The 72,089-nt window shown below is 47.2% G+C and overlaps 2 protein-coding genes, 1 non-coding gene and 1 pseudogene across 3 annotated transcripts; all 4 read left to right on the forward strand.

Annotated features, from left to right (window-relative positions):
- The first annotated feature begins 31,610 nt into the window (after window positions 1–31,610).
- On the forward strand, window positions 31,611–37,310 carry LOC123145280 (trafficking protein particle complex subunit 11-like; annotated as a pseudogene).
- A 1,994-nt stretch (window positions 37,311–39,304) lies between these two features.
- LOC123145281 (ribose-phosphate pyrophosphokinase 4) lies at window positions 39,305–41,656 on the forward strand. The gene is made up of 6 exons (XM_044564654.1): window positions 39,305–39,720; window positions 39,821–40,232; window positions 40,326–40,394; window positions 40,496–40,624; window positions 41,043–41,142; window positions 41,220–41,656. The coding sequence occupies exons 1-6, from the start codon at window positions 39,320–39,322 to the stop codon at window positions 41,351–41,353; spliced, it is 1,245 nt and encodes a 414-aa protein (XP_044420589.1). The 5' UTR covers window positions 39,305–39,319; the 3' UTR covers window positions 41,354–41,656.
- A 766-nt stretch (window positions 41,657–42,422) lies between these two features.
- LOC123145282 (cysteine protease XCP1) lies at window positions 42,423–45,074 on the forward strand. The gene is made up of 4 exons (XM_044564655.1): window positions 42,423–43,512; window positions 43,640–43,875; window positions 44,001–44,141; window positions 44,263–45,074. Exons 1-4 carry the CDS (start codon window positions 43,029–43,031, stop codon window positions 44,500–44,502), a joined length of 1,101 nt encoding a protein of 366 aa, XP_044420590.1. The 5' UTR covers window positions 42,423–43,028; the 3' UTR covers window positions 44,503–45,074.
- TRNAQ-CUG (transfer RNA glutamine (anticodon CUG)) lies at window positions 44,875–44,946 on the forward strand. Its single transcript has one exon. It is a non-coding gene; the product is annotated as a tRNA-Gln (tRNA).
- Window positions 45,075–72,089: the final 27,015 nt, after the last annotated feature.

Consider the following 72,089-nt stretch of genomic DNA (forward strand, 5'->3'; position numbering starts at 1 on the left):
GCTTGAAAAACTAATTTCAGCTCCTCGAACATCTCATATGCTCCATGTTTCTCAAAACGCTTTTGGAGACCCGGTTCTAGGCTGTAAAGCATGCCGCACTGAACGAGGGAGTAATCATCAGCACGTGATTGCCAAGCGTTCATAACGTCTTGGTTCTCTGGGATTGGTGCTTCACCTAGCGGTGCTTCTAAGACATAATCTTTCTTGGCTACTATGAGGATGAGCCTCAGGTTCCGGACCCAGTCCGTATAGTTGCTGCCATCATCTTTCAGCTTGGTTTTCTCTAGGAACGCGTTGAAATTGAGGACAACGTTGGCCATTTGATCTACAATACATAGTGTAAAGATTTTAGACTAAGTTCATGATAATTGAGTTCATCTAATCAAATTTTTAATGAACTCCCACTCAGATAGACATCCCTCTAGTCATCTAAGTGAAACATGATCCGAATTCAACTAGGCCGTGTCCGATCATCACGTGAGACGGACTAGTCAAGATCGGTGAACATCTCCATGTTGATCGTATCTTCTATACGACTCATGCTCGACCTTTCGGTCCTCCGTGTTCCGAGGCCATGTCTGTACATGCTAGGCTCGTCAAGTCGACCTAAGTGTATTGCGTGTGTTCCGAGGCCATGTCTGTACATGCTAGGCTCGTCAACACCCGTTGTATTCGAACGTTAGAATCTATCACACCCGATCATCACGTGGTGCTTCGAAACAACGAACCTTCGCAACGGTGCACAGTTAGGGTGAACACTTTCTTGAAATTATTATAAGGGATCATCTTACTTACTACCGTCGTTCTAAGCAAATAAGATGCAAAAACATGATAAACATCACATGCAATCAAATAGTGACATGATATGGCCAATATCATCATGCTCCTTTGATCTCCATCTTCGGGGCACCATGATCATCTTCGTCACCGGCATGACACCATGATCTCCATCATCATGATCTCCATCATTGTGTCTTCATGAAGTCGTCACGCCAACGATTACTTCTACTTGTATGGCTAACGCGTTTAGCAACAAAGTAAAGTAAATTACATGGCGTTATTCAATGACACGCAGGTCATGCAAAATAATAAAGACAACTCCTATGGCTCCTGCCGGTTGTCATACTCATCGACATGCAAGTCGTGATTCCTATTACAAGAATATGATCAATCTCATACATCACATATATCATTCATCACATCTTCTGGCCATATCACATCACATAGCACTTGCTGCAAAAACAAGTTAGACGTCCTCTAATTGTTGTTGCAAGTTTTTACGTGGTTTGTAGGTTTCTAGCAAGAACGTTTTCTTACCTACGTATGACCACAACGTGATTTGCCAATTTCTATTTACCCTTCATAAGGACCCTTTTCATCGAATCCGTTCCGACTAAAGTAGGAGAGACAGACACCCGCTAGCCACCTTATGCAACTAGTGCATGTCAGTCGGTGGAACCTGTCTCACGTAAGCGTACGTGTAAGGTCGGTCCGGGCCGCTTCATCCTACAATGCCGCCGAAACAAGAAACGACTAGTAGCGGCAAGAAGAATTGGCAAACTCAACGCCCACAACTGCTTTGTGTTCTACTCGTGCATAGTAACTACGCATAGGCCTGGCTCATGATGCCACTATTGGGAATCGTAGCATAATTTAAAATTTTCCTACGCTCACCAAGATGCATCTATGGAGTCTACTAGCAACGAGGGGAAAGGAGTGCATCTACATACCCTTGTAGATCGCGAGCGGAAGCGTTCCAATGAACGTGGATGACGGAGTCGTACTCGCCGTGATCCAAATCACCGATGACCGAGTGCCGAACGGACGGCACCTCCGCGTTCAACACACGTACGGTGCAGCAACGTCTCCTCCTTCTTGATCCAGCAAGGGGGAAGGAGAGGTTGATGGAGATCCAACAGCACGACGGCGTGGTGGTGGATGTAGCGGGTCTCCGGCAGGGCTTTGCCGAGCTTCTGCGAGAGAGAGAGAGAGAGAGAGAGAGAGAGAGAGGTGTTGCAGGGGAGGAGGGAGGCGCCCAAGGCTGTGTGTTGCTGCCCTCCCTCCCCCCCTTTATATAGGCCCCCTGGGGGGCGCCGGCCCAGGGAGATGGGATCTCCAAGGGGGGGCGGCGGCCAACGGGGGGGAAGGGGTGCCTTGCCCCCCAAGGCAAGGGGGAAGCTCCCCCCTAGGGTTCCCAACCCTAGGCGCATGGGGGGAGGCCCAAGGGGGGCGCCCCAGCCCACTAAGGGCTGGTTCCCTTCCACTTTCAGCCCACGGGGCCCTTCGGGATAGGTGGCCCCACCCGGTGGACCCCCGGGACCCTTCCGGTGGTCCCGGTACAATACCGGTAACCCCCGAAACTTTTTCGGTGGCCGAAACTGGACTTCCTATATATAATTCTTCACCTCTGGACCATTCCGGAACCTCTCGTGACGTCTGGGATCTCATCCGGGACTCCGAACAACTTTCGGGTTTCCGCATACATATATCTCTACAACCCTAGCGTCACCGAACCTTAAGTGTGTAGACCCTACGGGTTCGGGAGACATGCAGACATGACCGAGACGCCTCTCCGGTCAATTACCAACAGTGGGATCTGGATACCCATGTTGGCTCCCACATGTTCCACGATGATCTCATCGGATGAACCACGGTGTCGAGGATTCAATCAATCCGTATGCAATTCCCTTTGTCAATCGGTATGTTACTTGCCCGAGATTCGATCGTCGGTATCCCAATACCTTGTTCAATCTCGTTACCGGCAAGTCTCTTTACTCGTACCGCAATGCATGATCCCATGACTAACGCCTTAGTCACATTGAGCTCATTATGATGATGCATTACTGAGTGGGCCCAGAGATACCTCTCCGTCACACGGAGTGACAAATCCCAGTCTCGATCCGTGCCAACCCAACAGACACTTTCGGAGATACCCGTAGGGCACCTTTATAGGCACCCAGTTACGTTGTGACGTTTGGCACACCCAAAGCACTCCTACGGTATCCGGGAGTTGCACGGTCTCATGGTCTAAGGAAAAGATACTTGACATTGGAAAAGCTCTAGCAAACGAAACTACACGATCTTTTATGCTATGCTTAGGATCGGGTCTTGTCCATCACATCATTCTCCTAATGATGTGATCCCGTTATCAATGACATCCAATGTCCATAGTCAGGAAACCATGACTATCTGTTGATCAATGAGCTAGTCAACTAGAGGCTTACTAGGGACATATTGTGGTCTATGTATTCACACATGTATTACGATTTCCGGACAATACAATTATAGCATGAACAATAGACTATTATCATGAACAAAGAAATATAATAATAACCATTTATTATTGCCTCTAGGGCATATTTCCAACAATACCGGGGGTCAGAAGCAATTTCCCCCCAAGGACCGATCAATCCCGGAGCGGAAATAGCAGCTCGGCTTCCGCCGCCCACCTAATATACCCGCAAAATTTGTATCGCGCATACATCACTACGCACTTAAGATACCATGGGCATTGGCGGAAGCACAATACGGACAGGCCTGCAAGCATTCCCGTAACATTTTTTTCATCTACTTTCCTTTTTGTTTCTTTATTATCTCTTAAAAACATGTGACGCAAAGGACAAACATCTACAACTGACTCTATCGGAGTTCGGATCCGTACACTCACCTGCGGGGCTACTTCCGTCAAGGATTCCCCTCGTCGAGGACAGGCGGCGCAGACGTGCGACAGGAGGTCTAAAATAACTTTTTTTAGACCGCACTCTTTATTTCGAGCGTGTAATATGCCTTTTTCCTCCGCCTTCGACCCCGGGCATGTCAAATAGCCGGGGTTGTGGTATTCATATATATAAAGTAATCATTGGCATACCGCTCAGGTCCTAGTAAATACAATCCGCATTACTCATTCGTTTCTTTTTTACAAATGAATTTGTCCCCTATAGCTGTTTTACAGCCATACCCCGGCACAAGAGGGGCTCGGTATGGGAACAAATGAGTTGCCAACAAAGTCCGAACAGCTTTATAAGCGTACTTCGGCGTCGCGAGTTTGGCCTTATATGCATCAGCTCCGAATCATGTCTTGGGTAAATGGTTGGGTTGCCCGGCTCCTGTGCTTGCTACCTTACGTTCCACTCTATCGGCTAAGGTAGTAAAGGGAGAACTACTGCGATTGTGCTTCCGGTTCATCTGGTCAAGCACCTCAGTAGAGAAAGCCGAAAACCGAATGTCATGATGTTGCGAGAGCTGGTCAACCACTCGATGACTTCTCGGAATCTATCATGATTCCCCCCGTGTCACACGAAGGACCTTTTTTCTTCAGGTCATATATGTAACGCACCATATTGGAATAAGCCATACACATACCAGGGGCTATGTCGTAGCCCCCCCTATAAAACTCCTATGGCTAAGTGAAAGTGTTAACGCCCTATAGTCTGATTGCCTGGTTCACCGCATTGTCACCTCCTTCATGGACCAAGACGTTGGGTCAAGAGTGATTAAATGCTTTTCCGAACACCCCCGTACTTCCTACGAGGGGGCTGAAGCCAACGACTGGAAAACTTCCAGATTATATAAAAACGTCCGCACAGGAGGAACACAAGCTTTCGAGCAAAACATAAAAATAGATTAACTATAAAATTGTATTTTACAATTCTCATACACCTCACTCGAACATTATGTCTTTCGAGCATTGACCCTCTATCAAGCGGGCGGCCTCTAGGACGTCTTCAAAATAATGCTCCGGTTCGTAACGGTCCTTGCCTTTGGGTGGACTCTTCGCCGCAGCATCGATGGCCTTCGTCTTCCCCCAGAACGTCTTGACTCGGGCAAAGGACATCCGTGCACCCTCAATGCAAACCGACCGCTTCACAGCGTCGATACGTGGCACCGCATCAACAAGCCGCTGCACCAAGCCGAAGTAGCTATTTGGAACAGGCTCAGTTGGCCATAATCGGATTATGACGTTCTTCATGGCAGCGCCGGATATCCTATGAAGCTCGGCCCATTGGGACAACTGTCAGCAACAGAGGGCGCTTCGACGCGCCAAGTTGTGACCAGAAAAGCTTCTCCATTGCATACCCCTCTCGCGCCTGGTAAAACTGCGCCGCATCGGAAGAACTCTTCGGCAAGTCTAAAAACTCGTCCGGAGAACTCCACACCTGGTTCAGCTGAGCATAGTTCGGATCCCCGAACTTAGTCTGTAGCAAAAAGGGCTTACTAGCCGCAATCTCCACAGCTTGCCGGATCTCCGCACGGGCTGCTCTGGATTCAGACCGCGCTTCTCTCACCTCTCGTAAGGCCTTGTCAAGTTCAGCCGTTTTGGTTCCATTCTCCTTCTCAAGAAGGCCACAGCGGCTAGCAGCATTTTTTAGTTCGAGCGCCATCATGGATATCTTCTCCTCGTCTTGGCGCCGAGCAGCTTGTTTGGCTTTTAACTCAGCCGATGCCTTTTCGGCAGCCACATTGCTAAACCGGGCCTGCTCCTTGGCCCAGGCCTGCTCCGCCCGAAGAATCTCAACGGCGGCGGCACCATCTGTAGTCATGCATATCCCAGTATATAACTTTCAGCGTCATGCTTCTATCACAAAATGTATGTGAAAGGACTGCTCCGAATACATACCTTGCGACTCGTCAAGACGCATATTGATCAACGCAATGTCATCCCCTGCCACATCAAGCTTCCGCTGTAGCTCGGCAATATCCGTAATCGGGGAAGTAGCCAGGGGGAAGCAGCCTGTGGTCAAGTTAATCAGATTAGTCCTTGAATACTTCTTCTTGATCCTCCGGTCGCCTCCCATGGGAAGCCAACCCGAGTCTCAGGGGCTACTACCTATACTCAGGTGCATCTTTGCAAATAAAATATAGTTGAAAATATTACATCACAAACCTCGAAGCCTTTTAGCAGGCTCATGAAGGCTTCATTCAATCCGCTTTTCGCGGACAGAATCTTCTCGACCACCGTACCCATCAAGGTACGCTATTCCCCCGAGACAGATGCTTTTCGCAGCATATCCCTCAATATATCCGGCGCTGCCGGGTCTCCGGAAGCCGCTATAGGAGCACGACCATCCTTTGAAGGAACCCGTTCGCCCGTCTCCAGAATCATCGTTGGCTGAAACCCGAATAGTCCAGGGCCTTCATTATTGGCCCCCGAATCCCGAACGATCGGAGGTCCACCTTCGGGTACTGCCTCTTTTATCCCCTGCATAGCTTGGTGATCAAGAAAAACCCCCCGAGACGACACTTCCAGAGTCGTCCGCCTTTTGGGTGAGGAAGTCGGGGGAGGCGTCTTGCTTTCCATCATCTCTGGGAGGAGATCTCCCGAAGAAGAGGATTGCCTAGAAAAACTCGGTGCCGAACTGTAAAAATACACAGGCACGTTACGTATCTCTTCGGAAACGGGAAAGGAGCGGGATGCTATCAAAGCACCCCGGATTCACTTACGGTTTGGTTGAGGGCTTGTCCTCATGACGGAGCTGTTCAACGGCATCGCCTTCCGATCCCAAGCCGCTCGACGGTGGCATCTTGCCCCTCTTAGGAGACCGCCCCACCCAACCTTTAGAGGCGGCCCTTTTCCTCCTGAATGGATAAGGGATACTAGCTTCTCTTTCGCCTTTGTCCTCAGGCGAGGAAATGTCGATTTCTCTGGACTTTGTATCCGACTTACCTCCGGAACGGAGGTCATCCTGGGTCTTCTCACTCTCCTCTTTGCCCTCCTTTGTCGACTCCTGGTACGGTGCCGGCGCCAGCATCCTTGTTAACACGGAGTTAGCTGAGTCTTCGGGAAGAAGGGTCGGACACCTAATCCGTTCCGCTTTCTTTATCCAGTCCTGAAAAAGGATGGTTTGATCAGTGCCTTGCCACTAGATACCTGATTATGAGGTGCTCGGCAGACGAGTACTTACCGGGGTGTCCGGATGGATGCAGTCTAGGCCGGTATCTTCGGTGGTGCCTGGCCATTGTTTTCGTTTCCCGAAGAATAAATTCCACATTCCTTCGTGCGTAGTGTCGAAGAAGTGCTGAAGAGTCTATGGCCCTTCTGGGTTAAACTCCGACAAGCGGAGAGGCCGTCGCTGACATGGCAGGGTTCGGCGGACTAGCATTACCTGAATAACATCGACAATATTGATATCCTTCTCAATGAGGCTTCGGATGCAACTTTGCAGAGTCCGCGCCTCGTCAACTGATCCCCAGTCCAACCCCTTATTAATCCATGATGCAAGCTGAATTGGGGGGCTGGATCGAAACGCGGGCGCAGCTGCCCACTTGGAACCACGGGGCTCGGTGATATAAAACCACTCCTGCTGCCATAAGTCGAAAGATTCCTTGAAAGATCCTTTTAGCCAGATAGCGCTGGTAAGCTTGCTCACTGAGGCACCACCGCACTCCGCCTGCTCCCCCTCTATCATTTGCGGTTTCACATTGAAGGTCTTAAGCCACAAGCCGAAGTGTGGAGGAGTTCGGAGGAAGTCCTCGCACGTGACGATAAACGCTAAGATGAGAAGAACAGAGTTCGGGGCGAGATCGTGAAAGTCTAGTCCATAATAGATCATGAGCCCCCGGACGAAGGGGTTAAGGGCGAACCCTAATCCTCGGAGGAAGTGGGAAACGAACACGACCCTCTCACCGGATCTGGGGGAAGGGATAACCTGCCCCTCCGCGGGAAGCCGATGGAGGATTTCTGCGGTCAGATATCTTGCCGCCCGAAGCTTCACGATATCCTCCTCTGTGACAGAAGAAGCCACCCACCGGCCTTGACGGCTGGATCCGGACATGACGGAGGCTGGCGGAGGGTGAAACCTGGGTGCTGGAAGTCGAGGTAGTAAGAGTCGAGGAAGAAGCAAGCGTGGAGAGGAAAGGCGGGTCCATGCCCCTTTATAAAGGCTGAGAATATCGAACGCCTCCTCCCAGGCCTTAAAATTCGCCTATTCCCAAGGAGTTGTACCCTAAGGACGGTTGGGTTACCCACGTCTGTGTCGATAAAAGAATCCCTTAATAAGGGGACACGATCTCTGCTGAGATAAAACGTGTCAATAACAACCACGTTTCGGAATGTGGGGCCGCGGGCGAAAACAACGGTTCAAAATAATGAACGGACTGACATAATGTCATATTGTAAAAAGTAGCCAGAGGATTGGATTCATAAATTATTATGCCCTCTGTGGAAATATGTGCTGCTCGCCGAACTCGATCATCCGAAGACCATTGTGGAGTATCCGAAAAGAAGGGAACCTGCCTTGCAATGCCGAAGACAAATCTGCGCGCCGGACTCCTCGTCATTGAAGCCGGGTTCAGGGGCTACTGAGGGAGTCCTCGACTAAGGGGTCCTCGGGCGTACGGCCTGTTAGCCATGGGCCGGACTAATGGGCTATGAAGATACAAAGACCGAAGACTGCACCCGTGTCCGGATGGGACTCTCCTTGGCGTGGAAGGCAAGCTTGGCGACCGAATATGTAGATTCCTTTCCTTTGTAACCGACCTTGTGTAACCCTAGATCCTCCCGGTGCCTATATAAACCAGAGGACTTAGTCCGGAAAGGACGGATACTCATTACCGTAGTCATACAGGCTAGACTTCTAGGGTTTAGCCATTACGATCTCGTGGTAGATCAACTCTTGTAATACTCATATCCATCAAGATCAATCAAGCAAGAAGTAGGGTATTACCTCCATAGAGAGGGCCCGAACCTGGGTAAACATCGTCTCCCTTGTCTCCTGTTACCATTGACCTTAGACGCACAGTTCGGGACCCCCTACCCGAGATCCGCCGGTTTTGACACCGACAGTCATCGTCAAGAAACTTCTGGACGAGAATGACATGCTCCGCATCGACCGCCAAAGGCTCGTGGAGGAATCCGTGGATGCTCTCAAGCAGCGTCTTGAGGACACGACAGAGCTCATCGCCACTCGCCGCGGAGACTAGTTCCCGCGGGCTGCAGCAAGGCATCAAGAAATTAGAGATCAGCGAGCCAAATCATTGTCTTCCTTCTTCTTTTGCCCTTCGGGCATAGCCGCATGTGGCTTTTTTAATTATCCTAATTATGTAAGACAATTATTATCCACTGTCGTCCTTATATATTCATCAGTCTTGCTATAAGTCACAGTAGATGCTATATAGGTCCGTCAGATCTTACATCAAGATCCGTGCAAAAATTTCTTTTTAGATTTTCTTTTTTCTCTCTTAAATCTCAGTCGAGGGAGACATAGCCACGCCATTAAACAGAGGCTCGGGCGCCATTAATGGAGACCTTGGGAGAGAGGTGGACGGCAGATGGAGGTCAAAGGGCTCTCCTCCCGATAAGCACGCGCAAGGGTCTGATCGCACGCCTCCCATACTCAAATAGCTACCCTGCACGGCGCCTCCTAGCTAATAAAAAAGGGGACGCGTGGCTGCACGTAAATGGTAAATAGAACGCACACGGTTTCAATAATACTTGTGTTTCCGATTGTAACGTGACAGCACTTGTTCCAAAATGACTTTGTTGATTGTTAATGTGTGCGCCTTCGCAAATCGGACGGCAAAATTACCACAGCATGTTGGTGCCATGTAATGACACCAAGCCAAGTTTCATGATTTTCATGCGTGTTTTGGATTTACAGGAATTAAAAAACAAAGTTTCTCAATGTTTCCAGCCGAGCCACGACGCCCAGATGTTTGAATTTCATTCCCATTTCTTGCATGGGACCTAGAAATTTACCCGAGGACACACATGTGATTTTTCAACCAACCTTGGTGCACTGGAGCATGTGCTTGTATTTCAAATTTGAAATATGCCCACAAAGGTGACACATTCCCTCTCAGAACCACGAGCCTTCTTGAGAGAAGATCCGGTTTGCAAGAAGCTTATACCAAAACTTGTTCCTATTCGGCCATTTTTTTACCACAGCATGGTAGTACCATGACATGACACCATGCCGAGTTTCATGATTTTCAGGCGTGTTTTGGATTTACAAGAACTTTAAAACCAAGTTTCTCGATGTTCTCGGCCGAGCCACGATGCCCAGATGTTTGAATTTCATTCCCATTTCTTGCATGGGACCTAGAAATTCACCCGAGGACACAGATGTGATTTTTCAACCAACTTTGGTGCACGGGAGCATGTGCTTGTAGTTCAAATTTGAATTATGCACATTAAATGACCAGAAACTCAATTAATGTATAAAAAAGGCCAAACGAACCCGGAATAATTCCAAAATTTAACAGGGCACTCATGTAGTTCTATGTTGCCTCTGTAAAGAAACTCAAGGGGGGCAGCGTATATCGTTCCGCACTCAAAGGTGACACGTTCCCTCTTAGAACCATGAGCCTTCTTGAGAGAAGCTCTGGTTTGCAAGAGGCTTATACCAAAACTTGTTCCTATCCGGCCAATTTTTTTACCACAACATGGTAGTACCATGACATGACACCATGCCAAGTTTCATGATTTTCATGCGTGTTTTCGATTTACAAGAATTTTAAAACCATGTTTCTCAATGTTCTCGGCCGAGCCACGATGCCCAGATGTTTGAATTTCATTCTCATTTCTTGCATGGGACCTAGAAATTCACCCGAGGACACAAATGTGATTTTTCAACCAACTTTGGTGCACGGGAGCATGTGCTTGTAGTTCAAATTTGAATTATGCACATTAAATGACCAGAAACTCAATTAATGTATAAAAAGGCCAAACGAACCCAGAATAATTCCAAAATTTAATAGGGCACTCGTGTAGTTCTATGTTGCCTCTGTAAAGAAACTCAAGGGGCGGCAGCGTATATCGTTTCACACTCAAAGGTGACACGTTCCCTCTCAGAACCATGAGCCTTCTTGAGAGAAGCTCCGGTTTGCAAGAAGCTTATACCAAAACTTGTTCCAAATCGTACTTTTTTTACCACAACATGTTAGCCATGACATGACACCATGCCAAGTTTCATGATTTCCAGGCGAGTTTTGGATTTACATGAATTTTAAAACCAAGTTTCTCGATGTTCTCGGCCGAGTCACGACGCCAAGATGTTTGAATTTGATTCCCATTTCTTGCATGGGACCTAGAAATTCACCCAAGGACACACATGTGATTTTTCAACCAACTTTGGTGCACCGGAGCATGTGCTTGCAGTTCAAATTTGGATTATGCACATTAAATGTCCAAAAACTCAATTAATGTATTAAAAAGGCCAAACGAACCCGAAATAATTCCAAAATTTAACAGGACACTCATATAGTTCTATGTTGCCTCTGTAAAGAAAATCACGGGGGAGGCAGCATATATCGTTTCACACGGAAAGGTGACACGTTCCCTCTCGGAACCATGAGGCTTGTTGAGAGAATCTCCGGTTTTGCAAGAAGCTTATACCAAAACTAGTCCCAATTCAGCCAAGAATTATATACATATGAAAACAGGGTTTAGATTATCCCGAACATCTCGCCACCTAGACCAATGTACTCTTATTTGAATTCAACATAAAATGGATACAAATATTTGAACTGGAGATCGTATGGTACATGTAGTTTATAGTGAAATATGATTACTGTTATATGCATGTTTTTTATCAAGATAATATTTAAATGATTGTATAACTTAACCACAATCGTATTCAAATAAGGAAAATTGATTGAAATTTAGTCCATATGGTAGACGACAATATATATGTTCATAGGGTGGAGTAAAATGTTCATATATGATGGAAGATCAAAATGTAGGACTACATCCATTATAAACCGCAAGGTCACCTAACGATATATTCGAATTCAACATAACATGGATTCAAATTTGAAATTCGAGATCCTAGCATTTGTAATCATATAAAAAGGGACATGACTCTTTCTTTTGGTGGGAATTGATTTGTTTTTTGTTGTTGTTGAGGGAAGTGCGAATCGATTTGGTACTGTATAGGGTAATCTTGTTCTCCCGATTTTTTTTACATTTTTGTTGTAGTTTTTTCAATGACATTTATAGCAATACAGTAAAAGGGGACATGACTCTCTTGTGTCTTGTATGAATTGTTTTTTTTGTACACGTTAAGTTTGTTCTGCCGAACAAGGAATCCGCGCCTTGTTATCCCAAAATTTTCAAGCTCGAGTATCTTTTGTCTCATCTGCTTCGAAACTCCTGCCTCTTCAACCCGCGTCGCGCCTTGTTATCCCGAAATTTTGACGCGCGTGAAAACTCCCTCCTCATCCGAAATCTGTCCCACAGCCCAGACACGCGAAATCCCCCTTCTACCCCTCAGCCAGAAATGCCGGCTCGATGTCGCGGTGTCAAAACCGGTGGGGGTACGCTGGTAACTTACCCTACATTTCGGACAAGCGCGTCCCTAAGCCATGGCTCCCCATACCTTCCCCTTCGCCCCCCCCCATTCATACACCGAGGCCGCCAAAACCCGCGAACCCCCACGCTCCTCTATCGGCCTCCCGACCACCGCCCAGCTGGAGACTCTTCCCGACGACATCGTCCACTACAACAGCTCGTTGTCCCTCATCCACCGCACCGGATGAGGATCCGTCATCGATCTCGTCGTCCCGCCGGATCAGCCACCTCGTCCTCCACCTCCAAGGAGCTGCCCCGACGTTCGCCTCATCTATCACGCCACCTCCATCCCCACAGCGTCATCTTAACATGCCCCACCGGAACCGCAGCACCCTCACCAATTCCTCCGATGAAGCCAAGGCCAACTCGGCACCACCAAGGAGGTTCTACACTCACCGCTGCATTTTATCTTTTATTCGATCTCACGGGGCTGCCGGTGCTCGATACCGAGCAGCCATGGTGGGTCTCCATCGACGGCGCCGTCACCGGCCACTTCATCCACGGCGTCTCTCCCCCATGTCTTTGCTTCCTCAAAGGCGACTTCCACACCAGCACTAGCTACAGCTGCTCCGGCTCTCGCTGCTGCTGCTCTAGCTCTCGCTCGCGTTGCGGCTCTGTTCTTGCTGTTGGTCACGCTGATGCACTGCTCTTGCTTTCGTTTGTGCTGCCGCTCTGCTCTGCTATTGTTGTCAGTTGCGCTGCTGCTCCGCTCTTGCTCTCATTTGTGATGCTGCTCTGCTCTTACTCTCGCTCGCGCTGCTGCTGCTGCTGCTGCACAACCTCCGACAGCTACAGGAGTTGCTGCTTTAGCACTCGCTCGCGGTTCTGCTGCACGACTTGCTCTCTGCTAGTGCGTTCCCTGCTCGAGCGTCTGCTGATTTAGATCACTGCTTCTCTGCTACTAGTGCTCGAACGCCCTAAACATCTATTGCAATGCTCTTCTACTAGTTCAATCAGTTTCGACAGTAAAATTCAGTTTCAGTTAAGTTCAGAGTAAACAGTATTTACAGCATCTGTCGGAGCGGCCGTGGCGCGGCTGATGCGTTTTACATCTAGCACTTTTTGGTGATGTATTTTACATCATCTATTGCAGATGATATTAGAGTCCCACTTCAGATTAACGTTGTCTGTCTTGTCCTGCTTCAGCCTCGCCGCCGTACACCTCACTGGAGCTGCTCCAACGACGGAACCGTCCATCACAGCGGAGCAGTACCCTCGGCGCCGTTTCCAGAGGCCTCAGATCTTCTTCCCCGCTTCCGACAGTCACACCAGCATCACCATCCTCCACGTCCAACCCAATGATGCTGAGGTCGACAAGGCTATGCCAAAGAGGTTGTACACTCGTTGCATCACTTTGTTACTCTGCATTCATGCCGATCCCTCAGGGATCCTTTGCTATGGAACTACTATGGTACTACTATTCGTGCATTTGGTCAGGAGTGGAGCAAAGCAAAACTGGAGGATTTTTTCCTTTGGTGTCTCTTTCAAAGAAAAATGGTAGGAATTTTAATATCCAGTTGGACGTCCTTTTCAAATTAATATGCATGAAGAACAGGACTAATTGCATTACTGGCATAATAAGATTCTTATTTTTTTTCATTTTCACGTGGTTTGACTTTAATTTGACCATGTTTCTCCATTCCCGTGTTCTTCTAATTCATGTGAACCAAACACCGAGGTTCACAGAAATCCTATGTTTCCAAATGCTCTGTTTTGCACGTGCATTCCTATCATGTTCTTGTGTTTTTCCTGTCCTTGCATTTATAGAATCCTCCAATTCTAAGGAGCCCTTACAGATTTACTTCATTTTCAGATAGGCGTCAAAGAAAACTCTGTGTGTTATGTCCTGCTCCAGCCGTGTCGTCATCCACCCCACCTGAGGTGCACCATCGACAGAAGCGTTCACTGCAGCAGAGATTCCCCCTGCAAACTTTCTTTCGCCGCCTCAGATCATCTTCCCCGTTGCCGGCAGCCACGCCAACTGCATTACCATCATCGACTGAGCAGATGAACCTGAGGACTACACAGTTCCAGAAGAGTGGTCGCAGTCTTTCGTGTTTGCTTACGTTATACATCGGTTATTATTACCTGATACTTTATTGTTCAAACTTGAGTTTTAAAATGCCCGTGGGTCTCATATCGAGGCAGCAACAAATAGTATCTGTCTACTATCTGGTTCATCTAGGGTCTTCTATGTGGTTCATGTTGGGTGGGCAACAAACAGTAGATGATCCATTGTCTATCTTTTTAAATTGAAGATATAATCTACCTGCTATCATTAGTTTTGGATCTATCCACTCGTTTGCTACCATCAGTCTTGATTTCTGCATGCACCCCTTAGGCCTTACAAAATCTAACTAATTTTTTATTATGCATGTCAGTTATTGTACACAATTGTACTGAACATGTAGAGAAAAAGAGAAGACCGTTGCGTGGGAATACAATGTCATGCAGACGCCGCTCCATGGTGGGCGAAGTGCCCCCCCCCTCCCGCCATTCCAGATTGTATTCCAGAGGAAGATAACTGTTCAGATGGGGATTCAGAGGGAGCCGGCCACTCCTATTTACCACCTGAGGTGTTTTCTCTAACCTGGCATGCTGATGTTGGTCATATCACGCATATGGCGCCTCGCATTGCTTACATTATTCATCTTATATGTCATCAACTTAGTTTAGATTTGCTTTGTGTGAATGCCACCTATTTGGTTTCTATATCATACTCCCACCGTTCCTAAATATTTGTCTTTTTAGAGATTTCAACAAGTGACTACATACGGAGCAAAATGAGTGAATCTACACTCTAAAATATGTCTATATACATCCATATGTAGTAGTCCATTTGAAATCTCTAAAAAGACAAATATTTAGGAACGGAGGGAGTATATGGGAATTATGCAATGCCATCTTCTTTAGCCAGGCATCATATACGTGAATCATGCAATGCCATCCTGTTTAGCCAGTCATCGTATATGTGAATTGTATCGTGCCATATTTTTTCATAATGTATTCCATTTGTCAGCAATGTTTATACATTCATCTACTCTTCCTGTGCATCAGCCATTTGAGTCGGTCATGGGAAAATCTGGAGTGAAAACAAGGTCTTCTGAGTAGTCAGTGCTACCTGTCGATGCATATTTCTTGCTGGTTTCAGATAGCTCCTCAGAGGAGGATTCAGAGATAGATGACCAGTCGTATTCCCCCCCGAGGTGCATGCTCTAACTTGGCAAGGTTATATTGCTCATATCATGCATATGGTGTCTTGCATTGCCATGCCATCTGCTTAGATTAGACATGCTTTGTGTGAATGCCTCCTGTTTGCTTTCTATATCAGATATGTGAATTATGCAATGCCATGTTTTTCAGCCAGTTCTCATATATGTGAATTATGCACCGCCATGTAGCCAGGCATCATATATGTGAATTATCTCATGCCATATTTTTTTCATTACGTATTCCATTTGTCGACAATCTGTGTTTATTGAACTACTCTTCATGTGTATCAGCCATTTGAGTCGGTTATGGAAAGATCAATAGTGAAAACAAGGTCTTCAGAGCAGGCAATGGTACCTGTTGAAGCATATATCTCGATGGTTACAGGGAGCTCCTCAGAGGAGGATCCAGAGTCCTATATCCCACCTGAGGTGTATGCTCTAAGATGCAATGTTTATATTTCTCATATCATGCATATGGTGTCTTGCATTGCTTAGTTTAAACATCATATGCACAATATTGAATTCCATCTGCTTAGTTTATAGATCATACATGCGAGTGCCAGCTGCTTAGTATATGAATCAATTATGTCAATTATATCATGTCATCCTGTATACTTAGACAACATTTATGTGAATTATTTCATCCCAACCTATTTTAGAAAGACATCATGTAGTTTTGTCATGTCATCCTGTTTAGATACTCATCATATGTTGAATTATGCCATTATATCTTGTTAAGTTATCCATCATATATCTGAAACTGTGTCATGTTATCCTGTTTAGTTAGGCATCATATATGTGACACTGTGTCATGTTGTCTTGTTTGGTTAGACAACATATATGTGAATTACCACATCTGTCTATCATACAATGTCTGTGCGTTCAATTTCTTTTCTTGTTTACCAGCCATTTGAGTTGGAGGGGGGTGATGGCGGTATCTAAGGAGCAAAAACCTGTTCTTCACAAAAGACAGTGCTACCCCTCGATGCTGATAGAACCATGGTTGTACTGGCCCACAAACTTGCCCCACCACACATAATCGAGACTCTTCCAGATTGCACACTTACACCGTTGGGCAGATAACCAGCTACAACCCATCTAACCCCAACCCCAGTGGATAGTAACCCACTTCTAGTTGACAAAGCACCATGTCCACCACAGAGTACCCCCACACGAGCAGTTTGTAAAGCAACTGCAGTGCCCAAAGCACGAAGACCACCACAGCGAACCCAAACTCCACGTTTAAAGCAGAAGAGCAACTGTTCTTAGGTTAGATTCCGTAGCTATGGTCCATACTCCTTTGTTGTTGCATCACTGTATTTACTCATACCAACTACTTTTGAATTTGAAGGGTTCAATTGAAACTCCAATGGCGCAATAGGTATGTTTTAAACCTATTTCTTTAACTGGATTGATGTTCTAACTTCTTGCTCTATGTTGATTTCAGTTTCAGTTGTATAAACAGTTATGTTCTCATGTGATGCACACTACAAGTGTTGCCAATGTTGTGTAGTTTCTCACACTTATATTCTGTCTATGCTGTTGTGTCTTAAAAATATATGAGTTGAGCTGTGTCTCTATCTTGATTTGGCAACATAAACTGGAATCATATGGACAATACAGTGACCATAGTACATAGATATATGGTTGTTTCATGTTGTTATCCTATCCACCTTACTATGGAACCGGATTACCAAAATGAGTTTGGTATACTACATGCTAAACCTTTGATGTGTCTGCTTGTTTCTCTTGTAGTATGTGAACAGAATATTGGAGAAGAGCATCCCACTATGCAATGGTAGAGAAAGTAATGCAGATAAGGTTCAAGATAGTGAGACAACCCTGTTGGTCTCCAAGAAAGGTGATAAAAACGATCTTGTAGACAGTGAGAAAACCCCACAGTCCTGCGTTGATGTAGTGTTCGAGTTACTGGCCAGTACCGCTGGCACAAGCTCTTCGACCTTGCTGCCTGAATCACTTCGGCTTCTTCAATCTCAGCTACAAGCTGAAAGGCATCAGTCAGTTGTGCTGCGGCAAGAAGCCGAAGGACTGAGGAAGTCCCTGCAGAAATCAGATGCATACTTTCTTGTGCAACAACAAGCTCTGGAGGATTTAAGCGCCAAACAAGAGAAAGTTAATAAGCTTGCTAAGCATCTTGCCAGCATTATGGGTACGCAGGATATTGTTTCTTGATCTCTTCTGAAGTGGTTTCAGTTCTGGACTTGTTTTGTTGTGGCGTTTATTTGCACTGGTCGCCAACTTTGACGACCAGTGTATGTGATATGCTGCTTTGTTCCCTATATTTGCACTGGTAGCGAACTTTGATGCCCCGTGGATGTAATATGTGTAATAGCCGTGATAGCCTAGCGTAAGTTGCTTGCTTATTTATTTCCTTGTTGTCTTGTTTATTTGTTTGCTTGTAGTCAGTGCAGTTTTTTTCCGCGGTTTGCTAGTGGCCGCAATAACCTATTTTTTAAAACTAGGCCACAATATGGCTACATATTTACTGTAGTTACCATGGGCCTCCTACGGGCCGTAGAAACAATGGGCCTTCTAAGGGCCATAGAAACAATGGGCCTTCTACCGGCTGTAGCATCAATGGGCCTTCTACGTGACGTATGATTGATAGGCCAAACATGGGCCAATAATAGACCGCATTATGGGCCGTAAATGGGCTAGATTTGGAATCGTCCGTTCATGGGCCGACAATAATGGGCCGTCGTTAATTGGCCGTATTTGACGACGTTATGAAAATGGCCCAACGGATTAACGGGTCGATTGTAACCGCAGGCTGAATTTGGCCCACAAGCAGAAAAGACCAATAACGGGCCGTAAGTAACCGAATGCTGGAAATGTGCCCAAGAATAAATGGGCCCTGAGAAGGCCGAAAGATAACACGGGTTGGAAACGGCCCAATGGAATAATGGGCCGTTAATGGGTATAAAGGGGTACACTATTCATTACGGGCCAGATTCACCACGGGCCGTTAATGGGCCAAGAGTTACAAATGGCCTCGTATGGGCCAAAAGACATCATGGGCCATACATGGGCCAGAAGTTACAATGGGCTGGAATCATATTGGACGGCCCGGATGAAGCTACTGGGCTTAATTCCGATAGGCCTTAACGGGCCGTGAGATAGCGGGCCCTAAATGGGCTATATAGGAACAGGCTTTTCGTGGGCCGGCCCGTTACCTTTTGACCAAGTCAAACGGGACAGCCTTTTCACCGGAATGGGCCTCTGTTGGGCCGTGCCACATGTCGACGTATCATAGGCGCCTCCTGTCCAATGAATGGATGACATATGTCCCAACGGTGAGCCAACACGTGTTTCCTCCGGCCAATGAGAATTTTACATGTGGAAAATCCTCATTGGTCTGGGCTGTTAGCGGGTTATCGGACCCGATAGCTTAACGGCGACCCGTTACGGTGGATGCCACATGTCGGTCACCCTTGACGAAAGCACTTCCATGACACGCGATTTATCGTCAGGGAAGTGGACACTTCCGTGATGATAATTTTGGTAATGTCATGGAACACTTCTACGACAGCACAAGTATGACTATCTTGATTCTGTCATAAAATTGTCATGGATGTACATGCATGACAGAAAAACGTGACCTACTGTGACAAACGCGTATCATCACGGAAGTGTATTTTTTTGTAGTGTATTAATAAACTAGTACATATTTAAAACTTATTATTGTACATGTCGGCTAAGAGATTCGATGTATATGACATGGCAACTTCTTATAGCCGACCATTGGCTGTATTATTAACCACGCTCTTAGTGAGGTAGCTAGTATATCATAGACGACTAGCTAGTATCATATATATGCATGATGCTAGTATATGATCGATAATACCTCCGTAATGCATGCATAGTATCAAAGATTGCCTTATTAATTGCCATGCATGACACAAAGTAGTACAACATTTAATATGATACGGTATCATGATATGATACCACACCCTCTCTTTTCTCATTTAACTATGTGCCACATCATACAAAAAGTCTAGTTGGCATGCATGATACCGCTTGATACTCCCATATTACGACCAGCCTTACAGTGGCCATAGTGGGGGTATCATATATAGCCGGTATCATGCACTCGGGAATAGCAATATGATGATGTGGCAAAGAAGCAGTAACATAGGTAGATACCGTAACATATATAATAAATGCTATACTACTTTGTGTCATGCATGGCCATAAATACGGTCATCTATGATATATACTACACTATGATACTATATATGCACTATGAAGGTACGTACGTAGTATCATACACTAGTATCATATGCATGATACTATAGTATATGATACTCCCCACTATATAAGGCTGGCCATAGTGGTGGTATCATAGCCGACGATATCATGCACTCGGAAATAGCAAGTATGCTGATGTGGCAAAGAATTAAATATAGAGAGGGTTAGAGTAAAAGGGTAGATACCGTATCATGTTAAATGCGATGCTAATTTGTGTCATGCATGGCAATAAATATGATCTATGATACTATACTCTATGTATTATACTATGCGCTATAATTAAAGGTAGTATCATATATATATGCATGATACTACTTTATATGACACTCTCCACTATGAGTAGCCAAAGTATAGCCTAACTAAAACTCCCACATGTAGTTGTAGTAGGGTTTTTGACTTTAATTATATGCACTAAAATGCAAGGTAAGTGCAAAGAATGACTTAAACATAGCAGACGACCTGAAATGGGCCGGAACGATGTAGCTAGTAACTGACGATTTGTAGTCCGAAGTGATGCTTCTCCTTTTGGAAACTATGATCCTTCTTGTGAGATGCTCCGGTATGGAAGGTGCGAACACCAAAACTTGTGTCAAACTTTACCAAATTTTTTCCATGCGATCGTGAGAGCACGCGACAGTGCCACAATGATTTTCATTATTTTCCAGACTCTATATGCATTTCCTGAAATTAAAATACCAACAAGGCCTAGGCCACTGGCCACACCCTGCGGCCGAATTGTTTGAAGTTTTTTCCCGTTTCTCGCACAATGAATGGAAACTCGCAAAGCGACACAAGAATGATCTTGCTAACACGCACGTGTAGTTGCGGTTACATATATATACATACAAACAAGTTTTTTTTTGCATATTCAAAGTTTAAGATTGATAGCGAGGCCTGCCGCCTGGTAAAATGTACCAGAAAATCGAACCATAGGGTACAATCGTGATTTCTTACCGTGGAAAAAATTACAGGCGAAACGATAAACTCATGTTTTCATTCAAACAAAAATATGTTGTTAGGTAATGTAAATGTTTTCAAATAGCACACGGTTCACTCACGAAATCCGTGTGTCCACTAAACTGTGGCCGATGCCCCCCTCTGCCACGCGTGTGATCTGAGTCATGCGTTCTGATTGGCCAGAACCCAAACCCCACGGATCGTACGTCTGCATCATTGGATTCTCCTTGATCAAACGACGATCCTCATCCCTTTCGACAGCACATGCAGTTCCAGTTGTGATTTTATTTATATCCACAAATTGCACGTTAAATTCAAAAAATGCCTTAAATATAGCAAACGATTCCTGAAATGCGTTAGAAAATCAAACTCGTGGTATAATGGTGAATGCGTACCGTGGAAATTTTTATGAGGCTAAACGATGAAGTCACCGACCACTGGGGTTTGAATTGACATGTCTCCTTTTGGAAATCATGGTCCTTCATGTGAGATTCTCCGGTTTGGAAGGAGCGATCATCAAAACCTGTGCCAAACTTTACCAAAAAAATCCCCGGGGTCGTGAGAGCACGCCACGGGCACACACCGATTTTGATGAAGTTTGGACTCTATCTGAATTCCCAGTAATTAAAATACCAACTAGGCCTACGCCGGCGGCCGCACCTCACGGCCGAAATGTTTGAAATTTCTCCCCGTTTCTCAGACAATGGATGAAAACTCACAAAGCGACACATAAATGATTTGTACACCTTCTTTGCTAACTAACACCCCAGATGTAGTTGCAGAACGGTTTTGAATTTAACTATATGCACTAAATGCAAGGTAAGTGCAAAAAAATGACTTGAATATAGCGACGAGACCTGAAATGGGCCAGAAAATCAAACCTAGGGTATATACGTGATTGTTTACCATGAAAATAATTCAAAGCGGAACGATGTAGTCATTGACGATTGGAGTCCGAAGTGCCGCGTCTCCTTTTGGAAACTATGATCCTTCTTGTGAGATGCTCCGATTTGGAAGGCGTGATCATCAAAACTCGTGAAATATTTACCAAAAAAATTCCATGTGATCCTGAGAACACGGAACGGTGACACACTGATTTTCGTTATTTCCGGACTCTATATGCATTTCCTGTAATTAGAATACCAACAAGGCATACGCCTCTGGGCGCACCCTGCGGCCGAACTGTTTGAATTTTTTTTCCGTTTCTCGAACAATGAATGAAAACTCCCAAAGCAACACATAAATGATCTTGCTAGCTAGCTAGCACCCACATGTAGTTGCGACTATAGCAAACGATACCTCAAATGCACGAGAAAATCGAACCATAGGGTACAATGGTGATTTCTTACCATGGAAAACAATTTGGAGGTGAAACGATGAAATCTTGTTTTCATTCGAACGAAAAATGTGTTGTTAGTTCATGTAAATGTTTTCAAATAGCCCCTCGCAAAAAAATATTTTCAAATAGCACACGGTTCACTCATGAAAGCCGTGTGCCTACCAAACCGTGGCCGATGCCCCCCTTGCTGCGCGTGTGATCTGAGTCGTGCGTTCTGATTAGCCAGAAACCAAACCCCACGGATCGTACGTCTGCACCGTTGGATGCTCCCAGATCGAACGGCAATCCTCACCCCTTTCGACAGGAAATGCAGTCCGGCTAGGAATTGATTTATATGCCAAAATGCACGGTAAATGCTAAAAATGTCTTACATATAACACACGAGACATGAAATGCGCCAGCAAATCAAACCCGTGGTATAATGGTGATTGCTTAACATGGGAAAAATTTAGAGGCGAAATGATGAACTCACGTTTTCATTTCAAAATTAGTACGTCTTCATTTCAAACAAAATTATTCTCTTTGTGCACACGGGCGCTTAGAGGCAACCGTTTGCATAGGCCTTTCCGCGCGGCGACCGGGGATATTTTTCACCCTTTTCACCTAGGCCGCCAACACCCCCCACCGCCTGCCCGCTTTTCACTCAACTAGTCCACCCAATCTCCATCGCCAGCTTCCCCCTCCCCCAGATCCACAGCAGAACCCTCTCCGGCACCGCCGTGCTCACCCCGGCCGTGTGCCCGTTCTTCGGCGTCAAGCCTACCTCCACTGTCGTTCCCAACATGCGGCTGCCCGCGCCTCGCCTTCGTTTGCTCGCCAGCCACCCTCGAGCATATCGATGCTGTAACCCTCGCCTCTCCTGTGGTCCGGCCGGGTTTGCATTAAGAAACCTGTTAGTTACTGCTCTCCATCGCGGTGAGGCATATTTCCTCGCAATCCCTCTTCCTAATTCGTTTGTATGTTCCCAAATTGGCTATAAAATAACGGAGAGCGTATATATGTTCATTATCTACCTTCCTAACTACATATAAGTTGTATTCGTTCCAATAAGTTACTGCCTATTTACAGATCACGGGCGCCCGAGTCACACAAATTTAACAAATTAGCCATACATTTTCTAAATTATTGCATGACATGTTTAGAAAGCTTGATACCAAGTTGTTAGTTTTATGCTTATCCTCCTTTCTTGAGTTTTATGCTTATCCTCCTTTCCCGAGTTTCGCACGTGTTCTCTGTAGATGCCGAGTAGCAGCGAGAACACTCATGCTTCAGGCGATGTATCTTCATCTGATTCCGACAACCCTAGGTCTTCAGCAGATTGTGAGGGATCAAGTAATCATGAACGGGATAGAGCTGCAGCAATTACGCTTCCGGTCAGGACACGGAGGAACGCTCCAAGGAAGCCCACACACCAGCCTAAAGGTGTATATGAAGTAACCGAGATTGATTTAAAGTCTTGGCTCCAACTAAACCAGATAAAGCACGCACGAGGTTTAGGAGTGTGTGTGGATTTGTTGGCAGGACAAGGCTCAACATTAATCTGCCGGGGTTTCGGAAGGCTGACACAGAAACACGGCGAAGGATAGTCCGGGAGATCATGGATCACTTCAACGTTCCAGAGCAGTGGAGAATGCGGGTGGAACACGCTGCACTGAAGAAGGCTAGGGATGCTTGGAGAAACTGGAAGCACGTGTTGTACAAGAAGTACTTGAGTGAAGGCAAGGACCCAATCCCCGCATACCCCCAAATTACAAAGGCAGACTGGGCCGAACTCAAAAGGGTCAGGGCAACTAAAGAGTTTGCTGAGAAGAGTTTCAAGCAATCGAAACTTCAGAAGAAGAACATACACCCCCACCGTATGGGTGTGGCAGGATACTACGACATGAAACTGATATGGGACCAGGAGGACAAAGAAGCAGTAGCGGCGGGTGGGAATCCGGCCTTTAGCGAAATCAGGGGCCAACGCGCCAGAGACTACTTGCGGGCACGTGCAAGGAGGCGTGATGACGGAAACTTATTACTTTAAAAACTCACATGACGAAGAACTGTATCAAGTGATGTTAGAGGCTTCCAAGATCCCTGGAAGGTTCTACAGGAACTCAGGGCCATGTGACATTCTGTCTGTTGCTCTGGAAACAAAAGATCCCCCTGGCCGTGCAAGGGGTATAGGTGTTAATGTCCCGCACAAGAGGGCTTTCACACTCAGCAAAGAAGAGAGGCTCAGCATGAAAAAAGCGAGGAGTGAAATGAAGCAGAATGCATTGTATGAAAGGTTGAGGAAGGAGATGTACCCGGCTGTTCGAAAGGATGTTGAGGATTCAATGATGATGCAGAAGACTCTAACACTGACAGATAGCCAGCAGATGGGAGGGGAGGCGGGCATGGAGGATGCTGCTTATTGCGCGACAACACTGCACAAGAGTGGCTGTGCATCAGTTGACCCCAGCGACACTGAGACTGCAGCTGCTTGTGATGATGCTATATCTGATCTATCTGGAATGAAAGACAGATCGAAGGGCGTGCTTACACATTATGAAGGTACATTAAAATGTGCAACAGCCTGGGTGTGCCCACCCTTCTTGGAAGATGGCCTCTTGTTGGACAATGTGCCATTGAAGCCGGGCTGTGTGAAGTGCTACGTGACTGAAGTAAAGCCTGGATTCAATGAATTTGCCCTGAAGAATGTCCTAGGAGACTTAGATGAGCAAAGGACCTTGGGAGGGACACTAGTACATCACATCCAGTGGCCACGAAAGGAAATACAGTTCATCGATGAGATCCCTGAAGCCCCGCCAAGAGCAACCAATGTCACCCCTCAACCAGTGACGCTCTCCTTGCCACAGCAGTTCTCGCGTGCTTCCCCCAAAGAACCTAATACTCGTAATCCAACGGCTGATGCATCAACCTGTGATCAGCCGGCCCGAATTTGTGGCATACAGGCCATGTCATCCTCCGCCCCAAAGCAGCCAATGGCAAGGCCTACAACTGCTGAAGATGCACCACCGGTTCAGATGTCGGCCGCTAAAGCAGCGGAGGGAGACCCAACTGCAGCACATGCTCAGCAGACCAACCTGGTGGAACGGACTGCTAAGTAGTCTGATGCTTCAGAACCGCCTGCTAAGCAGTCTGTAGGTCCAGAACCGACTGCTCATCAGTTCGTTGGTCCGTAGTCGCGTGGTCAGCATACCAATGCGTCAGCACTTCCTGCTCAGCAAACCAACACGTTGGCACGGCCTCCTCGGCACACTGACAAGTTGGCACCACCTGCATAGAAACCCGACATAGCTTCAACGCATGGTCAGCAGTCCGATGCCTCTGCTCCTACAGCCCAGCAGTCCGTCACAGCAGCATCGCCAGCTCAGCGGTCCGACATACATAAACCGTCTGCTAAGCAGTCCGTCAAAGCTTCACCGTCAGCTCGGCAGTCTACCTTGTAGCCAACCAGACGTTCTGCCAGAAATGCTTCAAGTACCAAGAAGGAAGTGGCCAAAAAGGCTACACCCACGAGGAAGCGCAGCGGGAGAGTGAAGAGGAAAGAGAACGATTGCCTCTTACTTAAAACACTCATCGCCCAGAACCAAATTAGCAGTAGCTTGTTCGAATCGGGGAGCAATATTATTTCTGACGGCATGGATGATGAAGAAGTACATTTGTTGCTTGTTAAAAGTAAAGCAGACGTATTTCAAGCATGCAATCACGTCCATGGCCAGCCATTTTCTTGTTGGCGAATACTTTGATGAGTGCAGCTCCAGTTGCCGTGAGTTACATGAATATTGCATGGATCTAATGTCAGCAGGTCATCATGGTTTGCTAGTCCACTACAACAGATATCATTTTCGACACGATGTTGGTTCCATCAATGTGAGTTTCGAGGACTTACATCTCTTCTTCAACTTCAACGAGCTCGATGCCACTCTTGTTAGATGCCTGATTTTGTAAGTACTTAACAAACTCTGATCAACTTCTCCATACAAGGCTGTAAATGATAAACAGCTAACTACATTTTATTCCTCTCAGGGGATTGAACGTGCAGAGAAGAAAAAAGGGAGAGTGTGTATTTCATAGATCATGCATTAGCAAATGGCACAACAATACATGGTAAGGACCTACGGGACTGGGCCGTTAACACGGTCGTCCGTCTCTTCGAAAACATGTCCCATGCAGAATCATTTCTCTGGCCATATCATGAACGGTAAGTCAAGTAAACAACCACGCATGCACTGATTGTCTTTCAGATTTCGACATAATTCATAAGTTCATGGCTTTCTTAATATGTAGCAATCACTGGATATGGGTATTCATTGTTCCAAACAAGAACACAGTTTACTACATCGATTCTCTCAGAGAGTCAACAAACGCTCATGATCTGACGCATCTTCAGCAATTCATGGATAGGTATTGAATTCTATGATGTTGAAATTAATTTGCCTGGTTCAATAATTGATGTTGTCAAAATTCATCTTCATTTGCAGTGTGCTCGCATTGTGGAAAACTAAACCAGGGAACCTGTTCAAGAGGGAACTACCTCTGCAGCACGAGATCGTTTCTCTGGTAACACACCAAATCCGTATTTTCAAAAAATTTATCCAACATTCTGCAAATACCTTTTCTACGCTAGTCAAATGTTCAAGCTTATAAATAAACCTCTTTCTATTTTGTCCAAAGAAAAAAAAAATTACATCTAACACCGGTTAGGTTGTTCCTAACAGGACAAATACATTACTAATTCTGTACAAAAAAAATCAGTGTCCTCGGCAAGAAGCAGGGACCAACCTTTGTGGATACTATGTTTGCAGACACATGATCTCCATCTACAAATCTGCTGATAGTTGTGACGATCCTCGTGAATTAGTACCAGTAAGTTTATCTTAATTAATATCTTCTACTCCACTCATATGACACATTCTGATCTTAAAAATACTGCATCTCATCTTAAAACCGAGGACCCCTGAACCGCTCCCGGTTGGTGAATTGCTGATGGTTCAGAGATTTATCAGCAACTTCTTCCTGAATCACTACATCAATCCCACTGGTGATAATGAAGATTTCAGCATGCGTTCTCCTGAAACATTGAGTAAGAGTTAGCCGCTAAACATATACGCATGGATCCATTGTTTTCCATCTGATGAGGTCTTCGTATTTCGTACACTATGATTAATTATGTCATGCATATATGTGTGGACAAATCATTGGAATTTAGCTACCATATGTTCAACTGCAATTATTGCGAAATCTGATGAATGTTCTTCCTGTGGACACTATTTGTTCAATTGAATATTGTGGCGAATTTGCTTTTTGCGTGCCGATTCAAAATGGGATATTTTTGTTTATTTGTTCTATTGAATATTGTGCCGAATTTGCTTTTTGCGTGCCAATTCAAAATGGGATATTTTTGTTTATTTGTTCAATTGAATATTGTGGCGAATTTGCTTTTTGCATGCCGATTCAAAATGAGATATTTTTGTTTTAACCTGGCAATTGCTCCGCACACGGTTCAACTAAATGAGTGTGTGCAATCCACATCGGAAAGCATACGTCAATCGTAGCGGAACTGTCGGTGATACACAGTAGATCGCAGACGATTTGCAGTGCTACTACGTGTGCGTAGGGTCTCCGGAACATTTTGTGGTATCGCGTTATCGCACACGAGAACTCGAAGTAAACCGTGCCCAATGTAAAATACAATCCCATTCGTAATTTTTTCAGGAAACGTGTGGGATCCCAAACGAAAAGCACACGTCACACTTGCCGCAACCGTCGGTGATACACAACAAATCACAAACGGTCCGCAGCACTTGTATGTGTGCGAAGGGGCTCCTGAACCGTTTGTGATAGAACATTATCGCAGACGGTAATTGTTGGGAAACGTGTGCGATGAAGTCTTGCATGGCAAACGGGTTACGCAGAAAACTCGTGCGCGATGGGGCACAAATCGCACACAGTTCATATGTTGGCCTGTGTGCCTTACATACTGTTTCCCAAATGGTTCATTACGACACACCGTTTGGTTTCACTGCGTCATTAGAAACGTTTAATCACCGATCCCACACATGCGAAAGAATTTAGTGTGTGCTGCATCGCACACGATTACATTTTGGAAGGCCTCTAGATCATTGCTCCATATCCCCGACGGTTTCTGGGTCGTGTGAGAAGGACCCCCTATCGCCCACACTCACTTGGCGACGATCCCAAATGTCATCGCGGTAAGGGGTTAAAAACCGTTTGTATAGCACGGACGCATACCAGTGTAATACCGCATATAGGTAGATATGGCGGACTCATCTGGAATAACTTGGGTTTTAGGATTTTGATGCACAAGCAACATTCGCGCTTAGTACAGGCAAAGGCTAGCAAATAGGTTGATAAGCGGCCAACTAGAGAGTGAAAACGGTCATGAAAATGTATTATGAATAATGAACATTGGATACTAGCAAACTTGCTGCCCTTCCGATGATGCGTGAGTAGTTTACCACGGACCTAAGGGTCCATAGCTAGTAGTAGATGGCTTCTTCTCTCTCTTTGATCTTCAATACAATGTTCTCCTCGATGTTCTTGGAGATCTATATGATGTAATCTTCTTTTGCGGGGCGTTTGTTGAGATATGATGAATTGTGAATTTATGATCAGGTTATCTATGAATATTATTTGAGTCTTTTCTGAACACTTTTATGCATGATTGAGACAGCTTAGTATTTCTCTCCGATCTATCGATTTAGTTTGGCCAACTAGATTGGTTTTTCTTGCAATGGGATAGGTGCTTTGTGATGGGTTCAATCTTGCGATGTCCTCACCAAGTGACAGTAGGGGTAGCGAGGCACGTATTGTATTGTTGCCATTAAGTATAAAAAGATGGAGTTTATATCATATTGCTTGCGTTTATCCCTATACATCATGTCATCTTGCTTAAGGCGTTACTCTGTTCTTATGAACTTAATACTCTAGATGCAGGCAGGAGTCGGGCGATGTGTGGAGCAATAGTAGTAGATGCAGAATCATTTCGGTCTACTTGTCACGGATGTGATGCCTATATTCATGATCATTGCCTTAGATATCGTCATAACTTTGCGCTTTTCTATCAATTGCTCAACAGTAATTTGTTTACCCACCGTATATTTTCTTCAAGAGAGAAGCCTCTAGTGAAACCTATGTCCCCGAGTCTATTTTCCATCATATATTTTCAGATCTATAAAATCAAAACCCCAAAATACCTTGCTGCAATTTATTTGTGTTTACTTTATTTTGCTTTTTACTTATCTTTTAAATCTATCTCTATTAGATCTCACTCTTGCAAGTGACCGTGAAGGGATTGACAACCCCTTTTTCACGTTGCGTGCAAGTGTTTGTTAGTTTGTGCAGGTGCATATATTGAGGACTTGCTTGTGCCTCCTACTGGATTGATACCTTGGTTCTTAACTGAGGGAAATACTTGTCTCTACTTTACTGCATCACCCTTTCCTCTTCAAGGGAAAAATCAACGCAAACTCAAGAAGTAGCAGGAAGAATTTCTGACGTTGTTGCCGGGGAGGTTCTACATCAAGCCTACCAAGTGCCTATCACAAACTCTCATCTCTTGCACTTACATTATTTGTCATTTGCCTCTCATTTTTCTCCCCCGCTTCTATAACGTTTTCAGAAAAATCACAAAAGAATTGCCTTTTTATTTGCCTTCTTTCCGTTTGCCGTTATGTCTTACTTGGTTTGTTTCCTTATTTGCTTGGTATAATTGTGTGTTTATTGCAAATCAGAAAGCAAAAAGTTTATGGATTCTCATCCACTTGCTAATCTTTTTAAAAGATCCAACTATGATGAACCAATTGCTAGTGAGTTGAGTGCACTAGATTATCTTTATGAAGTTTTGCTGAAATTCATGAATCTGAAAATTGTGTTGAAGTGCTAAAAGAAGAAATTTATGAAGTGATTCATGATAGCTCCTTGAATGAAAAATCATGATTGCAATGATGTTACTATAAATTTTATTAATGTCAAACGTGCTAATAATATGCAAAACCCTAAGCTTGGGGATGCTAATTTTGCTATCTCCACTACCTATTGCGATGATCATGATTGAGGTGATAATGCTTCTTATGATCTTGAAAATTTATTTAAGCTTCATGATGAATATGTTTGCAATAATATTGAAAGTAGGTTTGGAAAAGTTTCAACTTTAAGTAATAATTATCCCCTACTTTGGATAATGATCAATCTTATGAAATTTTTAATAAAAGTGGGCTCGGAGAGGTCATGACTTTATTTGATGATAATCCCACTATTTTGGAAGAACTGCCCAAAGGCTTTACAAGGGGAATATCAGGGTCATGTAAAAAAGCCCACCATCATTCTTGAAGCAGATGCATCATAGGATCTTTGGATTTAGAACGCTTTCTTTGGCATGCCCAGGTCTCACAATGACATCAATGTGCTGCAACGATCGCTGTTGTTTGCGAGGTTGACTGAAGGAAAAGCTCCTCCTTGCCACTATACCGTGGCAGACCTGTTTTGCAGTTGTTGGTGGACCTGCAAAACAATGGGATCTGGAGACCTTATGGAAGGTGATGACATGTTGTGTGATCATGCACAACATGATCATCGAGAATGAGGGTGACGATGCTGCCACAACTCTGAAATTTGAGAACATGGGTGATCCTATCCAACTTTAGGACCAGAATCCGACCACATTTAAAGAGTTTATTCAAATGCATTAACAAATTCAGCATCGGCCAACTCACAAGCAGCCGAAGGAAGATCTGTTTGAGCATCAGTGGGCGGTGAAAGGGGACAACAATGTTGGGATGTATTTTTTTTAAATTTGAACTAGTGATGTATGCGGCTATTTAAACGTCTGTACCCTTTCCGTGCGACCATTTGATTGCGCGGGCTTGGAAAAAAAAGAAAGGTCGGATGTATGCAACTACGGTTGGATGGCGTCCTCCGTGTCCGCGGACTGGTTCCTCCTGTCCGCTAACGGATTATAAGCGACGGGGAGATGATTTTTTTGAACTGGGTCAATCTTCTCTCGACTGCAAAACAATGAAAATACAAATTGTTCTCGAACACCACAGGGAACAAGAGGGGGGGGGGGGCGAGTTCAACGCACACATTGTCTGGAAACCCACCACATTCGCTCACCATCGAAATAGATGCTATGGGATGATGTTAGAGATGAAAGGGTCGAATGTGAAGGACGGCAAAAGACATAAATTTGACCTCAGGGAGAAACTATTTCACAAACTAAACTATGTTTAAAAACATCTCACCCAACTGACCCCTAATATGCAGCGCCTAACACACAAGCGCCACACTGTGCAGTGCCTAGCTGTAAGGAGTTGCACAGTAGAGTGCAGCGCCTTATTATCGGAAGCTGCAGAAAAGGATCAGCGGTGTGAAATATTTTCAAAAACAGTTTAGTTTGTGAAATACTTTCGCTTTAAGGTCAATTTTATCAATTCTGCCGTGAAGGACAAACGAGACCGTGCCCAGAAACCGCACGAAATCCCCAAAAACTTTACAAAGAAGCACTCGAACTATGCTCGCTATTACACCTAGCCAAGCCAGACCAGCACCCGTTTGTTTCACTGTTACTTCCGCGTCCCCCTCGTCCCCGTCCCTCCGAACGCACGGAACAGCCAGCCATCACAGATCCGAGCTCGCGCCCGCCTACCTCGACGACCACCGCCGCGCGCGGCTCCGGGATCGGAGACCTTTCGCCCGGCAGCCTCGCGGCGACCGCGGGGTGGGGCGGCCATGGAGGACTACCCGGAGGAGCTGCGGACGCCGCCGGTGTCGCTGGTGTCCATCGTGGGGTGCCCGGAGATGCACGCCACGATCTCGGCGGCGCTCAGCTCCCAGCAGCCGCCCATGAGCACGCTGGCCCTCCCGGACTTCGCCAAGGCCAACATCCTCTCCCGCACCGCCAAGAGCCGCGACCCGCTCGCGCCGCCGCAGGCCGCCACGGGGATCCTCAAGAAGGACTGGCTCCTCAAGCACCGGACGCGGGTGCCCGCCGCCGTCGCCGCCATGTTCCGGGCCGATCAGGTCACCGGCGACCCCGCCCAGTGGCTCCAGGCCTGCTCCGATCTCGAGAACCTCAAGTACCTCCCCTTCATCCTTTAGCATTGATCCCAAATCCACACCCGCAGTATCACATTTATAATTATCAATGTTACAATGCGAATGAGCAATCTTTTCATCTGTGGGGATTAGGAACTTGTTGGACCCTTTGGAACAGTAGCAAGTGTAGTCCATCTTGAAATTACAAATGTCAAATGATTTACTTTTCTTTGCGCAGGTCTATAATCCAGGGAAGACATAGTAAATTGGTGGTGATCCTTGTACAGACTCAAGCTGGTGGTAAGTAATGTCTTGTCCACCCCTAGTGGTCTCTTTTATCTATCGACCATTAGTCAGAACACTGCAGGGCTTGTGCCCTATATACCATGATAATGGAGGACATGTGCCTACTCACAAAGAGGATCCTATAATCGCTTGATATTTGTGGGTCAAACCTCCCATCAGTGACATGGCAATTAGGAAAACGATTTTAAGCAAACACACAATTATATCCTGCAGATGAGCTGGGTGAGGAAGTTATGGTTGCCCTGAGAAAACGTGCGGAGATTGATTCTAAGCACCTAATTGTGTTGGTTGAGAGTGATGAAGCAGAACGGAACGCATCTCTCCTCAAGTTAGTTTCTCAGACATGTTATTTCTCCTCAAGTTGAGAGTGAAAAGCTTGCACCAGTTCTTCTTTATGATAATTTCCTTGAATGTACATCTCATAATTCATCTGCTGTTCCAACCTTGTTGACAGATTGAGGACTATTTTTGCGGAGCTGTGTTCCACATACTATAAGGAGGAAGGGCGAAGGATAAAAGCCCGCATTGAGAAGAGGAACTTCTCTTCTGTGGAGCTGAGTGTCCGCTACTGCTTCAAGGTAAGGATCCCTGTCTCATCCATTCTAGTGCTATTAATAAGTGTTCCTAAGTACCATTGTAGGCATAGTTTTAAAAACCGGACCAGACCGGTCCGACCGAAAAAACCTGGAACCGGCAGCCCTGGCGGTTTTTTGAGCTTCATGGACCGTCCCGCAATCAAACCGCAGAAAATCGGCTGAACCAGACGGTTTTTCTATAAACCGGGGAATAAAACCAGGCAGTTGGACCGGTTGATGGGCGTGAGTGCTAAAAATTTATTGCGTCGCATGGGATTCGAACGCAGGTGCCCTCAAAAGCGAAGCCGAAGTACTATCTCAGCCCAGTAACCAACCAAGACAGGCTAGCTAGGTGTCAAATTGAAAGAAGTTACATTATTTAACGTTCCTCCCCTATTATATTAGTACGTACAAATTGTTTTTTTACCTATCGAACCGACAATCGAACTGGTGAACTGGCGGTCTGACCCTGGCGAAAACCTGAACCGCCACTCTTGATCACCAGTCTGGTTCTTAGATTATGATTGTAGAAGTACTGTAAAGAAAGCCTTCCACTTATACCCACTTGATTGTTCACAGGAACATGTGAATGAATTTTCTACCTTTTTTTTGCATTATTCTGATGTTTCTTATTTCTTACACCAGGTTGCTGTTTATGCGGAGTTTAGACGGGATTGGCCAGAAGCATTGAAGTTCTACGAGGAAGGAGTTCGTGTTTTGCGTGAGGTGTGACCGACAGTCCTATGCCTTAACTGATATAGCCTTGTCAACAGTCATAATTAAGTAAATCAATGGCTGGCATGCCAAATTATTTTAGAAGTAATTAAGGAAAGGAATTAAGACAAGCACCATTGTGTAAATGTTATTCTCTTTTTTTTAGGGAAGTGTAAATGCTATTCTTGATCACTTCATACTAAAAAGAAAGCTGTGCAAGCATCTGATATCCTTATATAGCATTCTGCATTCACGAAAAGTAGTCCAAACAACACTTTGTTCCACCCTCCCCATTTATGTTTATACATTGCCTTCTAAATTTGTTACAGTTTGATTGATCTGCCACCATTGCTTATAAAGTTTCTATTAATTTTGACACTTTCCATTGGCAATGCGCTCATATTTAGATGATTGGGACTTCAACAAGGTTGCCTCCAACCCAACGCCTAGTTGAGATAAAAGCAGTCGCCGATCAATTTCACTTTAAGATATCAACATTGCTACTTCATGCTGGGAAGGTCGTAGAAGCAATCACATGGTTCCGTAAACATATCCGAAGCTTTGAGCGTGTTGTTGGATCACCAGAAGTTGCTTTTCTTCATTGGGAATGGTTTAGCAGGCAGTTCCTTGTCTTTGGTGAGCTAATAGAGACAACATCAACAACTGTTCCAGATACAATATCCCCTCGGTTTGGTACTGCTGACAATGCATTGACTGAGTGGGAATTTCAGCCAGCTTACTACTACCAGGTTCAGTCTAAATCTTCTGTACACAGCACTGCAATTGAGAGCCACATTTCTTTTACTGGATCACACTTAATCTATCATACATTTCCTTCTGGCAGTTAGCGGCAAATTACCTCCGAGAGAAGAGGTGTGCTTTAGAGTGCCCTTCGTCAAGGGCAAATCTTACCGGTGATAGCGAAATACCTGACTCAGTAATGTCTTCTGTATATGTTGGCCAGTATGTCCGCCTGTTTGAGGAAGGAGATACCATTTCTGTGCTTCCGTAAGTTTTCTTGATGCCTGTTTTTAATTGATAATACAACTTTAAGATTAATACTTATACCTCACACTGTGATTGCAGCCTTTCTGATGCAGAATATACCAGTTATGCTTTGTCAGAAGCTGAAAGGTTTCAAGATTCGTACGAGATAATTGCATTGTTTAGAAAAGCTTATGAATCATTTCTGAGTCTAGGGGCTACGAGAATGGCTTCTTCCTGTAGTGCTGGAATGGCTATAGAATATTATGCAGCTGGGGAATTTGGTAACGCAAAAAAACTTTTTGATGGCGTCGCTGGTCTATACCGTCAGGAGGGCTGGACTACTTTGCTTTGGGAAAACCTGGGTTACTTGAGAGAATGCTCAAGGAAACTTAATTCTCTGGTGAATTTTATCAGCTATTCACTAGAGATGGCTGCATTACCGTTATTCTCTGGCAGTGTACAGGGCAACTCTGAAAATAAAAGTAATGGACCAGCAGGTTGGCCTACCATTTCCAGGAGAGAGGAAATACAGCAAGAAGTTGTCAATATTCTTGAAGGAAAACATACATCCCAAGTTATGGATGATGAATTTAATCTTCAATTGACGGAAGAATCTACTCAACTAGTTATTGATCAAATAAGTCCTCTAAGAATAGTGCTTGTTGCATCTGTTGCTTTTCATGACCAATCTGTAAAACCTGGCTCACCTCTGCTTGTCAGCGTGTCATTGTTGTCTCATCTTCCTTCTCCAGTTGCAATTGATCAATTGGAGGTTCGGTTCAACCAATCTGACTGTAACTTTGTCATGGTTAGTGCACAGGAAGATTCTTCTACGTTGAATTCAGATGTTCATGGCCAAGTTGTCCATTCTACTTCTCTTACATTGTTCAGCAATAAATGGATGCGGTTGACGCATGAAGTTAAATCAGGTACTCTCTTAGCAGTTATGCGCTATTTGTTTCATTAAATTTTCATCCATGCTAGGCAGCATTTGATGTTAATTGCCAGAGACCAGAGTACTATCCTATATATAATATACAAACACAGATGGCGAGATTGGATGCACCGATGCACCACATGAATTGGAGAAGAAAACCTAGAAGTTGTCCCATTAATTATGATAGAAGGGGGAACATCTCATGTTGAATTGGAGAAATAATCTAATCCATTTGTATATGGTACAGTCCAATTATAATAGCTGTGATATTCCTTTGAAAGACTCCATGCTCCAGAGCACACATTGGTTAAGGGACGACTAATTCGCGGTCAAGCACCCTACATTGTCAAGTCTGACAGCTGAGCTATCGTCTTCTCCATCTCCAGCTGTTCTTCCACTGCCGGATCCTCCTGCCTCGTCGTCGAGGAACCACCTCCATCACAGTTTTTCCTCGTTGAGCCGCCGGCCCGGCCAGCCCGTTGCCCATGCAGTTGTCCCCTGCCGTTTGTGGCCAGCGGCGCTGCCCCCCCCCCCCCCCACACACACACACACATGTACCAACCGCCAGTCTGCCGCTGCCCAGGCCATCCCTGTATGTAGCCTGGCGCTGGCGTTCCCCCTCCCACCACTAAGCTTCGCCCTCGCCTCCGCCAGCACTGCCGCCTCCTATCTCGTTCCAGCCTTTACCATCATCGCGGCAGCGCCTCCTCTGCCTCAGTCTGCGACGCCACAGCTTCGGCACCGACAGCATGGCCTCTTGTGGCAGCACGCAGCCGGGTGGAGAGCAGAGCGGAGGAGAGGTGCGGTGGTGCAGTTGTATCGTGGGGATTGGAAGAGATAAGGAGAGAGAAGCATGTGAGGATAGGGGGAAATAAAGGTGTGTGGCAGTTGCAAGTTCCATCGGGTGTGACTGAGGATGTACAATGCATACATTCACATAACTTGGTAAATAAACAACTAGAACAGTAAATATTAGTCAGAAAAAATTGAAAATTGTTGAGGAAACAAACTCTAACCATTAACTTGGAATTTATTAACCATGCAATTGTGTGGGCTAGTTGGCTTGTTGTGACAGAAAAAAGGGCTTTTCGTGATTAGGTGATACAAAGAGCACAGCCAATTTTCTGCCATATCCGAAAGTTGAAACTGTAGCTGTAGCTTATTTATATTTTGACCTGTTCATTTTTCATAATTTATGGCCTGCCTATTTGCTTCTTGATGTGGGAATATCAAGCTTTCTTCTCCATCTGTTGGTGCTGATATTCTTTTTTCCTACCACGAGTTGTAAAATCGAAGTAATACTATGAGTACTTTCTGCAGGACAAAGTGGAAAGTTGGAATGTTTATCGGTGAAGGCAATAATAAATAAGCACCTTGTGGTTTGCTGCCAGGCTGAAAGTCCTGCTTCAATGGAAGACTTCCCGCTGTGGAAATTTGAGGATCAAGTGGAGACATTGCCTACAAAGGATGCTGCACTTGCCTTTTCCGGGCAGAAACTGATTCAAGTCGAAGAGCCAGACACTCAAGTTGACCTTGTCTTAGATTCTACTGGCCCTGCGCTGGTTGGAGAGTTGTTTGTTGTCCCAGTAACCATATTATCAAAAGGGCACGCAGTTCATTCTGGTGAGCTGAAAATTAATCTCGTCGATGCCAAAGGCGGTGGTCTTCTGATGAGTCCAGGGGAAGCAGACGAATCTGAAAGCCATCACGTTGAACTTCTTGGTGTTTCAACTGCAACTGGGGATGAAGTGTCGAAGGAAGAAGTCGATAACATTAAAAAGATCCAATATTCATTTGGGGTCGTATCAGTTCCCACGTTAGTTGCGGGTGATTCCTGGTCCTGCAAATTGGAAATTAAATGGCATGGAGCAAAGTCACTCATGCTCTACGTTTCACTTGGCTATTCTCTAGACTCCAGTGGAGATGCATCACTACACAGACTTAACGTGCACAGAAGCTTGCAAGTTGAAGGAAAGATACCCATGATAGTTGGTCACCAGTTTTTGAGACCATTTAGGCGAGAACCCTTGTTGCTATCTAGGATCAGATCCTCAAGCGGCGATGATAAAAAAGATTCACTTGCTATGAACGAGTCCAATATGCTTATTGTGAGTGCTAGAAATTGCACCGAGGTCCCTTTGCGTTTGCACTCGATAGCCATTGAATCTGATGGTGATGGGAAGCAGCTGTGCTCAGTTGAACAAATCAGCGGACTATCTGATGAATACGCGGTTGTTGCTCCTAGCGCAGAATACAAAGCAATATTTTCAGTCAATCCAAGGGCCAGCAATCCGGACTTTTATTTAGGTGAACTTTGCCTGAACTGGTCAAGAGATTTAGTCCTTGGAGAGAATCAAGATAGCCGTGTTACAATGAAGCAAAGATTACCTGAGGTTCATATTGAGGAGCCGCCGCTTGTCATGAGCATCGAGTGCCCTCCCTACGCTATCCTCGGGACCCCGTTCACTTTCTATGTGAAGATCCACAACTCAACATCCTTGCTTCAGGAAATCAAGTACTCTCTTGTTGATTCCCAGAACTTTGTTTTCTCTGGGGCTCACAATCATGCTGCATTCATTCTGCCGAAAACCGAGCATACCCTTAGTCACAAGCTCGTGCCGCTTGGTTCCGGTTCCCAGCAGCTGCCGAGGATAACAGTAGCTTCGGTGAGGTACTCTGCTGCATTGACTCCTCCAACCTCGGCCACATCCGTCTTTGTCTATCCCAGCGAGCCCAAATTCAACCTGGAAAAGAGCCACCCCATGTCTGATGAATGTGTGAGCTAGATTCTCGCAAACTCGGCAATCCACTCCTTATGCCCCCTTGGCTGTGCAAGCAGAGGAACGCCGCTGGAAAGAGAAGCCCGTCGGTGATTCAGTCTCACCTCCTTGCTGAACAGGCTTGAAGCGAAAATGCTGTTATCAGAGTGGTGATTCGCACGACGCCGAAGTTTTGGCCTTGTTTTGAATATTGGTTTCTGTAGACCTTTTGGATAGACCACATATGCCTGTAACTTGTGATTATACTCCATTGTTTTTTGGCTCAAGGATAGTTGCACACAGTAGACATGGCGCGTTGGTGCTGTATGTAAATTAGGCCCCACCAGGCAAGTGGGGAATAAGTGATCCCCATATCTCTCAGTAGCAGAAGTTTTTTGTTATCTTCAGGTTCATTGTTTCTGTAAAACTTGTGTTCAACCATACTGACATCTCTGCTGCTACAAGCTAAGCTTTCATATCCAGTGTTTTTCATTCTCCAGTTTTTCTTTCAGCGCACAAAAGGCTTCTTACTCCCTATATTTTGTCCCCATTTGTAATGGTGAAATGGCGCCATTTCCAGTAATTTTTACTGCCTTTTTACCCCAGTTGGGATGCAAGATTTTGATTGATCAATACAGAAAAAAGCGTGGAATCTGTGCCGGTTTTCAGTAAACCTAGTGCTACTAGTAATCACCACCTGAAAAGAGCTCGGTGGTCTGGGCGAGAAAGGGACGTCGCAGCGGGGTGGCTGCGTGGTTCACGACGGTCGCCGTCCGGGCGGCGGCGCGCTCCACGCCGGCTCGGAACCATGCCGCCCCAGACCAAACAATCTTTCCTGCCCATAAAAATCCAGGCGATTCCGTCCATGGAAATCTCATTCCCCGTCTTCTTTCCCTGATTCGCTCGCCTCGCCTTAAACCCAACCAATCCCATGCTGGCAAGTGCCACGGCGACAAACTCGTATTGGACTGGTGCCGCGGCTGGGGGTCTAGGGTTTAGCCGGGCGGCAATAATTGGGAGGCCGAAAGGAGAATCGAATCGATACTCCCGGTCCCGGACGACCTGCTTGGCTGCGCGCGTCTCGATACCACCTACCCCGTCGCCGTCAGAGCCTCTTCCCACGCGCCGCTCCCCTGTCCCCGCACCCCCCGCCGCCGCCGCCGCCGCTCCCCGGGACGAGATGGAGGTCGCTGCCGCTGCCGCCGCCGTCGCCGTCCCGAGGCACAAGGTGAAGAAGCAGATTAACCTCTTCTACTGCGCCGAGTGCGAGGAGCTCGCCCTCAAGGTCGCCGCCGCCTCCGACGCCATCCAGCTCCAGTCTATCAACTGGAGGTACACCACGCCCCCCCCCCCCCCCCCCCCCCCCCTCCCTCCTCCTCGATTCTGTTCAACCTCTCTCGTCTAACCCCTCCCGACTCCATGGCGCCGCCAGGAACTTCCCCGACGGGTTCCCGAACCTCTTCATCAACAACGCGCACGACATCCGGGGGCAGCACGTCGCCTTCCTCGCCTCCTTCAGCTCGCCGGCGATCATCTTCGAGCAGATCTCCGTCATCTTCGCGCTGCCCAAGCTCTTCATCGCCTCCTTCACGCTCGTGCTGCCCTTCTTCCCCACCGGTACCTTCGAGCGCGTCGAGGAGGAGGGCGACGTCGCCACCGCCTTCACGCTCGCGCGCATCCTCTCCATGATCCCCAAGTCGCGCGGCGGGCCCACCAGCGTCGTCATCTACGACATCCACGCGCTCCAGGAGAGGTTCTACTTCGGGGACGACGTCCTGCCCTGCTTCGAGACCGGGATACCGCTCCTGCTGCAGCGCCTCAGCCAGCTCCCCGACGCCGACAATGTGCAACCCCAGCCATTTCCTGCTAATTTCCAACTGTGCTGTGAATCCTTCTTCTTGTTGCTGCTTGTCTGACTCCTCGTTCGTGTGCTGCAGGTCACCATTGCCTTCCCAGATGATGGGGCGTGGAAGCGCTTCCACAAGTCGTTGGCCAACTTCCCAGTGGTCAGTATTCCTGTTCCTTTCTGTTTGTGATACACAGAGGGATTGATTACCCGGCATTAAGCTTTCAGGCCTTTTGATGATGGAGCTGTTTGACTATGTAGGTTGTCTGTGCGAAGGTCCGTGAAGGCGACAAGAGGATAGTCCGGATTAAAGAAGGGAACCCTGAAGGGCGACATGTCGTTATTGTCGATGATCTAGTGCAATCTGGTGGAACTCTTAGAGAGTGCCAGGTAACTATCTGTCATTCTGTTGCAATTGCTGATGGGTAGTCTTGTGGCATCATTTCTAGTTGTCCGACCAAAATACGTATTCTCTGTACAATGGTAAAAATGGCCTGTACAATGCAAATTTTACCTGAATCCACATTCGACAGTATTACCAGCAGGCTAAGTCATGTAAAGTTAATAAGTTCAATTCCATTCCTTCGGCAAACCTGGTTATAGCAAGAGTCAATGGCATGTGAATTTTCACGCTGTGGGTCAATTTGGTGTGACATATTTACTTCATGTCATTGTACAGCGAAATAGAAGTAACATATTTCAAGTGTCAATTAAGTATGATGCAGTCTGTGGACTTTTAGCTGCATATACTATTTCGCCCCCCTTTTTTATCATGAGTATTTATGTATTGTTCAACTCTGTTCTGCAGAAAGTTCTGGCTGCTCATGGTGCTACAAAAGTCAGCGCCTATGTAACTCATGCTGTGTTCCCCAATCAGTCATATGAACGCTTCATGACTGCTAATTCTGGTAATTGGTGGTTCTCCCTTTCCCCTGTTTTTCAGCTATTCAACTTTGATTTGCTCATTGTTTTAATTTTTTTGCAGCCGGGCCAGGTGACCAGTTTGCTTACTTCTGGATCACGGATTCGTGCCCTCAGACAGTGAAAGCCATCAGCCAACAACCTCCATTTGAGGTGTTGAGCCTTGCTAGCTCGATTGCTGATGCCCTTCAGATATGAACATGGACCGTGAAATGGGCTGCTCCTGAATATAGAGCTTACATTTCCAGCTCCAGCAAAACAAATAATGTGGAGCGAGTTCGAGTTCTCTAATTGTGTCGAGTCTTAAGCTTTCATAAGCAGCCCATGGTTTGATAATAAAACAAGGCATTGGATATTCATCCGTGCGGTTCTCTGTATTCGCTTCTAATGCTCTAGACCAGTCTAGTGTTTTAATTTCCTGACATGACATGTACGAAGTCTGAAAAACCTGAGCGTTTGCATTTGATTGAAATTTTAGGTCAGGTTTCGGCCTCCTGCTTACTGAATTTTCATCATATTGGCCTGATAGGATACATCAGTCGAAACCTGTTAACTTATTATTTGCTTCCTTTTTCTGCTCTTTGAAAGATAAACCCTTCGGGTGTTACAGTTAATCGTGATGCGGGGAGTGAGAGCAATGTTTCCAAGGAATCGAAGCAAATATTATGATTATTATAGATGAATTATTTAACCCTTGCCTGTCCGGTCCAAGCTCCAGTCTTGCAGCATGGTGAAATGTGGTGTGGCATGTACACTGGAACGTGCGACCAACTAGCAGTAGTAACACACAATGGTCTTCAGGATTGGTACTTCTAAACAGAAGGCAAGCTTGCGTAGTGGACACATTGAACTTAGCTGGAGTGCACCACTGGAGCGCACAGATGTCAATTAACTTGCATTATTAGTTTGCAGCTGCATTTTTTTACTGTGACAGTCGACAGTGCAGGGGAATAACATATGCTGACATGTGAATGTCAAACTGCATATTTCTGAAGGCACAAAAATGTAGCCTGAAAAACTGGGTCTGCATATACACACTTTACATAACGTCACATGGTACATCCAGGAATTTGGACCTATCTTCTAAAATATAGTTTGAACTTAGTTATCCTGTCAAAAAGGTGAAATTCAGGCAAATAGGTTGTACTCCCTCCATCTCATAATATAAGACATTATTATATCTCCATACATTGAATGTCTTATATTATGGGACGTCCCATAATATAAGACATTCAAGTACAAGTTTAAATAAAATCTCAAATACGGAGTAATTGCCCTAGTACCCTTAATGATAAGTGATCCGAGATAAAATGAAAAACTGGTGCCCCTTTTGTCAAGAATGGGCACATTTAGGTTCAATTTCATCTGATATTTTCCTATTCTACAACCAATGGATATGTGCACCAAACTTCAACAGGAAAAGGAAAAATCATTGCAAGTAGTTTGATACCATCACATTATAAAATGGCATGAGGTACATCTGTTTGGTGAAGACTTAAGCAGATGAGCAAAAGATACTTGTCCATCCTTGTAAATAACCAATTCTGCAGCTAGCTGCTTCGTCTAGCCGAACAAGTTACCTCCAGTCGGTCGGTGTGCAAGGCTGCAAGCATCGGTTACTCACTATTCTAATGCATGCGCTGCTACCTAAACCAAAGATTTCAACATGAGCAAGAGCATACCTGCAAGGCTAAAACCGCATCTTCCTCCTCATAAATCTTCAGCAACAAGGGTCATATCAGGTGAGGTGGGATGAATCGCTTGCTTGCAAGAAACATGCATGGCTAGGTAGCGATCGATCGGTATATATAAAAGGTGTCCATTTGTTTCCGGCAGTCCCATGACAAGAAGCAGCGCTGATTAATCCGTCGCCATGGATTCAGAGCTCTCAATAGTGCTCTTCTTGTTGATAGTTTTTGCAGCGTGTTGTTGCTCTTCTTCTAGCGCCACCTACCACCATGACCCCGCGGTCGTCGGCTACTCGCAGGAGGACGTCGCGCTGCCGAGCAGGATCCTCGAGCTCTTCAGCTCGTGGTCGGTGAAGCACAGCAAGGTCTACGTGACCCCGAAGGAGAAGGTGCGGCGGTACGAGGTGTTCCGGCAGAACCTGAAGCACATCGTGGAGACCAACAGGAGGAACGGGAGCTACTGGCTGGGCCTGAACCAGTTCGCCGACGTCGCCCACGAGGAGTTCAAGGCCGGCTACCTTGGGCTGAGCACCGGCTTGGCCGGCGCCGGCGGGCGGCCGCGCGCTCCGACGACGGCATTCAGGTACGAGGCCGCCGTGGACCTGCCCTGGGAGGTGGACTGGCGGAAGAAGGGGGCCGTGACGCCGGTCAAGAACCAGGGGAGATGCGGTAAGCAGACAATCTCTGAACTCTGAAGTCTGAACATTGCATTGCACATCCATGAACCATGATTCATCTCAGGATTTCGGTTAGCACATTGCGCGCCATCTATCTGGATTCTGAAATTGTGTTGCAGGAAGCTGCTGGGCCTTCTCGACGGTGGCGGCGGTGGAAGGGATAAACCAGATGGTGACGGGCAGGCTGGAGTCGCTGTCGGAGCAGGAGCTGATGGACTGCGACAGCACCTTGGACCACGGCTGTGGAGGGGGACTCATGGACTTCGCCTACGCCTACATTGTGGGGAACCAGGGGATCCACACCGACGCCGACTACCCCTACCTCATGGAGGAGGGCGACTGCAAGGAGAAGCAGGTTGGCACTTGTGGCACAGGGAACAACAAGCTAACGAATTCTTCAGATGAAATTCAGTTGCAAACGCATTTTTGTTACTCTAATAACAGTGGACATTGATTGCTTTGATTTGATCTCGTTCTTAGCCCCACTCCAAGGTCGTCACCATCAGCGGCTACGAGGACGTGCCGGAGAACAGCGAGGTGAGCCTGCTGAAGGCGCTGGCGCACCAGCCCGTCAGCGTGGGCATCGCTGCGGGGAGCAGGGACTTCCAGTTCTACAAAGGGGTAAACAAAATGATCAAGTGTCATCTACCATGATAATAGAGCAGATGATACAAAATGATCAAGTGTTATTTACCCTGGTAATTATCTTATCTGTTTGTGTGTGCGTGTGGCTTGGCTGCAGGGGGTGTTTGAAGGAACCTGTGGCACCCAACTGGACCATGCGCTGACGGCCGTCGGATACGGCTCATCCAACGGCCATGACTACATCGTCATGAAGAACTCGTGGGGCGGGGGCTGGGGCGAGCAAGGGTACTTCAGGATCAAGAGGGGCACCGGGAGGCCCGAGGGCGTCTGTGACATCTACAGGATCGCCTCGTACCCTACCAAGAACAACGGCACGGGCTGGGGGTGGGGGGCCTGAAACTCCTTCGTTCGTTCCAAGTGCTACTGTGCTAGCACGTGGATGCAACATCGCCTCTTTTTTTTTCTTGAACACGAAGCAACAGCAGTCAAACAAGTTAGGCGGTCTGTAAATTATTTGGCTCCGGTGAGAAAATCTGGTTGTTCGTCGGCAGTTCAGTTCAGTTGTTGTATTTCTCTTCTGTTTCTGGCAAACACAGTGGGGAAAAAGGGAGGGGGCAATGTCGATTGAGCCTGTCGGATGCAGACATCCATGTGTGACTGACACCAACCTCTCGCAACTCGCAAGTCCCGCGCCGTCCAGCGCAGGAGGGGGCGAGTAGGACAGGAACATACAGTATAAAGATATGGTTTGTCAGAAGTGAACATCAAAGGTCCTATGGTCTAGTGGTTAGGACATTGGACTCTGAATCCAGTAACCCGAGTTCAAGTCTCGGTAGGACCTTGTTTTTTTATCTTTTGTTGTTGTTGCACACGACTACTTCTTGCATGGTAGCGGTAATTGCTGAGGTATTGAGCCCAGCAGCCCAAAACCTATGTGCTATAAAAAATATGTTAAAACGTTTCCTTTCATTCGGATGATTTATTCCTCACTTAAACCGAATCCTGTCTACTTCTTTTGTTGTTGTTGCACACGACTACTTCTTGCATGGTAGCGGTAATTGCTGAGGTATTGAGCCCAGCAGCCCAAAACCTATGTGCTATAAAAAATATGTTAAAACGTTTCCTTTCATTCGGATGATTTATTCCTCACTTAAACCGAATCCTGTCTGCGACACATGTCCCAGGCCACCCACCGCTCCGTCCAACCTTATCTCCTGGCAATCCTTCTTCTCCGCTCGCTTTCTCGCTTTTTCCCTTTCTTCCTAGTCTCGGTAGGACCTTGTTTTTTTATCTTTTGTTGTTGTTGCACACGACTACTTCTTGCATGGTAGCGGTAATTGCTGAGGTATTGAGCCCAGCAGCCCAAAACCTATGTGCTATAAAAAATATGTTAAAACGTTTCCTTTCATCCGGATGATTTATTCCTCACTTAAACCGAATCCTGTCTGCGACACATGTCCCAGGCCATCCACCGCTCCGTCCAACCTTATCTCCTGGCAATCCTTCTTCTCCGCTCGCTTTCTCGCTTTTTCCCTTTCTTCCTAGTTTGTCACTGGCAGAGGGGAGGCCGTCAAATCCATCACGAACATCACCAACCATCACAACTCGGAACCAGGAGAGACCGCATGATGCTACTCCGCCGCATCGACACCCCTGCTGCTGCAATCCCGTCATGGCGGCGGCTGCCATTGATGCAAGCAGGAGAGGATCACACGGTCAACACCCACACATGACCGCATGATGCTACTCCGCCGCATCGACACCTCTGCTGCTGCAATCCCGTCATGGCGGCGGCTGCCATTGATGCAAGCAGGAGAGGATCACACGGTCAACACCCACGCATGACCCCATCTCTGTTTCGAATCATCGGGCTAGCAACGCGTCGCGGCATCCGCCGGCGCTGCCGCGTGGTGTCGTTGCTATGAGTTGCATCGAAGCATCCGTCGGCGCCGTCGCTGTTGCATCGCTGCAGCCTCCGTCGCCGTCGCATGCTGCGTCGCAGCACCCATCGGCGCCGTCGCTGTTGCATCGCCGCATCCCCCGTCGCCGTCGCATGGTGCGTCGCAGCACCCATCAGCGCCGCCGCTTGTTGCTGTTGCGTCTTTGCATCGAAGCATCCGTCGGCGCAGTCGTGTGCTGTTGTTGTTGCGTCGATGCATCCGCCGGCGCCATCGCACGCTGCGTCGCAGCATCCGCCGGCGGCCGGTGCTGCCATGGAGCTCGCCTGGTGCGTTGCTGGAGTGGACCATCGCCGGGACCGCTGGAGCTGCAATGAAGCATCGTGGCGTCGTCGAAAGCTCCGCCGAGTTGCTATGAAGCGTCGCCAGAGCTGCATTGAAGCACCACGGAGGGCATTGAAGCTTCGCCGGGGTTGCTTTGAAGCGCCGTCGACGCTGCAATGGAGCGCCACCGGGAGCCATTCGTGCTGTGTGGTGCTGCCATGTGAGCTGGTGCGTGGTGCTGGCTTGGGCCTGCAGATCGTGTGGCTGGGAGAGTCTGAATCGGACTGTTCTAGGGACGGTTTAAGTCTGTCTAAAATCACCCGACTGATTTGTAGCAGCTGCCTATATTTTGTCATGAAGAGAATTACAAAAATACGAGCACATCGATCATCTTCGGGTCATCCTGGAGCCTAGACATAGCTCGCATGCTACAACGTTTCTTAGATTGATGCAGAAGGAGAAATGAAAGGAGAAGCTTGCATTTGTAACTCATCTTTGGGGCATCTACGTAATTTGACATACTACGATTTCCCGATCACTGGCAACTTATCAAGGCAACGAGTCCAGTCTTTATCACCTGCATCATTCCTTTTCTTCTGTTTGGCATTAGACTCAGACTATCGGCACCCATTTATCAAGTAGATAGAAATAGTGACAGATGTTGCTAACATGATGGCTTCAAACTACCTATGTACTACTTTGTAAGATCTTTGTGAAATAGTTAATAAAATAGATGCATGCATCTCCCACATGCAGAGGCCGGGAGTCATCCTCCTTCTCGAAAAAATGATTCCTTTTCTTTTTTTAGAGAAATTCTCGATCTATTCATAATCAATCATAGCAGTACGAAAACACCAGATGTAATAAAAAAATAGAGCAGATCCATGGACCACTTAGCAGCGATTACAAGCATTGGAGCGAGCTGAAGATGTGCCGCCGTCATCGCCCCTCTCTAACCGGAGCTGGGCAGGTTGTTGTTGTAGACAGCCGGAAAGTCGTCGTGCTAAGACCCTAGAGGACCGGCGCACCATATCAACAATCATCGCCGATGAGAGAGTCATAGATTAGAAGGATCAAACCTATAACTACACGAGCGAAGACGAACAAAAACCGGGTTCAAATAGATCCTCCGAAGACCAGTAACGACTGATGTCTATTCTCATGTACCACTTATCCCCTTTGGCAGCAAGTTGTATGTCACTACTGGTTTTTTGGACTTTATTTTAAACTTTTCCAATGCTACAAATATACTAGGTGAAGCTCCATAGGACACCCCTTGTCGTTCTGTGAACCAAATTCTTAGACCCTCGGTGTCACCCCTCTTCCCTTTATCGACATCATCTCTTCTCGGTGTTGTGGATGATCTTAACGGTGGATATTGCACATGCCTCTTGAGGGCACAACATTCCTATCCTCTCTCCATATTTGAACTCTTCAAGCCAGCTCCCTAAACTGAACTTCTCCATTTTTGTTGGTGACCTACATTTTCAAGCACCTAATCATTCCCCTAACTATTACTACCCAAACAAAAAATTGCACAAACTTTGCCATTCAAACATGATTTCATCAGTGGTGCATAATTATATATCACCCAAAAATTGAACTAAGCAATGCTTAATTAAAATAAACTACAACTTAATTAGTTTAAATTATGACTTAACGGTTTTAGTAGAGCGCATCATCTAGAAGTGCCCTAAGTATTGCACATCTAAGCGTTATGCCACTGATTTTACGTGGAGATTTGTGCATGTATTTTTTCCCTTTTATGTTTGATTGAGTCACTTATACGTGCAATAGTTAAGGCACATCCAGATGTGCTCTAGACATACCCATGACGTAATTAACCTAAGACGATATACTTCTTGTCATGAGAGGAGATGACGATGGGCTAGGCCCCTTGCTGGGTCCCAACGCCTTGGCATCATGGGTGCCCTTCGGCGCACCCTTGTCAGCGTAGGAGGAGGAGTCAACATCGAGGTAGGCATAGAACTCTTGCCCACTCTCGTTGCTTGGTCTTGTATGCAGTTCGGATGTCAACGGCACGCGGCTTCGATGAAGCCCTTGGTGGCAAGGTGCCCCTTAAGGGTCTGGGCGCCGACATAGATGGGACAACCACGCCCTCGTCCTCGCATTCCCGCGATGAGTTGCACCTCAACGATGATGTGCTCCTTGAGCTCCATCGTCCGCTCCATCTCTAGCGCACGATCGTCCTCTTCCCACGTCTTGGGCCAGAGGTAGCAGATGGCGTTAGATTAGTGCCTCCGTCTCCTTGTCATCCAACCCATAGTCGGAGGAGGGTGTCGACAATGGGAGGAACACAATGGGGCACAAAGCAGACACGACATAGGATGTCAAGGATGCGCTAATGGAATAGTAACCCATGCGTCACCATGAGACCATCGATTGTGGATGGCCTTTGCAATGAAGAACTCTGCAACGCACCATGGCAACGAGAATGGTGGATGGCGGGGTGGGATTTAGGATAACGGCGGAAGATAAAGCTCACGATTTAGGGTTAGATAGGGTTTGGAAGGGGATGGGGATTTTGAGGCCCATTTGAAGACTATCGAGAACATGTACATGGTATCATTCTATAATAGTGATATGAGATCCGTAATTCATAAATGACAGTCTTATTTTTCATCGACATTGTCCAATAATATTATAGAAGAAAAGGAGGAATTCATGTCATAACCAGAATCTTAAATACACTAAGCTCCCTCGATGTCAATTAAGGCCTTCAATTTAGAATTGGGTCACTCGATTTTGACCGGATCAACAATTTTATTTTTCGCTAGGAGCTCTCTCGTTCAATTCTTTTAGCCCACTATACCCCATTCAATTAAGGTATTTAATTTTTTATTTAGTTCATGATTTTGACCATGTCAAAGGTTTTTCAAATCAATTGACATCCAAAAACATCGACATCCACAATACGAACTAAATGAATATGAAAATTCATTTAATGATGAATCTAATGATACAGATTTGATATTATAATAGACATTGATATATTTCTCTATAAATTTGGTCAAACTTAAAGATGTTTGACTTTTCGAAAAACCAACACACCTTATATTTTAAGACAGAGAGAGTAGAAAAAATTATGAAAACTCAATAGCAGCAACGACGTAGCAAAGCGCCCAACCTTTTTAGTCAATAGTCAAAGTGAATAGAGCAGAAGGTGAAGAACCTGAAGGAAATATGCCCTAGAGGCAATAATAAAGTTGTTATTTATATTTCCTTATATCATGATAAATGTTTATTATTCATGCTAGAATTGTATTAACCGGAAACTTAGTACATGTGTGAATACATAGACAAACAGAGTGTCACTAGTATGCCTCTACTTGACTAGCTCGTTGAATCAAAGATGGTTAAGTTTCCTAGCCATAGACATGCGTTGTCATTTGATTAACGGGATCACATCATTAGAGAATGATGTGATTGACTTGACCCATTCCGTTAGCTTAGCACTTGATCGTTTAGTATGCTACTATTGCTTTCTTCATGACTTATACATGTTCCTATGACTATGAGATTGTGACGCCCCCGATTTGACCGTACACTAATCATGCACGCAAATGTGTACGATCAAGATCAGGGACTCACGGGAAGATATCACAACACAACTCTAAAACATAAATAAGTCATACAAGCATTATAATACAAGCCAGGGGCCTCGAGGGCTCGAATACAAGTGCTCGATCATAGACGAGTCAGCGGAAGCAACAATATCTGAGGACAGACATAAGTTAAATAAGTTTGCCTTAAGAAGGCTAGCACAAAAGTAGCAACGATCGAAAAGGCAAGGCCTCCTGCCTGGGACCTCCTAACTACTCCTCGAAGCCGAACTCCATGTAGCATCATCCTCGGGATCTCTAGCTCCTGGACTCCAGCATCTGGTTGCGACAATCCGGTATAGAAAAAGGGAAAAGAGGGAGAAAAGCAACCGTGAGTACTCATCCAAAGTACTCGCAAGCAAGGAGCTACACTACATATGCATGGGTATATGTGTAAAGGGCCATATCAGTGGACTGAACTGCAGAATGCCAGAATAAAAGGGGGATAGCTAGTCCTGTCGAAGACTACGCTTCTGGACATCTCCATCTTGCAGCATGTAGAAGAGAGTAGATTGAAGTCCTCCAAGTAGCATCGCATAGCATAATCCTACCCGGCGATCCCCTCCTCGTCGCCCTGTTAGAGAGCGATCACCGGGTTATATCTGGCACTTGGAAGGGTGTGTTTTATCAAGTATCCAGTTCTAGTTGTCATAAGGTCAAGGTACAACTCCGGGTCGTCCTTTTACCGAGGGACACGGCTATTCGAATAGATAAACTTCCCTGCAGGGGTGCACCACATAACCCAACACGCTCGATCCCATTTGGCCGGACACACTTTTCTGGGTCATGCCCGGCCTCGTAAGATCAACACGTCGCAGCCCCACCTAGGCTCAACAGAGAGGTCAGCACGCCGGTCTAAACCTATGCGCGCAGGGGTCTGGGCCCATCGCCCTATGCACACCTGCACGTTGCGTACGCGGCCGGAAGCAGACCTAGCCCCCTTAATACAAGCGCGAGCTTACGGTCCAATGCGGCGCGCGCCACTCAGTCGCTGACGTCAAAAGAGCTTCGGCTGATACCACGACGTCGGGATACCCATAACTACTCCCGCGTAGATGGTTACTGCGTATAGACCAAATGGCCAGACTCAGATCAAATACCAAGATCTCGTTAAGCGTGTTAAGTATCTGCGAACGCCGACCAAGGCCAGGCCCACCTCTCTCCTAGATGGTCTCAACCTGCCCTGTCGCTTCGCCTCAAGGCAACAATCGGGGGCCGTCAGGAACCCAGGCCCACCTCTACCGGGGTGGAGCCAGCTGTCCTTTCAGCCCCCTCATCAGAATCACTTGCGGGTACTCAACGAGCCGACCCGACTTTAGTCACCACATGTGACATGTATATAAAGTATATAGTATATACCCGTGATCACCTCCCGAAGTGATCACGGCCCAGTAGTATAGCATGGCAGACGTACAAGAGTGTAGGGCCACTGATGGAACACTAGCATCCTATACTAAGCAGTAGGATAGCAGGTAAGGGTAACAACTGTAGCAACAATGATAGGCTATGCATCAGAATAGGATTAACCGAAAGTAGTAACATGGTACACTACTCTAATGCAAGCAGTATAGAGAAGAATAGGCGATATCTGGTGATCAAGGGGGGGGCTTGCCTGGTTGCTCTGGCAAGAAGGAGGGGTCGTCAACTCCGTAGTCAAACTGGGCAGCAGCAGTGTCGGTCTCGTAGTCTACCGGAGAGAAGAGGGGGAAGAAACAGTAAATACAATGCAAACATAAACATGATGATGCGTGACATGACAATGAGCAGTGCTAGGTGTGTCCTAACGCGACAGTAGGTGGTACCGGCGAAGTGGGGGGAACAGCCGGGAAAGTATTCCCGATGTTTTGCGTTTTCGGACAGACGGACCGGAGGGGGAAAGTTGTGAGTTCGATATGTTAGGGAGGTGTGGTGGACGAACGGACTGCGTATCCGGATTCGTCTCGTCGTTCTGAGCAACTTTCATGTAGAAAACATTTTCATCCGAGTTACGGTTTAAAAGATATGAATTTTCAAAGATTATTTGAATTTCTAGAATTATTTAATTAACAGAAAAGGAATATGACGTCAGCATGACGTATGAGTGACGTCAGCAGTCAACAGTCCGGTTGACTGGTCAAAACTGACACGGGGGACCCACCTGTCATAGACAGTGGGTTAAACAGAGTTCAAACTAATCTAAATTTAGTTAGTAAAACTACTGGGCCCACCCGTTAGTGACTGATCAGGTTTTAACTAATTAAGTTTATTTTTAAAAACGTTTGACTAACCTAATTAGGTGGTGGGGCCTATATGTCAGTGGCTGGGGAATAGTACCCCGCGTTGACCGTGGTCAACGCAGTCAAACAGAGGCGCAGGGGCCCACTGTCAGCGGCACTGGGCGGGCCCCACGCCACGCCAGGTCAGGGCCGGCGCCGGAGGAGCTCCGGCGAGCGCATCCGCGGCGGTTTCTCGCCGGAGTTCGTCGGGACTTTCGCTACAGCAAGCCAAAACACGCGCCGTGACTTGTGTTCGAACGAGTGGAGAACGCCGCGTCCAACACGGGTGGTGACGCGAGCAAGGATGGCCGGAGTCGTCGCTGGTGACATGGACGGCGGAGACCCGAGGCACGGCGAGCTTGTAAACGGCGCAACGGCGAGCAAAACAAGCGGTGCTAAGCACGTACGACGTCTACGCGTGCGGGCGAGCATGATGGACACACTTGCGCGGTCGTTCGGTCACCGGAACGTGGCCGGCGACGAGCTCGGTGGAGGCGAGCTCGGACATGTGGGGAACGGCACCTACGGGCACGACAACGGCGGGAAGACGAAGGGGAGAGAGGCGAGGCTCACCGGGCGGCTACGTAAAGCCCCTGGAAGGTTAGTAGCAGCAGCAGGCGTCGCCGGAGTCGAAGGGGATCGCCGGAGCAGAGGCGGAAGGAGGGCGGCTCGATCCGCTGCCTGCAGTGCTCCCCGGCTTGCGCTCGTGGACGGGGACGAGGAAGTCGATGACGGCGGAGCTGCTGGACAGGTCGGCGAGGCGAGGCGAGGTCGGTAGCCGCGGCTGCGACGGTGAGCGGCGACGGAGGCGCTCGGGATGACGGGGGGAGCAAGGAGCGGCGCGAAGGAGAGGGGAACTGCGGGCGTTAGGGTTAGGGTTTAGGTCAGGGGCGACCTAGTAGGCGACGGGGAAGCGGCGGATGGCCGCCGCGTGGCCATCCTTGGCCGCGGGCGGTCGAACGGCGGCCACCACGCCTCAGGTGAACAGAGGTAAGGGAAAGCCCCCAGATGGGCTGGGCCGTGGCACTGTGCAACTAGAGCCTAGTTGCACAGTAGCTTCTGGCCCTTTTTTTTTACTTTCCTTTTTTTAACTGCTTTCCAATTTCTTCCTCTGTTTTGCATTTTCTTTTAGCACCAAATGAGTTTTGTTTTGCACAAAACTTGGCACGTGAATCTAGCACAATATCTTGAGATGGAACAAAAAGGTTGGGGTCAAAAGGAGTTGGCTAACCAATTTTAGAAATTGAAAAGGCAAATTTAAAAGCTGTTGGACCACTAAATTAATTCCCATGGGCATTTTGAGAACTCAAATGAGGTTGGTTTCAACATAACAATGGTCAGGGGAATTTATAGGACAATGTGAACATTTTTGTTTTACTGCTTGAAGAAATAAATATTTGACTTGCATTTTAAATTTGAATTTGTGTTTGGTTTGAAACAAAGGATTAGCAACTTCATTATGATGACATGGCATCATCAGGCATGAGATTACTGTAGCATGACACTGGGGGTGTTACAAATCTCCTCCACTACAAGAAATCTCGTCCCGAGATTTAAGTGGGGAAGTAAAGAGTAACTTCGGGAGAACTGACCCTTATAGGATTAATTATTTGGTGTACAATTCAGGGAATGAGGTAGAAGTATCTCTCGAGTTGAAATTCAAGAAAGTTATCGAGAGCAAGGTAAGGAGGGGCAACAAGAAGCTCCAAGCGGTTAGGCAACCGCCCGTTGCCTGAAACAGAGGGTGAAAGGGGTTCAGAGCAATGGGAATAAGTGTTGTGTCTGATACCAAAATTGATGATCTCACGAAAGGTGGCACGTGAATTACATACGAAGCCAAGCATGAGGAATAACCTTGGGAGCAGGGGGTGTACAAGAGAGTCAGGTTTCGATCCTGTGGAACTGTGGGTTATGGGCCCACCATGTGGGTTAAAAGTAGAAAGGGCAGTAATGTCTTGCACGATCATGTAAGTAAGGCATGTAAGAGGATAGCCTGTCTTTTATGTCGGCAACAACATCGGTACCAAGGGCGAGGGGCGAAGAGAACCATTTTCCTGCTCGTTGAAACGAGGCGGACCATTAGGCAAAGTTCTCGTCCATCGGTGGCTACCGGGATGTCATCAACACTAGTAACAGGGTCATGCTGACAGAATTGTACACCGAGGTGTTTACATAAGCAGGAGAATATTACTGCTTAGATCATATAGAACTCAAGAAGGGTTAAACAAAAGAATGGGAAGGAAAATATCGTTATCGGATTAAACAGAACAATGGAAAGGAAAATGTGTTTAAACACATATTTCAAGGGTATATTCTTCCCAAGGGTAAGCAGAGCATGATATCCATGTCGGGATATAACGTAGAAAACCCTTTAGGAAAGAGGAGAGAAATTTCATGCCATTACCCATACAACGGTGTTTGGATAATTGATAAAGAAAGTTTAGCATTGTGCTTCAAATGTTCTTATTAAAATTCGGAGTACCACAGACATGCTTCGAGATAGCATTGACATGGTCTTCAAGCAAAAGACAGACTTGGAATACACAAGGATTCATCAGGAACAACATATAGAATAAGTCTTTCAATTTCCTCATGGAAGAATGGTTAACCTTGCTAAAAAGGAAATTATAACAAAAGGTCCTCTGGCTAGGGGTGCTAAGCAAAGACACCACCTTATCGAGTTATGTAGAGACCAATGTTATAACTCTTGGAAATATGTTCCAACCATCATATCTGACCGAGGTTCAGATCTGATTGGTGTCAGGATACCTCAGACTCAGGATGTCTGAGAAGAAAGGTGCAACACAAATTGATGGGATGACATTGTAAGATTCTCGGGAAATGAACTATGAAAGCAAGTTCCAAAACAAGGGTTCATCATTAAACCAAGGGGATGATGAGGGGGTGGCTGATGGACTCAGCGACAATTCCTCAAGATTTCCAAAAAATGGATTTCCACAACTATGTGACCAAGGAGATAACATTAGCTAGATCGAATGATATAATAAGGTATGCTCGAGTAAAACATACCCAATTAAACATTGGTGGAAAGCTGCACCCAAAATATGGGCTTAGGTAGCATGATCAATGTTGGAACGGTGATTCGATAACCAATAGTCTAAGCATGAACTATCGACCATTAGCTCCAAAGCAATAGGATTGCTAGAAGTTTTGAATTCACGCATCCTAGTTCAATTGTCGGTATTCAGGTTAGAAACAACACGGGGATCAGAAAGCAAATGGAGATGGCGAGAAGTATTACTATATCAAGAATTCTCAAGAGGTGGAGAAATTCTCACAATATCCTTGACAAAAAAATAGCAATACTCCAAGGTAGAACATAACATAAGTTGGATAACAAGGATCTCAAGGTACAACACAAAACATGAACAAGTTTGTATTGAAGGGAAAGCAAGAATGTTGCCGATGATAACACAAATCATCGAGGGGCAAGGATGGTATTTCTCATCATGAATTCAATTGATATCCTGGAGGAACTCAGAATGTTGATGATGATCATGACAAATTTTGTCGAGAGGTTTCATGGAGATGTAATCGATCGACGATGACATCAAGTCAAAGGAATGATGAAAGCGAAAGGTTATTGGAACCACGGTTAGGACACAAACTCGGAATCAAGTTTGCTATTCAAGGAGAAGTGATATGACGAGGAAGATCGACGTAAGCTTAGCTCATCGTCGAAAGCTGTCTCTGGGAATAAGAACCAGGTAGCACAGTTAAAATCGGCACGATAATGGCATAGCTGAGCAGGCTAGGGATGACGTGATCGAGTACGAACTCGTAAGCAAAGGAGATTACTAAGAGTTGTTTAATCGTGATGCGGACTCGATTCAGTTATCGATGTCCTTGAGTGTTTAATAACTCGGAGCCCGTGAACAATTGGAATCAATGAGAATGTAATACTTGGTGGAGAACTCATAAGAAGTTATGCAGTTCCGTGATAATCTTGAGATACCAGGGGGTAATACTCGACGACAAATCAAAGTAGAGGTTGGACTGGGGTATTACTCTGCAGAAGACAAGTGCTTAAACTTGCACGAGAAATGGTATTTAAAGGAGAACATGGTCGGAACCACGATTGCAAAAGGCCAGATCCCAGAGATAAGATGAACTTATACCAAGGGAATAATTAATTTAAGAAAATATTTAATGATAAGATCTACATCGTGTCCATGGGCATGAACGCAAAGTTCAAGGTCGACTCCCACTTCTTCAATGCATAACCTTTCATTCACTTCTCGCGTTTGATGAAGTTGCAGTGTTGAAAATTTTTATCTGGCAAAATACCAGAAGAGTATGACTCGTGAAAACTTTCGAGTTCACACATATTAAGGAAGGCATAGGTTCAACCCATCAGGGCTTCTTAGAACATATACCACGAACTTCGGAGTAAATAATACAATCTTGAAAGTAGAGTATGGTTCACAAGGCAGAGGATACAATTTACCAAAGGCATCATGTATCCGAGGAAAAGCTCACCAGCTTATTTAATATGGAGAACATTGTCGGATAAAATCCGACAAAAGGGTCTGGTGGTCCCCAAGGGATCTGATGTGAGCATCAGTACTCAACCAGAGGAAGAAAGAATGCAAGGAGATCACACTATAGAAACAACTGACTAACTCAAAAGCTCAAATGCAAAGGAATTATGAATTCCAAGACAAGGGATCAGAAGCAATGCTCTGATTAGGGATGGATAAGTTGAATAGCCTTAGGGGTACAATTGATGACGATTTGATTGGTCGAGATCCAGCTCATGTTAAAGATGTCTGAGCCGGAAGGATGAATTCTAGGATCTGATTGAGGATTGCGAGCATTCGCAACATATTGAATCAATGGACTAAAAAAGATAATGACAAAGGGCGCCAATAAGATTTCGAGGTTTATGGGATTAATCATAATGCTAGTAAGCAAGAATTTCAAGAGCAACAGGCTCCTGAAGATTTTCGGAAGATCGAATGATATTTTGAACACTTTTGTGAAATACTTGAATCAACTGGGGATGAGCGGATACTCGGTAAGTGCGAGGATTGTCCGTAGGGGTAATCAGGTGACAAAGAACAGCAGGGTAGTAAGCTCAAGGGATTCTCGGAACAACAGAGAGAATTTCGGGGTATCTTGTAATAACAAGATCATCTGGGAAACATTGTATGAATGGCGAGTATACGTGGTTATCCATAGGAGTTTATCGATGAAAGGGAATTGTAAAAGCGATGAACACAAGTTCTCGGGTTATCAGCGGAGAGTATCTTCAGGGTCTTCACGTGCAACAGACGATCATCAGTAATAAGGGGCTCTCCGGGTGAAAGTGATAACGAGATCCTAATGTTAGATTTAGTAAAATCATTTAACCCGAATAGAAGAGAGATCAGAGTCCCAGAGTATAGGCAAGGAGTAAAAGATCCTAATACCACCCAATGGCGACGTGGGCCCGTAAGCCACACAACCATGTTAGTAAAAGTTTAGCAATGACTAGACTCGACTTCGGCCAAGGAGTTGGAAAGGGGGATTCCTACAGGCAGTTGGCTCTGATACCAACTTGTGACGCCCCCAATTTGACCGTACACTAATCATGCACGCAAATATGTACGATCAAGATCAGGGACTCACGGGAAGATATCACAACACAACTCTAAAACATAAATAAGTCATACAAGCATTATAATACAAGCCAGGGGCCTCGAGGGCTCGAATACAAGTGCTCGATCATAGACGAGTCAGCGGAAGCAACAATATCTGAGTACAGACATAAGTTAAACAAGTTTGCCTTAAGAAGGCTAGCACAAAAGTAGCAACGATCGAAAAGGCAAGGCCTCCTGCCTGGGACCTCCTAACTACTCCTCGAAGCCGAACTCCATGTAGCATCATCCTCGGGATCTCTAGCTCCTGGACTCCAGCATCTGGTTGCGACAATCCGGTATATAAAAAGGGAAAAGAGGGAGAAAAGCAACCGTGAGTACTCATCCAAAGTACTCGCAAGCAAGGAGCTACACTACATATGCATGGGTATATGTGTAAAGGGCCATATCAGTGGACTGAACTGCAGAATGCCAGAATAAAAGGGGGATAGCTAGTCCTGTCGAAGACTACGCTTCTGGACATCTCCATCTTGCAGCATGTAGAAGAGAGTAGATTGAAGTCCTCCAAGTAGCATCGCATAGCATAATCCTACCCGGCGATCCCCTCCTCGTCGCCCTGTTAGAGAGCGATCACCGGGTTATATCTGGCACTTGGAAGGGTGTGTTTTATCAAGTATCCAGTTCTAGTTGTCATAAGGTCAAGGTACAACTCCGGGTCGTCCTTTTACCGAGGGACACGGCTATTCGAATAGATAAACTTCCCTGCAGGGGTGCACCACATAACCCAACACGCTCGATCCCATTTGGCCGGACACACTTTTCTAGGTCATGCCCGGCCTCGTAAGATCAACACGTTGCAGCCCCACCTAGGCTCAACAGAGAGGTCAGCACGCCGGTCTAAACCTATGCGCGCAGGGGTCTGGGCCCATCGCCCTATGCACACCTGCACGTTGCGTACGCGGCCGGAAGCAGACCGAGCCCCCTTAATACAAGCGCGAGCTTACGGTCCAATGCGGCGCGCGCCACTCAGTCGCTGACGTCAAAAGAGCTTCGGCTGATACCACGACGTCGGGATACCCATAACTACTCCCGCGTAGATGGTTAGTGCGTATAGACCAAATGGCCAGACTCAGATCAAATACCAAGATCTCGTTAAGCGTGTTAAGTATCTGCGAACGCCTACCAGGGCCAGGCCCAGCTCTCTCCTAGGTGGTCTCAACCTGCCCTGTCGCTTCGCCTCAAGGCAACAGTCGGGGGCCGTCAGGAACCCAGGCCCACCTCTACCGGGGTGGAGCCACCTGTCCTTTCAGCCCCCTCATCAGAATCACTTGCGGGTACTCAACGAGCCGACCCGACTTTAGTCACCACATGTGACATGTATATAAAGTATATAGTATATACCCGTGATCACCTCCCGAAGTGATCACGGCCCAGTAGTATAGCATGGCAGACGTACAAGAGTGTAGGGCCACTGATGGAACACTAGCATCCTATACTAAGCAGTACGATAGCAGGTAAGGGTAACAACTGTAGCAACAATGATAGGCTATGCATCAGAATAGGATTAACCGAAAGTAGTAACATGGTACACTACTCTAATGCAAGCAGTATAGAGAAGAATAGGCGATATCTGGTGATCAAGGGGGGGGCTTGCCTGGTTGCTCTGGCAAGAAGGAGGGGTCGTCAACTCCGTAGTCGAACTGGGCAGCAGCAGTGTCGGTCTCGTAGTCTACCGGAGAGAAGAGGGGGAAGAAACAGTAAATACAATGCAAACATAAACATGATGATGCGTGACATGACAATGAGCAGTGCTAGGTGTGTCCTAACGCGACAGTAGGTGGTACCGGCGAAGTGGGGGGAACAGCCGGGAAAGTATTCCCGATGTTTTGCGTTTTCGGACAGACGGACCGGAGGGGGAAAGTTGTGAGTTCGATATGTTAGGGAGGTGTGGTGGACGAACGGACTGCGTATCCGGATTCGTCTCGTCGTTCTGAGCAACTTTCATGTAGAAAACATTTTCATCCGAGTTACGGTTTAAAAGATATGAATTTTCAAGATTATTTTAATTTCTGGAATTATTTAATTAACAGAAAAGGAATATGACGTCAGCATGACGTATGAGTGACGTCAGCAGTCAACAGTCCGGTTGACTGGTCAAAACTGACACGGGGGACCCACCTGTCATAGACAGTGGGTTAAACAGAGTTCAAACTAATCTAAATTTAGTTAGTAAAACTACTGGGCCCACCCGTTAGTGACTGATCAGGTTTTAACTAATTAAGTTTATTTTTAAAAACGTTTGACTAACCTAATTAGGTGGTGGGGCCTATATGTCAGTGGCTGGGGAATAGTACCCCGCGTTGACCGTGGTCAACGCAGTCAAACAGAGGCGCAGGGGCCCACTGTCAGCGGCACTGGGCGGGCCCCACGCCACGCCAGGTCAGGGCCGGCGCCGGAGGAGCTCCGGCGAGCGCGTCCGCGGCGGTTTCTCGCCGGAGTTCGTCGGGACTTTCGCTACAGCAAGCCAAAACACGCGCCGTGACTTGTGTTCGAACGAGTGGAGAACGCCGCGTCCAACACGGGTGGTGACGCGAGCAGGGATGGCCGGAGTCGTCGCCGGTGACATGGACGGCGGAGACCCGAGGCACGGCGAGCTTGCAAACGGCGCAACGGCGAGCAAAACAAGCGGTGCCAAGCACGTACGACGTCTACGCGTGCGGGCGAGCATGATGGACACACTTGCGCGGTCGTTCGGTCACCGGAACGTGGCCGGCGACGAGCTCGGTGGAGGTGAGCTCGGACATGTGGGGAACGGCACCTACGGGCACGACAACGGCGGGAAGACGAAGGGGAGAGAGGCGAGGCTCACCGGGCGGCTACGTAAAGCCCCTGGAAGGTTAGTAGCAGCAGCAGGCGTCGCCGGTGTCGAAGGGGATCGCCGGAGCAGAGGCGGAAGGAGGGCGGCTCGATCCGCTGCCTGCGGTGCTCCCCGGCTTGCGCTCGTGGACGGGGACGAGGAAGTCGATGACGGCGGAGCTGCTGGACAGGTCGGCGAGGCGAGGCGAGGTCGGTAGCCGCGGCTGCGATGGTGAGCGGCGACGGAGGCGCTCGGGATGACGGGGGGAGCAAGGAGCGGCGCGAAGGAGAGGGGAACTGCGGGCGTTAGGGTTAGGGTTTAGGTCGGGGGCGACCTAGTAGGCGACGGGGGAGCGACGGATGGCCGCCGCGTGGCCATCCTTGGCCGCGGGCGGTCGAACGGCGGCCACCACGCCTCAGGTGAACAGAGGTAAGGGAAAGCCCCCAGATGGGCTGGGCCGTGGCACTGTGCAACTAGAGCCTAGTTGCACAGTAGCTTCTGGCCCTTTTTTTTACTTTCCTTTTTTTTAACTGCTTTCCAATTTCTTCCTCTGTTTTGCATTTTCTTTTAGCACCAAATGAGTTTTGTTTTGCACAAAACTTGGCACGTGAATCTAGCACAATATCTTGAGATGGAACAAAAAGGTTGGGGTCAAAAGGAGTTGGCTAACCAATTTTAGAAATTGAAAAGGCAAATTTAAAAGCTGTTGGACCACTAAATTAATTCCCATGGGCATTTTGAGAACTCAAATGAGGTTGGTTTCAACATAACAATGGTCAGGGGAATTTATAGGACAATGTGAACATTTTTGTTTTACTGCTTGAAGAAATAAATATTTGACTTGCATTTTAAATTTGAATTTGTGTTTGGTTTGAAACAAAGGATTAGCAACTTCATTATGATGACATGGCATCATCAGGCATGAGATTACTATAGCATGACACTGGGGGGTGTTACAAATCTCCTCCACTACAAGAAATCTCGTCCCGAGATTTAAGTGGGGAAGTAAAGAGTAACTTCGGGAGAACTGACCCTTATAGGATTAATTATCTGGTGTACAATTCAGGGAATGAGGTAGAAGTATCTCTCGAGTTGAAATTCAAGAAAGTTATCGAGAGCAAGGTAAGGAGGGGCAACGAGAAGCTCCAAGCGGTTAGGCAACCGCCCGTTGCCTGAAACAGAGGGTGAAAGGGGTTCAGAGCAATGGGAATAAGTGTTGTGTCTGATACCAAAATTGATGATCTCATGAAAGGTGGCACGTGAATTACATACGAAGCCAAGCGTGAGGAATAACCTTGGGAGCAGGGGGTGTACAAGAGAGTCAGGTTTCGATCCTGTGGAACTGTGGGTTATGGGCCCACCATGTGGGTTAAAAGTAGAAAGGGCAGTAATGTCTTGCACGATCATGTAAGTAAGGCATGTAAGAGGATAGCCTGTCTTTTATGTCGGCAACAACATCGGTACCAAGGGCGAGGGGCGAAGAGAACCATTTTCCTGCTCGTTGAAACGAGGCGGACCATTAGGCAAAGTTCTCGTCCATCGGTGGCTACCGGGATGTCATCAACACTAGTAACAGGGTCATGCTGACAGAATTGTACACCGAGGTGTTTACATAAGCAGGAGAATATTACTGCTTAGATCATATAGAACTCAAGAAGGGTTAAACAAAAGAATGGGAAGGAAAATATCGTTATCGGATTAAACAGAACAATGGAAAGGAAAATGTGTTTAAACACATATTTCAAGGGTATATTCTTCCCAAGGGTAAGCAGAGCATGATATCCATGTCGGGATATAACGTAGAAAACCCTTTAGGAAAGAGGAGAGAAATTTCATGCCATTACCCATACAACGGTGTTTGGATAATTGATAAAGAAAGTTTAGCATTGTGCTTCAAATGTTCTTATTAAAATTCGGAGTACCACAGACATGCTTCGAGATAGCATTGACATGGTCTTCAAGCAAAAGACAGACTTGGAATACACAAGGATTCATCAGGAACAACATATAGAATAAGTCTTTCAATTTCCTCATGGAAGAATGGTTAACCTTGCTAAAAAGGAAATTATAACAAAAGGTCCTCTGGCTAGGGGTGCTAAGCAAAGACACCACCTTATCGAGTTATGTAGAGACCAATGTTATAACTCTTGGAAATATGTTCCAACCATCATATCTGACCGAGGTTCAGATCTGATTGGTGTCAGGATACCTCAGACTCAGGATGTCTGAGAAGAAAGGTGCAACACAAATTGATGGGATGACATTGTAAGATTCTCGGGAAATGAACTATGAAAGCAAGTTCCGAAACAAGGGTTCATCATTAAACCAAGGGGAGGATGAGGGGGTGGCTGATGGACTCAGCGACAATTCCTCGAGATTTCCAAAAAATGGATTTCCACAACTATGTGACCAAGGAGATAACATTAGCTAGATCGAATGATATAATGAGGTATGCTCGAGGAAAACATACCCAATTAAACATTGGTGGAAAGCTGCACCCAAAATATGGGCTTAGGTAGCATGATCAATGTTGGAACGGTGATTCGATAACCAATAGTCTAAGCATGAACTATCGACCATTAGCTCCAAAGCAATAGGATTGCTAGAAGTTTTGAATTCACGCATCCTAGTTCAATTGTCGGTATTCAGGTTAGAAACAACACGGGGATCAGAAAGCAAATGGAGATGGCGAGAAGTATTACTATATCAAGAATTCTCAAGAGGTGGAGAAATTCTCACAATATCCTTGACAAAAAAAATAGCAATACTCCAAGGTAGAACATAACATAAGTTGGATAACAAGGATCTCAAGGTACAACACAAAACATGAACAAGTTTGTATTGAAGGGAAAGCAAGAATGTTGCCGATGATAACACAAATCATCGAGGGGCAAGGATGGTATTTCTCATCATGAATTCAATTGATATCCTGGAGGAACTCAGAATGTTGATGATGATCATGACAAATTTTGTCGAGAGGTTTCATGGAGATGTAATCGATCGACGATGACATCAAGTCAAAGGAATGATGAAAGCGAAAGGTTATTGGAACCACGGTTAGGACACAAACTCGGAATCAAGTTTGCTATTCAAGGAGAAGTGATATGACGAGGAAGATTGACGTAAGCTTAGCTCATCGTCGAAAGCTGTGCTCTGGGAATAAGAACCAGGTAGCACAGTTAAAATCGGCACGATAATGGCATAGCTGAGCAGGCTAGGGATGACGTGATCGAGTACGAACTCGTAAGCAAAGGAGATTACTAAGAGTTGTTTAATCGTGATGCGGACTCGATTCAGTTATCGATGTCCTTGAGTGTTTAATAACTCGGAGCAGCCACGTAAAACTTGCAACAACGGTTTTGATGCATAGGTAAGAACGGTTCTTGCTCAGCCCGTAGCAGCCACGTAAAACTTGCAACAACAAAGTAGAGGACGTCTAACTTGTTTTTGTAGGGCATGTTGTGATATGATATGGTCAAGACATGATGCTAAATTTTATTGTATGAGATGATCATGTTTTGTAACGGAGTTATCGACAACTGGCAGGAGCCATATGGTTGTCGCTTTATTGTATGAAATGCAATCGCCATGTAATTGCTTTACTTTATCACTAAGCGGTAGCGATAGTCGTAGAAGCAATATTTGGCGAGACGACAACGATGCTACGATGGAGATCAAGGTGTCGCGCCGGTGACGATGGTGATCATGACGGTGCTTTGGAGATGGAGATCAAAGGCACAAGATGATGATGGCCATATCATATTACTTATATTGATTGCATCTGATGTTTATCTTTTATGCATCTTATTTTGCTTAGTTCGGCGGTGGCATTATAAGATGATCTCTCACTAAATTCAAGGTACAAGTGTTCTCCCTGAGTATGCACCGTTGCGAAAGTTCGTCGTGCCGAGACACCACGTGATGATCGGTTGTGATAAGTTCTACGTTCACATACAACGGGTGCAAGCCAGTTTTCCACATGCAGAATACTCGGGTTAAACTTGACGAGCCTAGCATATGCAGATATGGCCTCGGAACACTGAGACCGAAAGGTCAAGCGTGAATCATATAGTAGATATGATCAACATAGTGATGTTCACCATTGAAAACTACTCCATCTCACGTGATGATCGAACATGGTTTAGTTGATATGGATCACGTGATCACTTAAATGATTAGAGGGATGTCTATCTAAGTGGGAGTTCTTAAGTAATTTGATTAATTGAACTTTAATTTATCATGAACTTAGTCCTGATAGTATTTGCATAACTATGTTGTATATCAATAGCTCGCGTTTAGCTCCCCTGTTTTATTTTTGATATGTTCCTAGAGAAAACTAAGTTGAAAGATGTTAGTAGTAATGATGCGGATTGGATCCGTGATCTGAGGATTATCCTCATTGCTGCACAGAAGAATTATGTCCTTGATGCACCGCTAGGTGACAGACCGATTGCAGGAGCAGATGCAGACGTTATGAACATTTGGCAAGCTCGATATGATGACTACTTGATAGTTTAGTGCACCATGCTTTACGGCTTAGAATCGGGGCTTCAAAGACGTTTTGAACGCCATGGAGCATAAGAGATGTTCCAAGAGTTGAAATTAGTATTTCAGACCCATGCCCATGTCGAAAGGTATGAGACGTTTGACAAGTACTTTGCCTAAAAGATGGAGGAGAATAGCTCAGCTAGTGAGCATGTGCTCGGAATGTCTGAGTACTACAATCACTTGAATCAAGTGTGAGTTAATCTTCCAGATAAAATAGTGATTGACAGAGTTCTCTAGTCACTATCAGCAAGTTACTAGAACTTCGTGATGAACTATAATATGCAAGGGATAACGGAAACAATTCCCAAGCTCTTCGTGATGTTGAAATCGACGAAGGTAGAAATCAAGAAAAGCATCAAGTGTTGATGGTTGACAAGACCAGTAGTGTCGGTGTACTAAAGTAGGGGCTCTTGTTTGTACCCCTTTACTTGTGCACGAGCAGTCAGAGCCGCGCTCGCGGCCACACTGGGCAGGGCAGAGGAGGGAAGCCGGAGCACAAGACGACCAAAGCAACGCCAAGACCAGAGACACAAAGAGCAAGAGGGCGAGGCGGACTCCCCCGGCGAGACCCTTGCCGGGGCGGCCTCCACAGCCTCGGCAAGACCCTTGCTGGGGCAACTTGCCCGACGCCAGCAGAGTGCGCCACCCTCGAGCCCAAGGGATCCAACATCATCAACCACATTGGAACCAAGGCTCGGGAGGCGCCTCTATGGTGGCATGCAGATCTTCGTCAAGATCATAAACACACAAGATCAGATGAGGACCAGAAGACGACGATCCTCGGCGGGATCCTAGCCGAGGAAATCCACGAGACCCCCAGCAAGACCCTTGCTGGGGACGACCGCGGTGCCACGGCAAGGCCCTTGCCGAAGACACCTACGGGGCCGCAATCAGGCCCGCGTCTGCCAATACTACACCACCGCTCCCATGCAGCTGCTAGCTCAACCAACTGGGAAGGCACCTGCGTGGCAGCATGCGGCCTCTACACCGACCCAGCTAGCACCTGCGTGGTGGCTTGCAGATCTTCGTGAAGACTCCACCACCGCGCCAGCCCAGCAGCCAACTGACGTGGTGCTGCAACGCCTCATCAGCTCGGACGCACGTCGGAGCCAGGCGAGGCAGCGACAACTGGGACGAGCTTCCTTGCCGTCCTCGATAAAGCAAGAGGGGCACATCGGCGGCGCATTAAATGCGTTTGTCCGGCAGTGCCAGAGGATAGACGCATCCACTGTACACCTTTCCACCTCCTGTGTGCCACTGTGGCGACCCCTTTTGTCTATAAAAGGAGGCCCGAGGCGTCCACGATAAGGATTCGGATCTTTTGAGCAACACACACAGTAGCTAGCTCAAGAGCTCAAGAACACTCAAATACATACACCAAAGCAGGACTAGGGTATTACGCATCTTCGCGGCCCGAACCTGGGTAAATGATCCTTGTGCTGACCGCCAGACCCACTCTTTGCACAACCCCGCGCCCGCCAACATTCCATAGGTGTCGTTTCCACCGACATCTTTGGCGCGCCAGGTAGGGGGCGCAGTTGTGGAAATCTGGTCTAGTTGGACCAGCGGCTTCATCGTGGTCGTCACTCCAAGGAAGAAGACGACCAAACGGGCGGCGTCGCCCGTGGATGCGGTGAACGCCTGCGCTACGACAGAAAAGCTAAGTCACAAGAAATCTTGGTTATTTTCTCTTACATAAGGCGGTTCCCCCCAAGATATCTCGTTCTTTGTACGAGGAACCTGCACGCGACGGGACCCTTCCGCTGTTGGCAACGCCTTTGTTTCTGTCTCGAGCCCGCTCGACAGTTCATGCGGCCGCGCTGGCGGCGGCAAGGTGGCCTACCTGTTCCCAGCTGCGCTCTTGTCCTGCCTCGAGTCCGCTCGACAGTTCAAGCGACCGCGCTGGCGGCGGCAAGGTGGCTCGCCGGCAGCAAGCGCCCTTCCGGCAGGATGCTAACGATCCGTCCTTAAAGCACCACGGCATGGGTTTACGCGCCGGCAGCCTTATCTCAACAAGCGTAGGGTACAAACGTACGAAGAGAGATCTAACGGGAAGATAGCATGCATGATATCAAAAGTATTGCAGAGTTATATTACATCAATTGTTGCTGCGGTTCTAACTAAAGATAAAAATTGTCTTGGTCATGAGCCTGCAGCGGTGATGAAGAACATGGTGCCTAGTCCCGGCGCTGGCCCTCCACCCTCTGGCCGTCGATGCGGCTGATGACGGGCTTGATACGCTCCTCGAGCGTCACAAGGTCCGCATCCTCCGGCAAGCTCTCCAGCGCGGCGTCGAAGTCGAGGTTGGGGTTCCAGTGCGCCACCTTGGTGAGGACCTTGGTGATGGCACCCCGGCAGAGCCTCCGGGCCGCATTGGCCAGAGAGGCCGCCCTGTTGGAGCGGAACAGCTCCAGGGCTCCAAGAACACCCTCAAAGAACAGCGTCAGCTTGGCGTTGGGACTCACGTTCGGCTCCGGGACGTACCTCACGTGCGACATCCCCATGGTAGCCAGCTGCATGGTGATCCTGCCGGCAACGTCGGCGAGGCGGCTGACCCAGAGTTTCTCACCCTTCACGAAATCCGCGTGTTTGTCGGCTTCGTTCTTCCGCAACTGCCTCTCCTTCTCTAGATCCTTGGTCAGGGTCTCCTCCCGGGCCTTGACCTCAGACAGCGTCTCCTCAAGACCCTCCAGCTTCTGCTTCAGGTCTTTGATGGAGTCGTTGGCCTTGGAGAGCTGCTCAGCCTTGCCGAGGACTGCACCCTGCGCCTCCACCAGAACACTGTTGAGCATGTCTTTCTCCTTTGCCAACTTCAGGGCCTGATCCTTCAGCCCGTCCCGCTCCACTTCCAGCTCTTTCACCTTGCCGGCGTGGATCAGAGCTTGGGCATTGAGTGCCTCCTCGTGCCTCTGCTCCAGCTCTTGGGTCCGCTGCACGACGAGTTTCTCCACCTCTTCATCCTTGCCATAGAGTGTTGCGGCAAGCTTCTCCTCACGGGCGGCGAGATCATCCTCCTGGGAGTTCAGTTCGGCCAGGTGCTGGTGCCGGGCGGCCTCGTCCTTGGCAGCCTGCGCCCTCGCCTTGTCCTGGGCCTTCTCGATGTCGGCCTGCTTCATGACAAGCTCCAGCTTGCGCTCGGCCAGCAGGTCCTGGGCAACCTTCAGCTCCTCATGGGCTTGGTGAAACCAAGCCCGCGTCTCGGCGACGCGCCCCTCGAGGTCCGCCTTGTCCACCGCCGCCATCCTGGACTTGGCCTTGTCCAGGCGAGCCCGGTGGAGCGCCCGAAGTTTCTGGAAGTTGGCGTTCATGGCCCGAAGGACCTCCTCCTCCTGGGAACTACCGCCACCGGCGCTTGGCTCGTCGACAACTTCAAGCCCGGCGGTGGCGAGCACCTTGTCGTCGAACACCTCCCCTTCGGTGGGCGCCCTGGTGCTCGCCGTCCCTGGGAGGTGGACGAACAGATCGTCGCTCACCCTCAGATACCTGCCCAAGCCGGAGGCAGCAGAGAAGGACGGCTGGTCGTCGACCATCCCCACCTCGGCAGCCGCCTTGCCGGCCTCCCCGGCAGGCCCCTTGTCGGCCTCCTCGGCAGCGGCCTTGCCGGTCTCCCCAGCCGGCCCCTTGGCGGCGTCCTTGTCGGCGGTCTTGGCGGCCTGCTCGGCAGCGACCTTGTTGGCCTCGGCCTCAGCATCCCTGGCGACCTCCTCGATGACGATGTCAATGTCCTCCTGGTTCGCCGAGGGAGCACCTAGATCCCAAGAAGGAGGATAAGGAAAAGCCAAGACCAAGTTTCAAGAAGAAGAAACCAGAACAGGAACAGAAGGCATGTAACTTACCCGTGCCGGGTTGGGAAGAAGAGATCCCCTCCCCACCAACATTTGGCGCTGGGAGGAGCCACCAGTGCCCATGTTCGCCTCCTCCTCCTCCGTGCGCATGGGCTCGGTGCTCGGCGCCCTTGCCGGGGACGCCCCTCGGGGCAACGCGGTCGATGGGGGCGGCGTGTTGGGGGTGGCCCTCAGTGGCTCCTCCGGCTGCCGTCCTCCTCCTGCAACCACGACAAGGTCAGTGCCAAGGGATCGTACCCCAGCACACGTTGAGGGGGAGGGGGGGCGAGTGGTGAACTTACGCTGGGGGCTGCGCCGGCGGCTGCTGTCCGGGCTGCTCACCACCACCAGCGGCGCACTTGAAGTGCCCGCCGGGGGCTGGCCGCCCATCAAGGCCCTGGCCCTCTTCACCCTTTGGGCCAGCGTCTCCGCATCCTTGCGAAGATGAGAACAAATCAAGAAAGGCGGCGCGGTCTGAGAGGACGGAGATGACAAAAAGGCAGGATACTTACTCATCCTCCACCTCCTCTTCCGCTGCCTTCCTCTTCCTCCTTGGGCTGAGAGACCCAAAATCGAAGACGACCTGCATGTCATCATCTGCGGGAGGAGGGGAAGCAGATGGAGTCTGAGGACACATGGACGATGAAGAGGCAGTCGCCTTCTTCTTCGCCACCGCAGCCTTCACCACCTTCCTCGCCGTCGCGGCCCTCGTTTGACGCACGGACGCCTCCTGGGCTTGCTGCGGTTGCGCTAAAGGAAATATGCCGTGGAGGCAATAATAAAGTTGTTATTTATATTTCCTTATATCATGATAAATGTTTATTATTCATGCTAGAATTGTATTAACCGGAAACTTAGTACATGTGTGAATATATAGACAAATAGAGTGTCACTAGTATGCCTCTACTTGACTAGCTCGTTGAATCAAAGATGGTTAAGTTTCCTAGCCATAGACATGCGTTGTCATTTGATTAACGCGATCACATCATTAGAGAATGATGTGATTGACTCGACCCATTCTGTTAGCTTAGCACTTGATCATTTAGTATGTTGCTATTGCTTTCTTCATGACTTATACATGCTCCTATGCTATGAGATTATGCAACTCCCGAATACAAGAGGAACACTTTGTGTGCTACCAAACGTCACAACGTAACTGAGTGATTATAAAGGTGCTCTACAGGTGTCTCTGATGGTACTTGTTGAGTTGGCATAGATCGAGATTAGGATTTGTCACTCCGATTGCCGGAGAGGTATCTCTGGGTCCTCTCGGTAATGCACATCACTATAAGCCTTGCAAGCAATGTGACTAATGAGTTAGTTGCGGGATGATGCATTACGGAATGAGTAAAGAGACTTGCCGGTAACGAGATTGAACTAGGTATTGAGATACCGACGATAGAATCTCGGGCAAGTAACATACCGATGGCAAAGGGAACAACGTATGTTGTTATGCGGTTTGACCGATAAAGATCTTCGTAGAATATGTAGGAGCCAATATGAGCATCCAGGTTCCGCTATTGGTTATTGACCGGAGACGTGTCTCGGTCATGTCTACATAGTTCTCGAACCCGTAGGGTCCGCACGCTTAACGTTCGGTGACGATCGATATTATGAGTTTATGTGATTTGATGTACCAAAGGTAGTTCGGAGTCCCGGATGTGATCATGTACATGACGAGGAGTCTCGAAATGGTCGAGACGTAAAGATTGATATATTGGACGGCTATATTCGTACACCGGAAGTGTTCCGGGTGGTTTCGGAGAAAACCGGAGTGCCGGAGGGGTTACTGGAACCCCCCGGGGAAGTATTGTGCCTTAGTGGGCCTGAGGGGGGAGAGAGAGCAGCAACCCAGGAGGTGGCGCGCCCCCTCCCATGAGGAGTCCGAATTGGACTAGGGGAGGGGGCACGGCCCCTCTTTCCCTCTTCCTCTCCCTCTCTTTCCTTCCCCCTTCCCTCTTCCTAGTTGGACTAGGAAAGGGGAGTACTACTCCTACTAGGAGGAGAACTCCCCCCTCCTTGGCGCGCCCCAAGGGCCGGCCGGCCTCCCCCTTGCTCCTTTATATACGGGAGCAGGGGCACCCTAGAACACACAAGTTGATTGTTCCAAGCCGTGTGCGGTGCCCCCCTCCACCATAATCCACCTCGATCATATCGTAGCGGTGCTTAGGCGAAGCCCTGTGTTGGTAGCAGCATCACACCGTCATCATGCCGTCGTGCTACCGGAACTCTCCCGTGAAGCTCTGCTGGATCGGAGTTCGTGGGACGTCATCGAGCTGAACGTGTGCTCAACTTGGAGGTGCCGTGCGTTCGGTACTTGGATCGGTCGGATCGTGAAGACGTACAACTACATCAACCGCGTTCTCACAACGCTTCTGCTTACGGTCAACGAGGGTACGTGGACGACACTCTCCCCTCTCGTTGCTATGCATCACCATGATCTTGCGTGTGCGTAGGATATTTTTGAAATTACTACGTTCCCCAACAGTGGCATCCGAGCCAGGTTTATGCGTAGATGTTATATGCACGAGTAGAACACAAGTGAGTTGTGGGCGATACAAGTCATACTGCTTACCAGCATGTCATACTTTGATTCGACGGTATTATTGGATGAAGCGGCCCGGACCGACATTACGCGTACGCTTACACGAGACTGGTTCTACCGACGTGCTTCGCACACAAGTGGCTGGCGGGTGTCAGTTTCTCCAACTTTAGTTGAATCGAGTGTGGCTACGCCCGGTCCTTGTGAAGGTTAAAACAACACATACTTGACGAAATATCGTTGTGGTTTTGATGCATAGGTAAGAACGGTTCTTGCTCAGCCCGTAGCAGCCACGTAAAACTTGCAACAACAAAGTAGAGGACGTCTAACTTGTTTTTGCAGGGCATGCTGTGATGTGATATGGTCAAGACATGATGCTAAATTTTATTGTATGAGATGATCATGTTTTGTAACCGAGTTATCGGCAACTGGCAGGAGCCATATGGTTCTCGCTTTATTGTATGAAATGCAATCGCCATGTAATTGCTTTACTTTATCAGTAAGCGGTAGCGA

Source organism: Triticum aestivum, chromosome 6D (genome assembly GCF_018294505.1).
Source record: "Triticum aestivum cultivar Chinese Spring chromosome 6D, IWGSC CS RefSeq v2.1, whole genome shotgun sequence".
Taxonomy (NCBI): domain Eukaryota; kingdom Viridiplantae; phylum Streptophyta; class Magnoliopsida; order Poales; family Poaceae; genus Triticum; species Triticum aestivum.

Bases quoted from the DNA above. Each gene is read 5' to 3' on its own strand.
- LOC123145281 (XM_044564654.1), top strand. From the start codon at position 39,320: ATGCTGGCAAGTGCCACGGCGACAAACTCGTATTGGACTGGTGCCGCG. The intron at 40,395-40,495 runs GTCAGTATTCCT...TTGACTATGTAG, and splicing joins CGTTGGCCAACTTCCCAGTG to GTTGTCTGTGCGAAGGTCCG. The intron at 40,625-41,042 runs GTAACTATCTGT...TCTGTTCTGCAG, and splicing joins GAACTCTTAGAGAGTGCCAG to AAAGTTCTGGCTGCTCATGG.
- LOC123145282 (XM_044564655.1), top strand. From the start codon at position 43,029: ATGGATTCAGAGCTCTCAATAGTGCTCTTCTTGTTGATAGTTTTTGCA. The intron at 43,513-43,639 runs GTAAGCAGACAA...ATTGTGTTGCAG, and splicing joins CAAGAACCAGGGGAGATGCG to GAAGCTGCTGGGCCTTCTCG. The intron at 44,142-44,262 runs GTAAACAAAATG...GCTTGGCTGCAG, and splicing joins ACTTCCAGTTCTACAAAGGG to GGGGTGTTTGAAGGAACCTG.